Source organism: Camellia sinensis, chromosome 10 (assembly GCF_055761805.1).
Source record: "Camellia sinensis isolate YWXY chromosome 10, ASM5576180v1, whole genome shotgun sequence".
Taxonomy (NCBI): Eukaryota; Viridiplantae; Streptophyta; class Magnoliopsida; order Ericales; family Theaceae; genus Camellia; species Camellia sinensis.
The window spans coordinates 102,831,225-102,903,313 of NC_138970.1; the positions used below are offsets into that span (position 1 = coordinate 102,831,225).

The 72,089-nt window shown below is 41.5% G+C and overlaps 2 protein-coding genes across 2 annotated transcripts; one reads left to right on the forward strand and one right to left on the reverse strand.

Moving 5' to 3' along the window:
- Positions 1-34,318: 34,318 nt before the first annotated feature.
- LOC145800603 (protein FAR1-RELATED SEQUENCE 5-like) lies at positions 34,319-37,198 on the forward strand. Its single transcript, XM_082890308.1, has 3 exons — positions 34,319-35,200; positions 36,893-36,941; positions 37,068-37,198. The coding sequence occupies exons 1-3, from the start codon at positions 34,319-34,321 to the stop codon at positions 37,196-37,198; spliced, it is 1,062 nt and encodes a 353-aa protein (XP_082746434.1).
- A 75-nt stretch (positions 37,199-37,273) lies between these two features.
- LOC145800604 (uncharacterized) lies at positions 37,274-58,041 on the reverse strand. Its single transcript, XM_082890309.1, has 5 exons — positions 57,893-58,041; positions 57,712-57,810; positions 57,252-57,503; positions 37,718-37,924; positions 37,274-37,288 (listed from the first exon to the last, which is right to left on the reverse strand). The coding sequence occupies exons 1-5, from the start codon at positions 58,001-58,003 to the stop codon at positions 37,274-37,276; spliced, it is 684 nt and encodes a 227-aa protein (XP_082746435.1). The 5' UTR covers positions 58,004-58,041.
- Positions 58,042-72,089: the final 14,048 nt, after the last annotated feature.

A 72,089-nucleotide genomic window follows, 5' to 3' on the forward strand; every position in this document is an offset into this window, starting at 1 on the left:
TTAAACAAACTTCAAAAGCACTTAAATGCGAGACTTTTTTCAGCTGAAAGCAAGGCCTAAAACAATATGCAAGGATGGCCAAAATGACGTACAAAAAGGTGTTAAAAAGGGGAAGAAACTCACCCTTGAAGATCAACTTCGAAACCAGCAACTTCAGGGGGTAAAACCTCACTTTCAGAGCTTAAGAAGTCCTCCCAAGAACCTCAACCCAAAGATGGTGGTGTACCTCTAAGTGTTGTAGTGTAAAAGTGCAAGGAAAATGGATTTCAAGACACAAATCAACAACAATATATATATAGAGAGAGATATTTCTTCTCAAAATGCTGAACCTCCCGTAAGGAGAGAGGCTCTCTCCTTATATAGAAGAAAAGCAATGCAAAGCTTCTTTAAGAAGCTTGGCAAGAGCTTCATCCCTCCATACATATGGAAGGCAGATAAAAGGATTCCAACTGGCTCAAAAGATCTGGAGTAAAACCTGCTGAGACAGGGGTGCTGCCGGCCATCCCTGATGGGCGGCAATGGCTCATTGATGGTGATAGGCTCAATTAATGGCCAGCAACAACAAAGTGAGGGCCGGTAGGTCCAAAAGGTGGCCGGCAGCGCACCAAGAAACACATTCTGAAAAGACCAAGTCATGGTCCAAGAATGGGGCAGAAAGGATATAGGGTCTGGAAAGCTCGAACCTGTGACGTTCCGTTGCAAAAGTCGAATACCCGACGAGCAATCAAACTTGTGTCCGGATGTACCTGCAAGCACAACCGAGTCTTGAGGACGGTCAAAAATGGGGTGTCTACAGTTGCCCCTCTTTGACAGAACTCGAAAGTCACAAAGTGACGGGAGTGAGTGTCAAAGCCCAGAGACGACCCATTTTTAACAAGGCCGAAGACTCAGGCAGACAATCACCATAAGCATGCTGAGATGCACCCGTAGGCTGGGGCATAATGCAAATGATATGCAAGATGTAAGAGCATAACTTATGATTATGCAAAGGAAAACTGTAATGAAGCAGTTATGCAAAATAAATGCAACATTTTAAACGAATGAATAATAGTCTTACATATTTCAACAGAAAGAATGCATGAAAATTATGCAATTCTCACCACGTCTATCGTGGAGTGCATACAATACCGTCTAGTTCGTCTAGTCGTGTCGACTCCAAATGAACCGTACATACAATATCGTGCCTGTAAGAGAAAGAAACTCAACAGGTACAATTTTGTTAGAAACATGCATAGCAATGCAAGTGAAAAGTGCGTGACAACGCAAGTGAAGGGGTGCAAGACAATGCAATCCTGAGGGTGCGAGACAACGCAGGTGGAACATGCGTGACAGCGCAAGTTAAAGATAGTATGCGTAACAACGCAAGATAGAGACATGTGCGTAACAGCGCAAATAGGACATGCGTAACAGCGCAAGTAAAACATGCGTAACAGCGCAGGTAAAACAAATAAAACATGCATGACAGAGCAAGTTAAAACATGCGTGACAGCACAAGTTAAAGAAGTAGACATGTGTAACAGCGCAGGTAAAACATACGTAATAGCGCAAGATAAGATAACAAAACATGCATGACAGCGCAAGTTAAGGAAGTAGACATGCGTAACAGCGTAGGTAAAACATGCGTAACAGAGCAGGTAAAACAAATAAAACATGCGTGACAGCGCAAGATAAGATAATAAGTGCGTAACAGTGCACATAACCTGCGTAACAGCGCAAGTTAAGATAATAAGTGCGTAAAAGTGCACATAACCTGCGTAACAGCGCAAGTTAAAATAATAAGTGCGTAACAGCGCACACAACCAGCGTAACAACGCAAGTTAAAATAATAAGTACGTAACAGTGCACAATAACAAGCGTAACAGCGCAGGTTAAAAGGGGTGGAAGGGTGCAAGACAATGCAACCTAAACGTATAACAATGTGGAAGGCGAAACAAGCATAACAATGCAAGCGAAGTATATAACAATACAATGCACTAACAAGTGCAGATAAGGTGAAATGCGCAAGATAGCGGGAATGATACTATGTAACCCACACAGAGCGATGCACAAAACAGTGCGAACGAAATGCAATGCACAAACAAGTGCAGACGAGGTACGCAAAATAGCGCGAGCAAAATGCAATGAGCTGACAAGTGCAGATGAGGTGCGCAAGATAGCGTGATGCGCAAAATAGCGCGGATGAAATGCAATGCACTGACAAGTGCAGATGAGGTGCGCAAGATAGCGCAATACGCAAAATAGCGCGAATGAAATGCAATGCACTGACAAGTGCAGATGAGGTGTGCAAGATAGCGCGATGCGCAAAATAGCACGATCAACGCACTAACAAATGCAGGTAAGGTGCCCAAGATAGCACGATTGAAATGCAATGCACAAAACAGTGCGATATAATGTGCGCAAAATAGCGCGAAATGAAATTCAAGATGCAATGCACTAACAGGTGCCTGATGTGCAATGATGCAAAATGCACAAAAAGGTGCAAATGGGGTGCGCAAGATAGCATGATGAAATGTAATGCACTAACAAGTGCATGTAAGGTGCTCAAAATAGCATGATGGAAATGCAATGCACAAAACAGTGCGATATGATGTGCGCAAAATAGCGCGAAATGAAATGCAAGATGCAATGCACTAACAGATGCATGATGTGCAATGATGCAAAATGCACTAAAAGGTGCAAATGGGGTGCACAAGATAGCGCGATGAAATGCAATGCACTAAAAAGTGCAGGTAAGGTGCGCAAAATAGCGCGAATGAAATGCAATGCACTAACAAGTGCAGGTAAGATGATAGTAAAGTAAATGCAAAAAGGGCGACAAACTCCAACCATGCTGGAACCATGAGAGGAGGTCCAAAAACAAACAATCAGGAGCGTATACAGTGCAACCTGAGATAAATTCCAAATACGCTGAAATCGTGTGAGGAATAAACAAAACTCTAACCACGCTGAATTCGTGGGAAGAGGTCTAAAAACAAACAATCAGGCGCGTATACAACGCAACCTGAGATAAATTCCAAACACGCTGAAATCGTGTGAGGAAGAAACAAAACTCTAACCACGCTGAATTCGTGAGAAGAGGTCTAAAAACAAACAATCAGGCGCGTATACAACGCAACCTGAGATAAATTCCAAACACGCTGAAATCGTGTGAAGAAGAAACAAAACTCTAACCACGCTGAATTCGTGGGAAGAGGTCTAAAAACAAACAATCAGGTGCGTATACAGCGTAACCTGAGATAAATTCCAAACACACTGAAATCGTGTGAGGAAGAAACAAAACTCTAACCGCCCTGAAATCATGAGAAGATGTCTAAAAACAAACAATCAGGCACGTATACAGCGCAACCTGAGATAAATTCCAAACACGCTGAAATCGTGTGAACAACGGGATAGGGAGACAAACATAGGGACGTATCCCAGCTGTTTCGGAATAGTACAAGCATTGGAACGTATTCCAAATGCTCTAAACCAGAGAAGGAGAAACAAAGGGAGACAACCCCGTGTTTCAAAAAGGAGAAGAGACATAGGGACGTATCCCCGTGTCTCGAAAAAAAGAAGAAGGAAACATAAGGACGTATCCCCGTGTTTCGGAAATGGCGCGAGCATTGGAACGTATTCCAAATGCTCGTAACCGGAGAAGGAGACACAAAGGGAGATAACCCTGTGTTTCAAAAAGAAGTAGAGACATAGGGACGTATCCCCGTGTATCGAAAAAAGAAGGAAACAAAAGGACATATCCCCGTGTTTTGGAAATGGCACGAGCATTGGAACATATTCCAAATGCTTGTAACTGAAGAAGGAGAAACAAAGGGAGACAACCCCGTGCTTCAAAAAGAAGAACAGACATAGGGACGTATCCCCGTGTCTCGAAAAAAGAAGGAAACATAAGGACGTATCCCCGTGTTTCGGAAATGGCACGAGCATTGGAACGTATTCCAAATGCTTGTAACAGGAGAAGAAGAAACAAAGGGAGACAACCCCGTGTTTCAAAAAGAAGAAGAGACGTAGGGATGTATCCCCGTGTCTCGAAAAAAGAAGGAAACATAAGGACGTATCCCCGTGTTTCGGAAATGGCACGAGCATTAGAACGTATTCCAAATGCTCGTAACCGGAGAAGGAGAAACAAAGGGAGACAACCACGTGTTTCAAAAAGAAGAAGAGACATAGGGACGTATCCCCGTTTCTTGGAAAAAGAAGGAAACATAAAGACGTATCCCCGTGTTTTGGAAATGGAGCGAGCATTGGAACGTATTCCAAATGCTCGTAACCGGAGAAGGAAATGCTCGTAACCGGAGAAGGAGAAACAAAGGGAGACAGCCCCGTGTTTCAAAAAGAAGAAGAGACATAGGGACGTATCCCCGTGTCTCGAAAAAAGAAAGAAACATAAGGACGCATCCCCGTGTTTCATAAATGGCGCGAGCATTGGAACGTATTCCAAATGCTCATAACCAGAGAAGGAGAAACAAAGAGAGACAACCCTGTGTTTGAAAAAGAAGAAGAGACATAGGGACGTATCCCCGTATCTTGGAAAAATAAGGAAACATAAGGACGTATTCCCGTGTTTCGGAAATGGAAAAACCTCTCAACGTAGCACACGCGAGAAGGGAAAGAGAAAATCTTCTTAGTATAGCACACACGAGAAGAAAAAGAAACCTCTCAGCGTATCACATGCAAGAGAGAAAAGGTAGTATCTCTCTGCGTATCACACGCAAGAAAGGAAAGGGAGCATCTCTCTGCGTATCACACGCAAGAGAGGAAAGGAAAACCTCTCAGTGTATCACATGCAAGAAAGGAAAGGTAAACCTCTCAGCGTATCACACGTGAGAGAAGGAAAGTAAACCTCTCAACATATCACACGCGAGAGAGGAAAGGACTGTGCTGGAAACCGCGGTCACGCAAATGCGTATCAAATGCGAGAGGAGAAAGATAGGTCCAAACGCATGCCGAATACGAGAGGAGAAAGGTATCAGTCAAACTGAACAAGAACTTGTTTGAATAAACGGTATATACAATACCGTGCGCGGTCGAGAAAGGATCTTGATGGGTAAAATGCAATACAATGCATGATGTTTAAGGAATGCAATAAATAAAGCAGTCCTTTAGAAAGCACCTCACGAGATGAGTGGCGGTGAACCGCTCTACTCCGACGGGGATCTCCCCTTTGTTCTTCGAACACTAACCTTCAACTCACAGTACAATAAGGTTCTGAAATACTGACAATGAGCGACATCTGCTGGGGAAACCACGGATGCCGCTTTTCTTCCTGATCATACTCACAACTTTTCCTCATTGCAAAGCCAAGGTAACTCTGACGGGGAATGGTACTCAGGGAGAGCACATCTGATTGCCATTCTGGCTTTGAAACGATCAACACGGTATTTGATTCACTTTGAACACACAGTTTGTACAGCACACTGCTCATTCTGAACACATAGACTATAACACAGTACTCTGTTTCTCTGAACACACAGCCCATTCTGAACACTGCTCATTCTGAACACACAACCCATAACACAGTACTCTGTTTATTCAGCATACAGCTCATACAGCACACTACTTACTCTGAACACACAACTCATAACACAGTGCTTGGTTCATTTTGAACACACGGGATGGAAAGACGGAACTTGTAGGAGTCAAAACAAACTCAGATGCTCTGAATTTTTCTTTTTTTCTTTTACTTTGTAACCTGGAACCTACAGCATTAGATAGGTCTTGGTTTTACTGTTCTCGCATGACCTGGGTTGAACCCTGCAGTTTTATGAAAGAACGAATCCTGTTTTGCACAAATGTGGAGAATGGCACAGCACTCTGAGCACAAAACGATTCATTTTTTGAAATTGAAAATGAGAGTTCTTAACCGGGTATTGAGCCTACAGCTGACCACAGTCAAAACGACTCAACAAAGACAAACAGAAGGTAAACAACCTAAACACATCGAGTAACACTCGAAACGACTCAAAACAAGACTCAAGACAAAACAAGAGACACGACACTCAGACGTATTACAAAGGCGAGAGACCTCTCAGTTCACGAGGAGCCAGTTTCTTCGGGTATTATTTCCCACCCTTTCTCATTTGTGATTCTCACATCACTCTGGCACTCAATCTTTGTTTTTCTGAAAAAGCCATTTTCCTCACTTTTTCTCTCAACGCATATCTCTCTATTCTTTAATCTCTCATTTTTTTTATCCCTCCGCTGGGTGGTTAATGGATAAACAAGAAGTTGTGAGCACTTGTCCCTAGTATTCAATTAGATGCTTCTTCTGCTCACAACAGTGAACTTTCCCATAGAGGGGTTGCGGTACAATTGGGTGTGTAGCGAATCTGTAGTTGACATTGGTTGGCGATGTCCTGCTGGGGAATTTGGACATGATCAGACATGTCCAAGAGTGGAATATCCTGATCCATTCCAATTCGTGCTCCGCACTTGGCTTGATACCTCGCTGTTCGGAGGATACGAGAGCTTTCGGCCCTTTGTTGTTAGCTTCAGCTGCGCCCTTTTCTAGCAGGTAGAGTGCCCTCTCTGGTAAGTATGTTGACAATGGAGAAAAGACAGAACACCTGACTCAACTGCGCCCCTAGTTCATCATTTTGACCATTTTTTGTTTTGGTTTTCTACTAAAACAATTTTGACCAATATGAGAGTTAGATTAACATAACTTTTTGATTTGAAATCATGCGAGTCAGGCTATGAGCACTGAAAATTTTTCTTTTTTGCGTCCAAGAAATGGTCCAATTTTGGAAAAATTGAGTAATTTTTGAGAAAATTAGTCAACCTCAGTAAAAATTCTCAAAAACTATTTTTGCAAATGGCCACTACTCGATGAGCACGGAACCTACTCTCGAGATGCACAACCTCAGATCCAAAACAAATGGAAAATTGCCCCTTGTCTAAAGGGCACTGCATGGCAACGGAAAGTTGCCCCTTGTTTGGATAGCACCGCAGCACATTGTAATCAGTCCTCATAGTGACGATCACCACTGAACTCTCGGACACAAAGAAGACCAAGATGCTCGAAACCATTACATGGACACAATCGATTTGGAAGTGTTTGTGGTTGGACTTCAGAATGAAGTTGCCTACGTATCCCAAACATGGGAATCAAGCCTTACGTAGTTTGGGTTAAGGTACACTCGAGTATTAACCTCTCATTTTGTGCTCTAACTTTTGCCAAGGCCGCCCTTTCTGGGTTTTCAACCTTGCGAGCTATGTTTTTCTTTTCTTTTCAATTCCTTTCTTCTTTTTTTTTTTTTCATTCTTTTCTTCTTTTCTTTTTTTATTCTTTGCATTTTTCTTTTTCTTTTCTTTTTGCTTGCTCTAACTTTTGCCTGGGTCGCCCTTCTGGGTTTTCGGCCCAGCAAGCCTCTCAAGGGTAAAAGTGTAGCTTTGTCCATGACAAATGGTTTTGGGATCTCGAAACCATCTGAATCCAGGAAAATGGCTGTTGTTCGCTGATGATGTAGAAGTCCATCTAATGGGGGGCTGAATTTGCCCCTAGTGTTGTGGATAGGAACTCAGTTGTCCTTCAGCACTACTTTCTTCTTTCCTCCCTTCTGGGATTTGGCACTCTTGCCGATCTTCATTAGCTTGAGCAATGTCCCAACTTTTGCCTCTTCAAGCACATCCGACATTTGTGTGCCCCTAGTTCAAGGGCTGGTTCTCAGCCAGCTTTGCAAGCTTTCTTTGATAACATCTGATCTTCTTGATCTGACTTTCTTGCCCATAGTTCGAGGGCTGCTTCAAATCTGGCTTGACGGGCCTCCTTTGTGGTTGACCATTGAACATTTTGAACTAAGGTTCAAGGTTTGAAAGAAAAGGGATTGAGTCTCGAGGCTGAGAGCGATCCTAAGCTGCACAATCTCAAGAGCGATTCTACACAGGTCTTCGCAGGACTGCGCAAAACATTTTTTGAAATCTTTTAAGAAAGCGACAAATCGCTCGTGCTGAAGACAATGCGGAACCAATCTGGACCAAGCCAGGATCCTTCTCAGTACTCACATTAACAAACATTATCTCATTCATTAAGGGCTTAGCACGCTTATCTTTCTCTCAATTGATCAAATTTTTGTAAATCCTGAGGAATTCCTTCCTCTTCGTTTTCATCACAATGTTCAAAAAAGTTTTGAAAAACCTAGGTCAATGCAATGATTTCAAGGCACAGAAGAGCAGGTGAAATGTACAACCGTTTCATTCTAAACTTGCTGGCACAACAGGCTCAAAGTAGCAATAAACACAAAAACAAGACAGCCACAGCTATTTCGTTCAGATTTTCTGGTTGTAACTGGTTCCACAGCAGAGACAGACTCAAAAGAAAGTAAAAGGACAATCACAAAACAAAATAATGATGTCTAAGGTGACACCCTCGGAATCGCCTGACTTTTGTACAATAGGATTGACTCGATCCAACAAGACAGACCCTAATCAAAAGACTGACTCAAAACAACGAGACAGACTCAAAACAAAACCACAGAACTGACTCAACACCCAAGTCAGAAAGTACAAAAATTAGCATTCGCAAATGCTCAAAATAGTGCGTGCTAAACGCCACATCTGAAATAAACCGAGCGCCGCCCGCAGGTGGACCAACCCCTGATCACATACTTGTATTATCCTCAATGTCCACCAACTCAGTGGTGACAGACTTTGCTGAGCTAGGTGGGAGGACGACCTCATTGTCAAACAGATCTTGCACTTCATGGCGAAGGTGGAAGCAGTTGTGGATGGTGTGGCCGATCTGTTAATGGTACACATAGTACTGGGTAGCGTCATGACCAGTTGGAAGACGACTAGGGAGAGGCTGAGGCTTGAGGGTTTGAGATGCCCCTTTTCAGTGAGGATTCGAAGCGCCTTAGACAAAGGCATATAAAGGGCATGAAATACCCTGCGACCTCGGGACAGATACTTCGAGTTTTGTGCATTTTTATTGGATGCACTAGCAAAAGGATCGGCAGGTACAAGCTTGGCTTGCTGATTTTTCCTGGGTGCAGGATTAGGATTGGAGGGAACGGTTCTGGTATGATGACCCTTCTCTCAATTTTTCCCTTGGCTTGAACTGCCCTCGACCTGAGTGGGGAAAGTATCATCCACAGTCATAGTCACAACTGCGAGTACTTGCTGCTTATTCAACCCTCCAGCTTTCAGAGCCTCAACAGCCTGCTGGAGTTATTCATAAGGATCAGTGTCCACCTTCACCTTGTTCTTTCCACTAGCCTCAGCATGGTGGAAGGTCTGGGTTGCCACTTCAGAGCGAAGCCCCGTTGTCGTCGAAATATCATTGTCAGAGCTTGAGACAGCTTCAGGTTGGCTGAGCTCAATTACAATTCGCCCCAGTAGCGGGGGCTCCTGCGGCATGAAGTTCCCGGCATACGATGTGGTTGGTGACGGAGCTGAAATTTCGTAGGCGAGATCAGCCACAGATCTCTGAAGATCGCCAATCATTCCCATTAACTCAAAAGTGGTGGGCTCACGGGTTTGAAATAACTGGGGTTCCCAGATTGGATGCGGAACAGGCGACCTGAGCGGGTGTGGTACTTCAACGTCGGTCTCACCTTGCAAGATGATTCCTTGGTTTAGTGCGGCTTCCATAATCATAATTTCCTCTGAATTCTAGGTCGTCATAAGTCTACTAAACTGGACAGAGATGGTGTAACTGGTGACTAGCAAATCTGACGAACCGGTGAGCCTTTTCCTGTCTTGCCTCAGCAGAGGAGAACACTGGTTGCTCTGAACCGAGTCTCTGAACCTTGAAAGAGAAAACAGGCAGTATCTCAGCCCAATCAATACAGACATGGACATAGCTGAATAACTGTATTCAACCACTGATCACTGTTCCCTAAATTTCTGCCCGAAAACTGAATCTAATACTCGCAGATATTACTGATTCTAAAAAAAAAAAATTGATACTGATGCCCGCAGGCCTGATACCCAGACTTGCAAATTGATATATGCGTTCCCTGTAGAGGCACACTCTAAAAGCACATAGCAAAAAAATGAGAGCCAAAACACCCCTATGTTGGGGTAGGGTTTCCCTGTCCTATCTTGTCAGGAGCTAGGGTTTCACTATGCACACAACGGTTTCAAACAACCTATAATCGAGTAGCAACCTGTCATAGTTTGGAATAGTCACTATGGATTCTGAATATGCACTAAGTCGAATGGTCAAAAGGGTGCCCCGGTAAAAACTGAGGTTTGTGTTCCCGTCGTGGCAGAGCCCGCAACCGATCAACCTTATGGCACGCTTCTCAAAGCAAGCCTCCGACAAACCATTCAGGAATAGCATACGGCAAACACGGTGTCCTAGGTGCACCGATGCAAATGCAATGCAAAGAAACACATAGGTGTAATCAAAACAAGATATCAAGAGTTCAAGTCAAGCCCTCTAATTCCCCAGCGGAGTTGCTAGAAACTGTAGACGCGCCTCGAGGGCCTCATGCTACATTTTGGACTCAAATGTCACAGTTCTGAATCTGATCTCGCAAAGTGCAATGCAAGATCGATAAATCACCAAAGAGTCCAAATCCGGCAAATCATTTTGGAAAACTGATTTTTGTAAAGAAGTGCCAAACATGGACTGTTTTGCCAGATACAGAGTCGCCACCTAAATATTTTATTTTGGGGAAATTTAGGAAACCCTGACTCATGCCTAAGGCCACGTGTCCGTCATCACCAAAGTTGTCTCGGCTCGGGAACTTGGATACGATTAGAGAAGGTTAGCTATGAGCACCCTCGCTCGCCCGATCAAAGATCGGCCTGTACTAAACATGATATCTAGTTTTTGAAAACACATGTGTTCTTGTTCCGATTAATTAGCTAGAATTACTATGTGATGCGCACAGCAAACAAGTATAGACTAGATCGCCTAATTTGGAACAAAATATTGCATATTTGTTTGTTTGAAAATGGTTTGAAGTTTGTTACTCGTAAGTAGGCTAAATCGAGGATTTTGATGAATTGTTCCAACTCAAGTAATCCAACCTTCACCTACAAGCATTCAGGCAATTAATCACATAAGCAATTAGCCTCATGGCAAGCATGCTTTCACGGCAATCAATAACACACATGCAGTATACTAAAGCGTAAACACTCACCTAGTACTCCGAGCCAAAACAAGAGCTAGTTAGTAATCAATGCATGATCCTAGTTCATGTTAAGATGGCTAATGCAACACATGCGAAATGCAACTAGAAATAGGCTCAGCTATTCTAATATGACATATGAGATGCGATAATTGATACATGTAGTCAAATTAGAATTAAAATACAATGCAATTAGTATGATGCGCCGAGCCCGGTGCATGCAAGATAAATGTATGCAAACATGCAAAGCATAAGGATGCTAGACAGATGAATGGATGCAAACATGCAAAGCATAAGGATGCCAGACAGATGAATGGATGCAAACAGGCAGAGCATAAGTATGCTAATTGAAACATGACCTAAAACTAACCAACAAAAGCAGGTAAGTAAAAGTGAGAAAGAAATGGAGGTTGGAGGACATGCACACACGTACTCACACTTATTACAGAATTCGCCCTCTCGACGGAGGGTCCGAATGAATAATACATGCCAACTAATTAACTAACTAACAAACTAATTAATTATTACACAACCGAATTGAATAACTAGCTACAACTAATTATTACAAAACTTAATTAATTAACAAATTAATTAATTACGAAACCAAAATGCTAACTAACAAGTAAGCAAAATAGTAAACCATGTTGCTCCAGCTCTGGTTGAAGGAGAAGAGGATGCATGCTCGGTTGTCGTCCCGAAAGCTCTCCGGTTACTCTCAAGAGGCTCTGTCTGCAGGGTGTCCTCAAGGAATTCCTACTGAACCTTACCAAAAATATGCTGAGGAGTGCATCAGTGGCCTGCCGGCCATGGGGAGCCACTGTTGACCAAAAATGAAGGGGTGCCAACCAACAACAAGGCACTGCCGGCCATCTGCAAGGCACTGCCAGCCACTGATGTGTTGGGACCCCAAGCTACAGTAGAGCACAAAACAGAGAAAATGGAGGGTCTCCCAAGGATATGTACGCACTATGCCACCCCATATCATCTCAAAACATCGAGAGAGGCATAGTCGGATCTACGACCATCAATCACGCATCCCGATGCATGATGGCCAAAGATCCAACTTGTGCAAATCAATATGAAATGAATGCACAAATAAACACATAAAGCCTAAAACTATATCATGAATCATCAAGAGCGTCGGTGACCGAGAATTGAGACACGTTTCATCACTTGAAATATGAAACGCCCCTCATTCCTCGTGCTCGGATTGATACTTAATCCAAACAATAATGCAACACAAGCATGGCAAACATGCAATATGATTTAAGCATGCAAACATGCAATGCAATAACCCGAGTATGCCACAAGCATATAAGCATGATGTGAGGTAACAACCTTGAATAACATGATAAAATGCAACATGGACATACAAACATGCAAGGCATGTGAAGGCGGACAAATATGCAACAACAGACGAAACGGGACAAGCATGTGATAACATGGTAAGATGGGCTTACACTAAAGATGGATAGGCCTCAGCCATGCCTAAAATCCGTGGCCATAAGTGACGAATTGATAGTATGAAAAGCATGAAAAGGCAAGGCAAACATGCATGCCAATTGGCTCAAGGATTGAGGCATAAAGATGTAACTCTTAAACATGCATGCCAATTGGCTCAAGTATGACAATACTACATGCTCTGAAATCTCATGTAAATTGATGCGAAATCAACTAAACAATGCAAGTATAGCATGTTAGAAAGCTCAAAGCTCGAAACTAACAAAGGGACTTAAGCCATGGCCATGCAAGGCAAGCCCCAAAGGGCTAAGGGAACCTAAAACAGTCCCAAGGCAGGTCCAAACACGACCAAAAACAAGCTCGAAGCTAGCCAACATAGGCTAGAACACAAAGCCAAACACATAGAGCATGCAAGGCTATAAAAGAGGCAATGCACTACACCTATTAAAACCAAACATGGCATGACTTGGACAACATAAAACAGAGTTACATCATGGTATAACAAGACCAAAAATGCATTGATATGATGAGCCAAAGGCTTAGGCTTAATGGCATGCACAAAAGTTCATGCTTGAGGCATAAAGAGCCAAGGCTCCAAGGCATTAAAAACATGTCAAATGCAAGTGTATGGCCACATTTCATGGACTGTAATAACATTTAGAATGGAAAAACATGGAAACATCGCATGTATGGCATGGTGGGGGCCTCAAAACCCAAGACTAGCCTAAGCATTTACACTCTAGCTATACAAAGCATGAGTGATATGGACATGGCAGCCCAAAACAGTCCTAGAACAGCCCAAAATAAGGACAAAATCATGCTTGAGCAAAGCCAAAACATGCTGGAATGATGAGTCAAAACATCATGCACATACAACTAGTACGTAAGATTTGTTCTACAAGTATATGGAGCATGCAAAGGATGACCAAACCAGCTATGGACAGAGTCATGACATGGAAAAACATCACCAAATACATGCTGGGATGGACTCAACATAAGCTAGGATAACATGCTAAAGCAAGAAGCATATAAAGCTAGTTTATGGGATTTACACTACAAGTGTATTGCACATGCATGGAGTGACAAAACCAACCCAAAAAAGATCTAAGGCATGGTAAAAAATCACCAAAAACCTACTGAAATGGACTCAACACAAGCTAGGCAAACATGCTACTTTGATGAACTAGAAATGGGATTACACTACACACACAAGATGCATGCAAAAGGTGACCAAACCAGCCATGGACAAAGCCAAGGCAGGTCCTAAAAGTCACAAAAAAGGGCCTGAACCAAGCCTCAAAAGTACAGAGAGGCGTGCTCCTTTGGAAGGCCAAAAATGCAAGCAAACAAAAACCAAAAGAGAGGCGGCCACCCCCTCTGATTTGAGGCCTCAAAACCACATGCCTGCCACTAAAAATCCACTGGATTTCAGTGGTTAAAAGGCCAAATCAAGGCTAGCTCGGAGGCCTTAAGGCATGACTCAAAACATGGCCAAACAAGGCCAACACCTTAAACAAACTTCAAAAGCACTTAAATACAAGTCTTTTTTCAGTTGAATGCAAAGCCTAAAACAATATGCAAGGATGGCCAAAATGAGGTACAAAAAGGTGCTAAAATGGGGAAGAAGCTCACCCTTGAAGCTCAACTTTGAAACCAGCAACTTCAGGGGGGTAAAACCTCACTTTCAGAGCTCAAGAAGTCCTCCCAAGAACCTCAACCCAAAGATGGTGGTGTATCTCTAAGTGTTGTAGTGTAAAAGTGCAAGGAAAATGGACTTCAAGACACAAATCAACAACAATATATATATATATATATAGAGAGAGAGAGAGAGAGATATTTCTTCTCAAAATGCTGAACCTCCCCTAAGGAGAGAGGCTCTCTCCTTATATAAAGGAAAAGAAATGCAAAGCTTCTTCAAGAAGCTTGGAAAAAGCTTCATCCCTCCATACACGTGTATGAAGGGCAGATAAAAGGATTCCAGCTGGCTCAAAAGATCTGGAGTGAAACCTGCTGAGACAAGGGTGCTGCCGGCCATCAGGGATGGTCGGCAGTGGCTTATTGATGGCCGGCAGGCTCAATCAATGGCCGACAGCAACAAAGTGGGGGCCGACAGGTCCCAAAGGTGGCCTGCAGTGCACCAAGAAATACATTCTGAAAGGACCAAGTCATGGTCCAAGAATGGGGCAGAAACGATATAGGGTCTGGAAAGCTCGAACCTGTGACGTTCCGTCGCAAAAGTCGAATACCCGACGAGCAATCAAACTTGTGTCCGGATATACCTGCAAGCACAACCGAGGCTTGAGGACGGTCAAAAATGGGGTGCCTACACTATTCCTCAAATTAGTTCATAATATTCAAAACTTTAGAAATTATAATATAATGTAAACATAAAATTTAAATTGATTATTACCAATTATTTCTATTAATTGATCGATAAAAATTTTAAATCAGTTACAAAATATGGTTGAAACAATGCCCATATTTTATATTGACCTTGAATAGTTTTTTCACACATAAATACACTTGACTATTCACGTAATAATTTTAAATATAAATATGAAATTGTATCGAAGTTTTAATTTTTTTTAATAATTATGCATACATATTTATTATTTTTGTTACCCAAAAAGCATCCTAAGAGAGGGGTGAATTAGGTTTCTACAAATTAAAATTAATAATACCCCAATAAAATTAACTACTTAGTAGTAAATGATCAAGCAAAATAACAATGAAGTATAACTAACATACAGGGTAAATAAAATGATTAACACATGAATATTAGATAGTTATAGCAGTAGCGAGAAAGTATAGAGATTAATGAAGATGAGACAAAACAGATTTATAGTGGTTCAGCTTCAACCAAGCCTACATCCACTCCTCAAGCTTCACTTGAGATTTTTCACTATCTTCTCGTTTCACAGGGGTGCTAACAACCTCTTTACAAATGGAGCAATCTTTCACTGATTTTACATAGACTTCACAAACCCAAACCCTTGCAAATTTTAGGTGATTCACAATCACTCTCAAGATTTCAAGAACACGGTGTTTGCAACATTTTTACAAGATGAAATGGTATTTTTGCTTTCAAAGAAAGCTTACGATAAATATCTCTCAAAGATAGATATATAAAATGAAGTTTTGATTTTTCTGTAAATCTCACACAGGAAAGATGAGCTTAAAGGTATAAGGCTCAGTGTATAATTTCAGAGAATAAATGCGAGTGATTATAGATTAAAGAATATTTTATGGTTTTTCTTGTCACTTGTTTACATTAGATGCTTTGGTTTATATAATAAAACTTATAGCCGTTATAGCCGTTGTATTCATTTGAATTTATAGCCGTTTATAGCCGTTGTACTCCATCATTACTAATTTGAATATCTTCCACTCCATCATTACTAATTTGAAAATCTTTCACTTAAACCTTTTGAACCTTTTGAACTGCTGTTGTGCTGAGCTGTTTGAATCTCTGTTTTGAGCTGTTTGAACTCCTGATTTAATCAAATATTAAATACATTCCAACAACATTTAGGATAAAGGTTTAGGTGAGAAATAATGAGACAAATAAATTTTGATTTTATTAAAACATAAAATCATCAAAATAAATGTTGATTCTATTTTTCTCTTTCAAATAAATCATCAAAATAAATTTTGATTGATTCTATTTTTCTCTTCCAAATAAATTAAAACATAATTAAATAAATCATCAAAATAAATAAGTCTAACAATCTCCCCCTTTTTTATGATGGCACGCAATGATGTTTTGATTTGTTTTAGGAGTAAGAAAAGCTCGCCCTTAAGTCATGCTCTCTGAATTCATTTCTAAATACATAGGCTAGCACATGTGCAATAAATAAGCTTTAATTAAAGACATGATATGAGACTAAGATATCAAACTATAAATATATAATCATCATATTAGTTTTCAAACAATACCAGAATTTGAAAATAATACCATAATACATAATATCATATAATTTCTCCCCTGTGACATTATCAAAAGGAAATCATGAGTCAGAATCTGAAGGAGGAGGAGGAAAATGATAGTGATAAATGGCATCAAAAAATAGATAATAAAAACATATATATACATATATATATATATAAATCGCCCGCACCTATCTTTTTCGTTGAAAATCGCGTCGAACATGCGGCCTCGCTTTTGCGTCAGCTAACCGACAAAAGCAGCTCTCCTCGATTGCCACTCGCCTCAGCTATCTCTCCCTCCTTGTCTTCTTCTCTTTTGCCTTCTTCTTAATCACACACTATTCCATTTTCTTCTTCACCATTCTTTTCTATCTCTTCTTCACCACTCTCAATCTGTTCTCTTCTATTTCTCTGCAACTCATTTCTTTTACACCTCTCACCTCGAAACCATGGCTTTCTCATCCCGTCCCCGCACTCTATTTCCAGACCTGAACGATCCCATAAGCTCTATTGGACCGAGTGCCCCTACTCATACTCTTCCTGTCATTCCTCTTCCTAACCTTCCTATGATGTCGATTGAGCAAATCATGGCAGCTCAATCTAACATAGAAGCCAATCATTTCACACTGACGTCCTATATGCAGACAGTGACGACAGTCACAAAATTGGCTCACCGATTGCAGAACAGGACGAGTGAGCTCCATCAGGTCAACACCCAACTCTCTCTGCTCCAGCGCATGTACAAGGATGCGCGAGCAGAACTAGGCGCACTGAAGGTCGAAAATAAAGAGCTTAAACGGAAGACCACCTCCATGGCTCGATTTGGAGCAACATCGTTCTTGGTCTTTGATAGTCAACGGGGAGTCGTCACTCTCGACAAAAGCACGGGGCAAAGGGCGCCAAGGGTCACCCAAGGTGATACAAAGAAGAAGAAAATGATGGAAGAGGCGAGTAAGTATGATCGGCGTATGGCCGGAAAAAAAATGAAGGGTTTGTTTTTTTTTTTTGTGTGTTTATTTTGATCGACGTATGGCCGTAAAAAAAAATGAAGGGTGTTTTTTTTTTTTGGTTTTTTTTATGTAAATATTTGTATTTTGATTTGTTGTTGTGTTTATGTTTAAGTACTAAAAATGAAATTAAAAAGTAGAGAAAAAAAATAAGAAAATTAAGCCCAAACAAAAAATAATAATGAGAAACCAAATTGTTAATGAGTATATGAGAAGCATTTGAGCATGATCTAATTCTCAATTTCTTAGCAAGAGCATACCAATCTCAAGACTATAATAGACATAACAGTTCATAGATCAAACAAGGTTGCCAAACAAGAGCATAAATATAGAGCTAAAGTTCAAGTCACTCTTTCTTGAGGAAAACGATCTTTCTGTTACATTATCAACAACTAATAAGCTCAAAGGTCATGTTGTAAGAATTAAGATACCAAAAGCATAAAGATACCAAAATAATCAGAGATAATAAACACAATCAAGTCTCTTTTTCTCCCCCGATGACATTTTCAACAAAATCAAGCACAAGGAGGGGGTATGGTACAACATATAGGATGAAAGAATGTAAGTCTCATTATAGCATAAATAATCATCCATATCAAGGTAGCTCTATGATACCAAAAAAATGATAGCACATAATGATCGTACAATTGAGGCTCATACCATTTGACAATAATGGGAAAAAAAAATAGTAACATGTGAAGGTGCAAGCCTATAAGTTTGATATCAAAAACTGAATAGAAACTGAGGGAATTTTAAAAAATAATCAAGTTTAAATTCTTCCTCTTGTTTCATTTGGCAAAATCAATAGGAGATATGATAAATGAAAGCTCATAACTGAAATGTTCTCGTCAATAATATCAAAAATGAATGCCAAAATGATACCAACATGCAATCTATCAAGGATACTAAAATACAATCTAGAAGATTTAACAATCACAGCTCAAGTATTATGTAGAATACCAAATACTGTTCATAATAGGTTAAACTTAATATAATCTCATGGAGCTAATGTAATTCCAAAAAAAATGAAGCATGTTCAAGGTATAGCAATCCATATGCCAAGAAAAATCATGAATTTCAATATGTACCACACATTTAAGCATATGCATGATTTTTAGGTAAGAGCATCATCAAAGAGTATACATTGCAAATCATATGAAGTATAATCAATTTTTTTCATATTAAAGTAATAACAGTATTAGCTCAAGGGATATAAGATAGAATTTTTACCTCAAAAGCTTAAGAGAGTATAGGAGGCATACCTTAGGTTCAAGAGATGGAAGCTTTTGAATCTTCAATTTTCTTTCATGAGGAGTTCATCTCGAAAGGGTTTAACAAGTATGTTAGCAAAATGATTTCTTCCCCTAAGTTAGTGCTACCCTTTTCTATTTTGTGTAAATATAGCATTCATAGAACAATCACTATTACTCAATAAAAATACAACACAAATCACTTTTTATCACAAACTAAAAAGGTGAAAAATAATTCAATGATCAAACAAGAGTTTGGAATGCTATTTTTCAGAATTTTCAAGTTGTAACGCATAGCATAATATGCATAAGAAAATAATTTTATACTCTTTGTTTTATTAAGAAATGGTGCAACAATCTCATTTAATCACATAACACTATCAAGAGTCATTTTTATCAATTCAATCCACATGCTCAAGTGTGATAAAACATTTTACTCAATATGGAACACAACATGAATGTTATAAACAATTAATTCAACAATTTATCAATGAAAAGCATTTCATGAGATGTATGCCAATATAATCCATATTCAAAATATATTCAATAGGATAGATGCAATGTCTCTACAAACGTATGATACTTCTTTTCATTTCGACATTGTTGATAAAAAATAATCAAGGAATTTCACAACTCATTCAAATATTTCAATGTAAAGCATATAAGCATGAAATTTTCATATTGAGCATATTCTTGAGATCACAAATGTAGAATTCAAAATATAGATAGTATACATCTCAAAAACATGCTATGATATCATAATTGATTCTACAAAGATATGACTCAAAAAGGAATTAACATATTAGTATGAAGTCATATATAAGATGTGAAAAGTATGCTCACAAAATTTTTTTATCACGTTTTATCTCTTTTTCATAGATATGGATGGCATGATATAAAATGTTAATGAATACATGAATCATTCATATTCTAATAGCATTCATCAAAATAATATAATTCTCATTTTTGAGTTCAATGAATATTTGAAAGAAATTAGCAGAACATGACTTAGCAAACTTAGTACAATTAGGTTACATGGAAGCAATAATTAGACACAACCTATTGTACACAAATCACACTTAAAGAATATAGAACTTTAAGCTTAAAGGTGTGTTAGGAGTTATACCTTCATTTACCTTTTTGGAATCTTCACCCATACATTACCTCTATTGTTCATCTTGGTGATTTTCATTTCATCATTCTGCTTCTTGTAGAAGCTGATTTTGCTCTTTAGATTGAACACTCTTGTTGTGCATTTCCTCTCGAAGTCCTTGGTGTTCTTTGAGATTCCACCTACAAAATATCTTGATTTCTTTTTTGGTACCCATACTTTCTTGGGTCAATGGGGATTAGTCTCAAGAACATTTAATCTCATAAAATGTTTAAGAGGATCAAAACTAATGTCTACTTTGCCAAAAATACATATTTTATTTTCAAGAAACTTGTTGAGGTTTTCTTTTCCTTTTACAAAATTTTCAAGAGTTTTTTTTTTTTTAAATCCTCAACATTGTTTTTCAAAATGTTTTTCTCATTGGCAATAGACGTAAAGTCATTTTTCAAAGTTGCATTTTTCATTTTTAAAACACCCACATCATTTGAAAGAGAAGTAACTAATTTCTTTAATTTAGAATTCTTAACACAAACATTTCTAAATATGTCATGTAATTCATTGAAAGCATTTTCAAGTTCTATATAATTAAAGATTACCTCATCTTGAGTGGATTCTTCTTCTCCAAGAGCCATGAGACACAGGTTGGCTACTCCATCATTTTCTCCCCAAATGGCTTCCTTTTTACTGCCATCCATCATTGAAAGTTCATGAGCCATGAATGAGCCTAGGAGTTCTTCAATGCCTAATTTTGTTAGGTCTTTTGCTTCTTGGATAGCTATAACCTTAGCTTTCCATTCATTTGACAAAGACCTAAGTATTTTTCTTACAAGCTCATCATTAGTATAAAATTTACCAGGAGATTTTAGAGCACTAATAATATTGGTAAATTTATAAAACATCTCAGAAATAGATTCAAATGATTCCATAGTAAAGAGTTCATAATAATGAATAAGCATGTCAATCCAAGACTTTTTTATTTGTCTAGTTCCTTCATAAGTGATTTCAAGTTTATCCCAAATCTCTTTAGTAGTAAAACACCCAGAAATTCTATTGTACTCATTTACATCTAGTCCACACACAAGAATAAGTTTGGCTTTAGCATTAGCTTGAAGGAGTTTATAATCACGCTTATCAAATTCATTCTCAAGTTTAGGCACACTGATATGGTCTACTACCTTAGTAGGGTTTTTAGAATCTTTAGTGATAATGAGCCACAAAGCATAATTGGTAGCTTGAAGATAGAAAGTCATTTTTTTTTTCAATGAATGTAATTACTACCATCAAAGAGAGGTGGTCTATTGCTAGCTTGTCCTATAGGAGAGTAAGTAGAATACATTGTTGCCATGGATCAAAAACTCAAGATTGTTAAATCTAAATAAGAGCCCCAAGCTCTGATACTAATTGTTACCCAAAAACCAACCTAAGAGGGGGGTGAATTAGGTTTCTAGAAATTAAATTAATAATATCCGAATAAAATTAACTACTAGTACAATAAATTATTAACAAGTACAATGATGAACTTAGCACTAAATGATCAAGCAAAATAACAATGAAGTATAACTAACATACATGGTAAATAAAATAATTAACATATGAATATTAGATAGCTATAGCAGTAGTAGGAAAGTAAAGAGATTAGGGAAGATGAGACAAATAGATTTATAATGATTTGGCTTCAACCAAGCATACATCCCCTCCTCAAGCTTCACTTGAGATTTTTCACTATCTTCTAACTTCACAGGGGGGCTAGCAACCTCTTTACAAATAGAACAATCCTCCACGGATTTTACATAGACTTCACAAGCTCAAACCCTTGCAAATCTTAGGTGATTCACAATTACTCTCAAGATTTCAAGAACACAGTGTTTGCAACATTTTTACAAGATGAAATGGTTTTTTGCTTTCAAAGAAAGCTTACAATAAATATCTCTCAAAGATAGATATATAAAATGAAACTTTAATTTTTCTGTAAATCTCACACTGGAAAGATGAGCTTAAAGCTATAAGGCTCAGTGTATAATTTCTGAGAGGATGTAAACAAAAATTGAAGAACACTTCTCAAAGAATTTTTCAGAGAATAGATGTGAGTGATTATAGATCAAAGAATATTTTATGGTTTTTCTTGTCACTTGTTTACATTAGAGGCTTTAGTATATATAATAAAACTTATAGCCGTTATAGCCGTTGTATTCATTTGAATTTATAGCCATTGTACTCCATCATTACTAATTTGAATATCTTCCACTCCATCGTTATTAATTTGAATATCTTCCACTTAAACCTTTTGAACTGCTGTTGTGTTGAGCTGTTTGAACCTCTGTTTTGGACTGTTTGAACTCCTGATTTAATCAAATATTAAATACATTCTAACAACATTTAGGATAAAGGTTTAGGCGAGAAATAATGGGAGAAAATAAATTTTGATTTTATTAAAACATAAAATCATCAAAATAAATGTTAATTCTATTTTTCTCTTTCAAATAAATCATCAAAATAAATTTTGATTGATTATATTTTTCTTTTTCAAATAAATCATCAAAATAAATTTTGATTCTATTTTTCTCTTCCAAATAAATTAAAACATAATTAAATAAATCATCAAAATAAATAACTCCAACAATTATATTATAAAAAAACTAACATTTATTTATTCACCAATTTAATAAATAAATGAGTTAAGTCGTCACATTTAGGCATAGATTAAGACAATTCTCTAATGATGAGGTCATGATCAAACTGAGATAAATGTTGAGTCAGTTAGATTAATTATGTCACTTCTAGTGTTTAACACAACTATGAATCTTGAAGTCAGCTCTTATATATTTTATTCTAAAAATAACTAACATATATGTATTCACCAATTTAATATATAAATGAGTTCAGTGGTTCATACTTAGGTATAGAGTAAGACAATTTTCTAATAATTAGGTCATGGCCAAGTTGAGATAAATGTTGAGTCAATTAGATTTTGTCACTTTTTGTGTCTAACACAACTATAAATCCTCAATAATTATAAATATAAATATAAAAATTAATCAAAATTTCATTTTTTTTAATAACTATGCATAAACATATATATATTTATTATTTTATTATAAAAAATACTAATGTATATTTATTCACCAATTTAATAAATAAATGAGTTAATTGGTTCATATTTAGTCATAAACTAAGACAATTCTCTAATGATTAAGTCAAAGCCAAGTTGAGATAAATGTTGAGTCAATTAGATTATGTCACTTTTAGTGTCTAGCACAACTATAAATATTTAAACAAACTAGTATATATTTTATTATAAAAGTTAGTAATATATATATATTCAATAATTTAATAAATAAATAAGTTAAGTGGGTCATGTTTAGATATAGACAATTCTCTAATAATTAGGTTATGCCCAAATTGAGACAAATGTTGAGTCAATTAAATTATGTCACTTTTAGTGTTTAGCACAACTATAAATCCTCAATAATTTTAAATATAAATACAAAATTATATTAAAATTTTCATTATTTTAATAACTATGCATAAACATGTACATATTTATTATTTTATTATAAAAAAATACTAACATATATTTATGTATCAATTTAATAAATAAATGAGTTAAGTAGTTTATGTTTAGGTATAGACTAAGACAATTATCTAATGATTAGGTCATGGCCAAATTGAGATAAATGTTGAGTCAATTAGATTGTGTCACTGTTAGAGTCTAGCACAACTATAAATCCTTAAACCAACTCTTACATATTTTATTATAAAAAATACTAACATATATTTATTCACCAATTTAATAAATAAATGAGTTAGTGGTTCATGCTTAGGCATAGACTAAGACAATTCTCCAATAATTAGGTCATGGCCAAGTTGAGATAAATGTTGAGTTAATTAAATTATGTCACTTTTAGTATCTAGCACAATTATAAATCCTCAATAATTTTAAATATGAATATAAAATTTTATCAAAGTTTTAATTTTTTTTAATAACTATGCATAAATATGTACATATTTGTTATTTTATTATAAAAAAATACTAACATATATTTATCTACCAATTCAATAAATAAATGAATTAAGTTGTTCATGTTTAGGTATATAATAAGACAATTATCTAATGATTAGGTCATGGTCAGGTTAAGATAAATGTTGAGTCAATTAGATAGAGTCTAACATAACTATAAATTTTTAAGCCAACTCTTACATATTTTATTATAAAAAAAATACTAGCATATATTTATTCATCAATTTAATAAATAAATCAGTTAAGTAGTTCATACTTAGGTATAGACTAAGACAATTTTCTAATAATTAGATCATGGCCAAGTTGTGATAAAGGTTGAGTCAATTAAATTATGTCACTTTTAGTGTCTACCATAGCTATAAATCCTCAATAATTTTAAATATAAATATAAAATTTTATCAAAGTTTTAATTTTTTTTTAATAACTATGCATAAACATGTACATATTTATTATTTTATAATAAAAAATACTAATATATATTTATTCACCAATGTAATAAATAAATGAGTTAAGTGGTTCGTGTTTAGGCATAAATTAAGACAATTATCTAATTATTAGGTCATGACCAAGTTGAGATAAATGTTGAGTCGATTAAATTATGTTAGTTTTCGTATCTAGCACAACTATAAATCCTCAAGCCAACCCTTATTCTTTTGTATTTGTGAATGATGCCATAGGAGAAACTATAATTTCATGCCTAAGTAGACATGTTTTTAAACTTTTACAAAATAGACAATGGGTAGTTAATAAATTGACAAATATAATTTATTATATGATTGGGCTATCTCTAACATAAAATAAACTAAATTGAAAAACTTATAAGACAAAATGCATTTATATTTCATTGTAAAAATAATTTTTGTAATTTTATTGCACTTTTTTAAAAATACATTCTACCATATAATTTGTTTATTTCTTATAAATAAATTTTATATTATTATTTAATTTCAAATTAATTGTTAATTATTGATTTAAACCGGTGCATAGCACGAGTAATATGGTTTATAAAATAATTTATTTACGCCCGTGCTATGAAAATCCATTAAGCGAAGGTGAGTGAGAGAAAAGAATAAGAAAAGGACCAATATGAGATGCCAGAACTAGCGATTGTAAGAATCTAAAAGTTGTACTTGGTAGGTAAATACTGATTTCAGGAAAGATAAGAGGATAAAGGTCACTAATAATTCATTGTTTGTCATTTTTATTTTGTTATTCAATTTTTTGATTTTAACAATTTTTTCTAGATTGTGTTTCAAAAAAAAAATTATTATTATTATTACTATTACTATTATATGGCATACTAAAATATTAAATAATAATAATAATAATAATTATTATTATTATTATTATTATTATTATTGAGTTTCATATAGTTTACGATATCATCTAATATATGGACAATTAAAATTATGACACCCTTAGAAAATAATAATGTATTTATATTTTATCGTAGGTGTAGTTTTTATTCTAAAAAATAGAAATTAAAAAGTGTAATTTTATAATTTATCATAATTTATGTTTAATTTTTTATAATTACATTATGATCTGTTATTTAGAACTTAAAACATAGCATTAATGGTGGGAGAAGGATAAAAAAATAAAAAATAAAAAAAAAAAGCAAAATTGTGATTAAAATAGTAAATATTTAATTAATTTTAATTTTTACTATTTAATATTAATTTTAAAATTAATTATTAATTATTTTATTTAAAACGTGCATAGCACAGATATTACGCTAGTATATGTAAAGAAGGGGAAAAAAAAATCACATAATCAATCTCATTTGAGTAGAATATGAAACTTTAGTTTGATTTGGCCTTGTTTAAAAAAATATTTATGGCCTCAATTCAAACATTTTGCTCTGAGATTGAAATTTACTAAGATAATACATATGTAGTGTGTGGGTAATTTTCCGACCACACTGCCCGCTTAGTAACCAACTGGAGAGCACTGGCAGAATAGATGGCACCTGACTCACCTGCAACAGAAATATAAGAATCCCGCGGTGGTTTCGACCACCCGGGGGCACTCCGACGATCAAGTCAGTAAATCTCTCAAAGATAAATTAAGTACTAAACTCACAAGCTTGAGTATCAAAAAGCATACCTTAGACCTATGGGGGTGCCTCTCTTTTATAGCCAATACAATCCTAGTCCCAATAGGAGCCTGGCCCTAATGGACTTAGGATTACTGCTAATCTGGGACTCCCAGTAGGATTAGGATAAACTCTCTAAGAGTATTATCTTTACCCAAACTGAAGTCTTCTCCCAATCTAGGACTCTTGTTCATAACCAAGTTGAGTTCCCTCTTCATTCTAGGACTCTTGTCCTTTATCCGCTTATCTCGGTTTCCGATATCTTCGGAGGCAACCTCGGCCTAGTCGAGATGACCTCGGCACAACGACCAAGACACATGGCACCTCGGCTGACACGTCGGCGTCACCTTCCCACGTGTTGGTACTCAGAAAATATATCCCCACAACTGCCCCTAGGTTCTATTACCTCGGCATTCTGAGGTGATGGAACCTACACTGTTAATTCATCTGTGACCCTCTGTCCGAGATCAAACTTGCCGACCTCAAAGTTCCCTGGACTTTACTGTCCACTGGTGTCAAGAATCAAGTTTCATGCTTTCCAAGCTGCTTGAAATCACACCTTCTAGCCGAGGTTCTTGTTTCATTAATTTGTAAACTCCAAGAGCTTTGTAACTGCTCCACTCATATTCTTCGGTGGGTTCCTGACTTCCAGTCATTTATTTGACTTCGGCGATCTTCATATCGGCATTCATTTTACTTTGTAGGTTCATAAACTCTTTACTTGCTATTAAGCTCAATCTTTCATAACTCTTCTGAATCTGTTTACTTGCCATCAGTTGCCTTCTATTTTCGTCTGTTTTCAAGTTTTGAATTGTTTGAATGCCTGGCACTGTCCTTGTTATATCCGCTTTTTGTTGCTAGCATCATGTCTGGGTCATTACTTTCTTGTTCTTCACATACTTACTTAGTGCCTGTGCACTTGGCTTTATTCTTTGAACTTTGTCATCTTCTTGACTTCTGTTTTTCTCTTTTTTCATTTAATCATCTGGCTTCTTCGCTTTCTAGCTCTTTTGCTTGAATCCGCCATTTGTTCCAAGCTTTCAAGCTTCTGCAACTGTCTTCGTTTCTCTCCTCCAGTGAAGCTTTACGTCATTCTGTCATTGTCGTCAGACTTCGGCAATTCTCATACCGGCTTCCCTCTTTCTGGTAAGCCACTTTTCCTCCTGATTTTACTTCTTGTTGCTTTCCAAGAAGCTCTGCTTCATTGTTAACCACCATTGTTGTTTTACCTATTGTTTCCAAATCATCTTCTTGAATATACACTGTTCACATATCTGTTGATTTCTGCCACTGTTCTTGGCTTGACACACCTGTACAATCTTCTTGTCTTGATTTCCTAATAGCTTCATCACCATTTTTGATTTACGAATTATATTCTTGTTTCTGTTTTCTGTGTCTTTTCCCAGAGTTTTGCTTTCAATCCTTGCTTTCAAAACGCCGAGGTGCCAATCGCCGAGAAAAGCTTTGATCAAATTCTTCAGGAGATTGATGCTGAGCTTGTGGCTGAGAAGGTTGCTGAGAAGTTCTTTCCAACTGTCTTCTGGGGGTGAGACACAACCTGCCGCCAATGCCGAGTAGTTTGCTTCTTTCTTGAAATTGATGCCGAGGTAACGGTAGAGAAGCTCCTCCAACTGACTGCCGAGGCTGAACCATCGTCGTCCGTCGAAGCAGATCAGTCCGACGTTATTGCTTTCAGTCCCTAGTTCTTTAAGGTATTTATTTTTGTATTTGCCAACCTTCTCAGCTCTTAACAAGCTAGTTGGTCATCTCAGATGATCATATCTCAGAAACGTCTTTCAGTGTTATCTTGGCTATACCAAACTTGTAAATAGCTACAAATTTCAACAAGTGGTAGACTTCATAATCTTCGATTAACTCATCTTGTAATTTGCTCAAAAATTTCAACAAGTGTTAACATTCCTTGCTCCTTAATTATCATTCCTTCCCACTGCACCTTCTCCCTGCCCCCTAATGTGAACATAAGTTGTACTTAGGATCACATTAGGGAAGTTGGCTTCGTGCCGTAGTCACAGACCTGATGTGTTCTGCTTTCACCAATGTATTAAAACTTCTGGTATTTAATGCACCCCCTTTAGACCCTCTTTTTCTTGGCCTTTGCAAACTATCATCACTGTTTCTTGAAACATTTATTCCTTTCACAATTCTGGTCACCACTTCTGGCGTGCACTTCGTGGTTCTGTTCTAATCAAAACGACGTTTGACTCCGGCGAATCTTTTGCTGACATTTAACTTTGTACACTCTCAGAATTTCAACAAGTGTTAAACATCATTTCGTTTTAACTTCGGTTTAAACATCATCTCGGCTTAACTTCGGTTTAAGCATCATCTCCGTTTAACTTTTGGTTAAACATAATCTCGGCTTAACTTCGGTTAAGCATTATCTCAGTTTAACTTCGGTTAAGCATCATCTCAGTTTAACTTCGGTTAAACATCATCTCGGCTTTTGAAGTTTTTCCTTTTTTGTCGCTTGTACTCTTGTACCTTTTTGTTTTTTTAGACAATGTAAGCTCTGCATATGGCTGATGTGCCTCCTTGTTCTTGAATGTCTAATGCAACTTTCCTTCTCTGAATGCTTGTGCCTTTGTCTTTTCTTGACTGCCTTTGCATGATTCTATACTTAAAATATTTTGCGTGTCTTTAGTATGCTCTTCCTTCTTTGTGCAACCTTCTCGGGGTGACATACCTCGGGTATACAAACTGATGATTTACCTCGGCAATAACTTGTCCTGTAAACTGTAAATTGCTGCAAATTTCAACGGATGATCATATGTCGGCTTAACGTCATCTTGTAAATTACTACAAATTTCAACAAGTGTTAAGCATCTTCTTCGGGTTAACCAACTTGTAAATTTCTACAAGTGTTTAACCAATAACCTCGGCTTTACTTCGATTTGTAAATTGCTACAAATTTCAACAAGCGAAGAGAAACAGTAATCTCGGCTTAACTTCAACTTGTAAATTGCTACAAATTTCAACAAGTGAAGATAAGGAATCAGCTTAACTCTAACTTGTAAATTGCTACAAATTTCAACAAGTGAAGATAAGGAATAATTTCAGCTTAACTTCAACTAAGCATCATCTCGGCTTAACTTCGGTTAAGCATCGTCTCGGTTTCACTTCGGTTAAACATCATCTCGGCTTAACTTCGGTTAAGCGTCATCTCGGCTTAACTTCGGTTAAGCATCGTCTGGGTTTAACTTCGGTTAAACATCATCTGGGCTTAACTTCGGTTATGCATTATTTCGGCTTAACTTCGATTAAGTATCATCTCGGCTTAACTTCGGTTAAGCATCATATTGGTTTAACCAACTTGTAAATTGCTACAAATTTCAACAAATGGTAAACGCACTCTTCTTCTCTCTGCCCCCCTAGTGTGAACTTAAAATCCACTTGGGTTCTCATCATACATATAGCTTCGACCTTGTCGCCGAGATTTAATTCAAGTCGAGGTTATCGGCCTTGGTTTCTCTATTGATCTTACTTGGCTCCAACCTGAGTTTGATTTTCGGCCTCGCATCGGCGGGCCGTTTCTCTTTTCTTGTTCCGACGCCTTTGTTCCCGGCATGTCCTCCTCGGCCCTAGCATACTTCTCAATTCTGGCCAACTTTAGTCTGATCTTGTGTGTTTCCTTTTTATCTTCTGGGATCTGAGATCTTCTCATTGTGCTCTTCTCTTCTCGGACTCAGGTGCCGAGATTTTATCTTCTGGAATCTTAGATCTGCTCACTCAGGTTGAGCTCTTCTTTTCTCGGATTTACTCATCTAGGTCGAGATCGTGTCTTTTGGGATCTGGGATCCGGGATTTGCTCACTCAGGTTGAGCTCTTCTATACTTGAATGTTATCTCCTTGGGAGCGCTCATGCCCCCTGTCTTTGCATCCCTTCTGGAAGGGTCTTCGTTCCTCCGCAGGTATCTATCCTTCCATACCTGGAGGTCATCCTCATTGTAGTATTCGTTTCGATCTGTTGTCTTTGGTGCGTCACCTTTTTGGCCGGCGTCTTTCACTCCGTGACTCTGGTCACGAGTTTCTGTGTTGCAGTCGTCCCCTTCAACGTCGAGATCGATAAGTCTCCCACTCCCAGCAGGAGCGTTGTCTCTAATCTGATCCTTTTGTCCGTCATTGGCCATCCATTCTTCTTTCTTTCCCACAGACGGCGCCAAATTGTGTGGGTGATTTTCCGACCACACTGCCCGCTTAGTAACCAACTAGAGAGCACTGGCAGAATAGATGGCACCTGACTGACCTGCAACAGAAATATAAGAATCCCGCGGTGGTTTCGACCACCCGGGGGCACTCCGACGATCAAGTCAGTATATCTCTCAAAGATAAATTAAGTACTAAACTCTCAAGCTTGAGTATCAAAAAGCATACCTTAGACCCATGGGGGTGCCTCTCTTTTATAGCCAATACAATCCTAGTCCCAATAGGAGCCTGGCCCTAATGGACTTAGGATTACTGCTAATCTGGGACTCCCAGTAGGATTAGGATAAACTCTCTAAGAGTATTATCTTTATCCAAACTGAAGTCTTCTCCCAATCTAGGACTCTTGTTCATAACCAAGTTGAGTTCCCTCTTCATTCTAGGACTCTTGTCCTTTATCCGCTTATCTCGGTTTCCGATATCTTCGGAGGCAACCTCGGGTTAGTCGAGATGACCTCGGCACAACGACCAAGACACGTGGCACCTCGGCTGACACGTCGGCGTCACCTTGCCACGTGTTGGTACTCAGAAAATATATCCCCACAGTACAGCAAGTTTGACTTGACTTCCTCCTTGTATACTTTTAGAAATGTAGTTGCCTAACATATTTTATAGAAGAAAACAATACATACCTAGAAATGTTTTAAAAAATGTTTACAATATTATGCTGACTGCATGCTCTTCATTCATTTTAAATACCATTACACGCTTAACAATATTAGTATAATATTGTAAATCTGTATTTTGGACATTTTGTTTATATGTAGCATTTGATTCTTTAGACATGTTTATTTGGATAGACATGATATTGTAATTAAATTAATAATTCAACAAAAAATATAATTCAATATTTTGTAAAGAAAATTAAGCTTTAGATTAATAGTCCATCCGTATACCAAAGGACTATTGAATCCGAAGATGATGGGATACAAAATGAAAGACTAAACGGATGTTTGGAGTAATTAAATAAATTACAAAATTGATAGGACTTTATTATTATTATTTTTTTCGTTATCCTAAGTCAATTCAAACATGAGGCAAGATACACAATCCAAAATAATTGATAATTCTAAAATTATAAGTCTTAAGAATGATGATCTCATCCAATTCAGTGTCCAAACGAACATAGCATTAAGAGTCTAAAATTGATCACCACACTTTGATCGACTAATAATGTTAGAATAATCATGTGTATATATATATGTGTGTGTAGGGGTGGCCATCAACCTGGTGGCTTGCCCAATCTGTCCATCCCAACTTGATATTTTCAAGGTTTGAGAAAAATATTTTCTCTTATAAAATAAGGCCGAGATAAGTTTTTGAACCCATTTAATTTTTGGGTCAGGCTTGGGATGATAAATTCTAGCTCATCTTGGCCCCAACTGACCCATTTATAAAAAATTAATTTTAATTTTTATAATATTGAGTTACATGATAAAAAAAAATTAATAATAAAAAAAACAAAAAAAAAACACATTGTAATGCGTTGAATATAAAAGTTAGTTCAGGGTTGAACTTGGGATAATTAGAGTGTTTTTTTTTTTTTTTTTTTTTTTTTTTTTTTTTTACTCGGTTCACTATTAATTTCATTTCAATTATTTGAATTATTTATTTTGTAAAGTATTACATGCATATAATTTTTTAAATCAATAATTATAATTTTTTTTCAAGTTTATTATATTTATTTTTAAAAAATAAATGATATATTTTTAAAAATATATTTATCTTTTGTTTAATTAAAAACAAACATAGTGATATAAAAACACAGTTATCGGATAAAAAGTGCAGGCATTGATGAAACACGTGGATCACACTTCCCAAAGCACAAATCTTTATACTACATATAACCTGAGTTGTGATACAATCTTCATAATTCTCAAAATAATTTAAATTATTTATGTCACTATTAAAAATTAAAAAAAAAAAAATCAAACACACCAATAATTAATATAGCATTTAAAGTAGGGTCCAACATTTTTCATATAAGCTAGGCAAAGCAAAAATCTTTGGAACACACTAGTCAAGCAGCGTAAGGATCTTCTAGAGTAATCCTCTAGAGTGATCTCTTAAAGTGGATAATTGGACGGCTGATATTAATACTCATCAAAATGACGTCGTTTTAGTGAGTATTTTGAAAAAAAAAAAAAAAAAAAAAGAATTAGGGGTTTCAATATCGATTTCAAAATTCCCTCCATATGTATACAGATGGCTATACGGACGGCCGGAAGAATCAAAGAAAGAATGAGAGAGCGAAGAAGAGTTGGCCGTCGCGAAGAGCATCCTGTTGCCCCACCGTCGCCGCCGTCCTGCCGTCCCCACTGTCCTACCGCCGCCGTGGCCGTTGGCCCTGCTCCAACTGTTTGAAGAAAATATAGGTGATTATATTATATGTATAATTTTATGTTTGCCTTTTTTGCTAAAATCTTGCTGATATATATTGTTCCACACAAATCTTGCTTGAATCTTGCTGATATATATTGCTCAATCCCTGTGATAAGAGATATATATATATATATATATATACATTATACATTATATATATATATACACACAGTATATGCAACCTTAGGGAAAAAATGGGTTCAGCTCTGTATGCATATGTAAGTCAACGTGAAGCTCTCCCATCTCTGTATGCAAATCTAACCAGATTATTTCTCTGTCAAACTTTTTTTTTTTTTTTTTCCTGTTTCTTAAGTGGACATAGGCAATTTACATCCTGAAGTTTCCGTGTAGTCATTGTTTTTCTTTGTAGTTATTACATGTATTTTTTATCAAATATTTATTAATTGGGTTGAGGGAACATATAAAGAAACGTCCACCACTGGCAACATCTGAGAAGGTTCAGCAATTTCTGAGGGCAAGCAGCAATTTTTTTTTTCAATGGGATTGCTCCTCAATGTGTTTTATAGGTGCTTCTTTCTTCTTCTGATAGAATTTCAAGTAAAATGAAACTTGACAAACATATTGTGTAGATAAATCTCTATAACAAACATACAAGCTAGAAACTTGTTATGACGTTCTATAGTTTTTGTTATAGGCTCATAAGAGTTAAGGCTCATTCTTCAAGTTTTATAGTTAATGCAAAATGTATCATTTGTGCCCTTCTCCACCAAGCAATACTGGCAAAAGAAATTATTTGACATTAATCATAGCCCAAATTCCATTCATATATAAATGGCATCCACTCTTTTTATTTCTCTTCTATCCTACTTTATTGATAAAGTTTGACCCTCCTGAAATGAAGTTTATTACTGGAACTCTAACCACAAAGATAGCATATTGCACTTGGCATTTGGTTTTTGTTAATTTCTATTTTTTTTGTTTGCCTTGATTATCTAATTTCTTTTATTCGTTGATTATCTTATTCAGTCTGTATTATTTTGCAAACATAATTTACAGTTTTTATGCTAATATTGAGCACTTCTTTATTTTTTAAGTAACTTGACACATTGATATGAAACCTAACAATCATGAGAATGATGGGGGTGAGTGTGATTGGGAGCCTAGAGTTCGCATGACATTTGATACAGAACAAGAAGCATATGATTTCTATAATAATTATGGAGGAAGGTTGGGCTTTAGTATTAGAAGGGGTTATGTAAACAAGAGCAAAGAGGGGCAAATCACTTCACGGTAATTTGTTTGTAATCAGGAGAGATTTTGGGTTGTCAACAAGCGAGATCCATTAACAAAAAATCCTAGGTAGGAAGTGAGGACTGGTTGTCAAGCCCGACTTGTCATTAAGTGGGATAGGAATATGTAGAAATTTATTATTAGTGATTTTGTTAAACAACATAATCATATCTTTGTACCAACAGAATGTACGCATATGTTACCATCCCAAAGGAAGATATCTGCATCACAGGCAACCGAAATAGATTTAGCCGAAAAATTTGGAATCCGTCTTAATGCTGCATTTGAGCTCATGGGTAATGAAGTTGGTGGAAGGGAGTCACTTAGGTTCACAAAACTAGACCAAAAAAATTATTTGAAAACGAAGAGGCAAAACAGTTTAGCATATGGGGAGGCAGGTAGCATTTTGTAATATTTTCGTGACAAATCATTGAAGAATCCATCTTTTTTTTACTCGGTCCAATTAGATAACGAGGAGCAGATTACAAACATATTTTGGGCCGATGCTCAGATGAGCATGGATTATGGGCAATTTGGTGATGCTGTGACTTTCGACACTACTTACAAGTTAAATAGTGCACATAGACCATTTGCGTCTTTTGTTGGATTTAACCATCATAGGGAAACTGTGATATTTGGTGCAGTTTTGATGTATGATGAGACCGCTGATTCTTTTGTATGGCTTTTTAGAAGATTCTTGGAGGCAATGTCAAGTAAGGCTCCAAAAATAATTTTTACGGATCAGGATGCTGCAATGGCTAAGGCCATACCTATTGTCATGCCTAACACAACCCACCGCCTTTGCACTTGGCATTTGATGCAAAATGCATTAAGGCATGCAAATTCTATCTTCAAGGATAAGGCTGTGAAGGATAAGGGGATGAAGAGTGTTTCATCTACGTTTATGTACGACATTGAGGATGAGGAAGAGTTTACGTTAAAATGGGAGGAAATGCTTGACAAGTATGAAGTAAGAGATAATCATTGGTTGAAGTTAACATTTGGGGTGAACGAAAAATGGGGTTGGCCATATGTTAGAAATGCATGGGGTGCGGGCATGAGTAGCACCCAACTTAGTGAATTCTTTAATGCTTTCTTGAAGGATTTCATTCAATCTGATCATAACTTAATGCAATTTTTCATGCATTTTGATCGAGTTCTGTCTGAGAAGAGGTACAAAGAGTTACAAGCCGAACATGCTCTATGCCAAAAGTTGCCAAGGGTGAATATTAAAGTGAAGATTATGGAGCAAGCTGCAGATGTTTACACAAATAAAATTTTTGAAGAATTTCAGGATGAGTATGTCAAGTCCCTTGAAGTAAATATTGAAGAAATTGAAAATGATGGTGAGAGTACCGTTTATACTGTTCTTGATAGTGATGGTATAAAGGTGAGGAAGGTGAGGTAGGAGTGTGATGATTCAGTCACTTGCAATTGTAGGAAGTTTGAAATGAAGGGCATTTTGTGCAGTCATTGTTTGAAGATCCTTAGAGAAAGACTCAAATTCAAAGAGATTCCTTCACAATATATTCTGAAGAGATGGACTAAAAAAACAAGATCTGAAAATGCGAAAGATAGGTGTAGGCATGATATTCAGGTTGATGCAAGATTGCATCAAACTTCACGTTATAGGTCATTGATGGCAATATTCAGATCAGTAATGTGTAGAGCTTCTGAAAGTGAGGAAACATATAATTTGACGGTCGAGAAAGCGGATGAATTAATTGCAGACATTGAAACCATATTAAGCACAAAATTCAATATGCCTTGTTCAGATACTATTCAAGAAGAAAGCCCCCCCCCCCGAAAGCTTTGAAGTGGATGGTGTAGCGAATAAAAATGTAGTTCAAGCAAAAGGACTCAAGAGAAGAGAGTGCACTAGCAAGGGACGAAGGCGGATAAAAGGTGGTTTGGAGCTTGCATTACCAAAGAAAAATAAAACAAGTTCACATAATGCTTCTCAAACTTCCATGTCTGTTAGTCCTCAAACTCCTCCCTTATTTTCGGCAAGTGCTCCTGAAGCACGTCCCTTATTTCCTCAGTCGGCTCCTTTATTTTCAAGTGCTCCTCAACTTCCTCCATTCTCGCCTATGATGTTCCTAAAGTTAGAGCTTCTTCGTCTCAATTTATGTATCCCGCCTATGATGTAAGTTAGTTTAATAAGAAGTTTTAGTAGAGATTTGTAGGTGACTATTATCATTTTAAATTGATATGTGTTTGTTATTATTGCAGCCAAGTTTTCTTCATCACAATATGCATTTTTCCATGCCATCGATGTATTCCGTCCATGGAACCTATCAAGCATTGCTTAACAATGCAAGTAGTTATCACTTGCAAGCCTCAAATAGTCCCGCATGTAGTGAAGTAATTTATTTTTCACCTTTCATCTTTTATTTTGTCATTCATTCATTTAAAGTTTCAATTTATTTTATGGTTCCTTTGATGTAATATTATTTTATTTCTTTTGTTGGTACTATATGGTCGTGGTCGTGGTCGTGGTCGTGGGCATGGGCATGGGCATATGGATCACACGTCAACATCTTAGCGTTATTTCGTTTTGGGAATTTTTGTGAATTTTTTGTTGGATATGTAATATTGAAAACCTTTCATGAAACTGTTGCTAAAAATTTGTTGATACCATCCCTGAAATGTTGCTGAAATTTGGGTTCAATTGTTGCTTAATTTTTGCTGAAATTTCTGTTCAAATGTTGATGAAAGTTTGATTAATTTTTGCTTAATGTTTGTTGAAATTTCTGTGCAAATGTTGCTGAAACTTTGGTTGAAATATTGCTCAAATTTGGGTTCAAATGTTGCTTGAATAATGCTCAAATGTTGCTGAAATAGAGTTGACGAAATGTTGCTGAAAATTTTCTGAAATGGAGTTAAAATGTTGCTGAAAATTTGCTGAAATAGAGTTGAAATGTTGCTGAAATAGAGTTAAACTGTTGCAGATTTTTTTGCTGAAATAGAATTAGAGTTGCAGTATCTCTGTTTGTAGCTTTGACAGATTTAAATTCTGCTTTGTCTGGATGATGCAAGGCAAGACATAGAATAAGCTTTTATAATGCTGCAGATTTTTAAACTGTTGCAGATTTTAAAATTCTGCTTTGGGAAGGAAGTTAAAGAATGTTGTATAACAGGTTTCTGAAATCTATTGAAAATGTTGAAATGTTGAATGCTGTATAACAGGTTGCTGTATTATATGAAATGTTCAATGTTGTATAATGTAAGAGTTAAGGACTTTAGTGTATTTGCAATTCATGTAGGATTCAGTATGGTAGGTGTGTATGAAGGGAATGTTTCATTGTTGGCTGCTTGTGAAGGTCTTCAGTTGGGGAGAATTGGATATTGGAGAAGGGAGTACCGTTCATATGGTGAAGGATCAGGAGGGCAGTAAGCCATGAGGTTGCTGTTATTATTGAAGGATTATTTACACCTTCAATTTTGTGAGAAAGGTACTTCAATGAACAACCTAAATTTCAGAAACCTGTTATACAACATTGAACATTTCATATAATACAACAACTTGTTATACAACATTAAACATTTCAACATTGTCAATAGATTTCAGAAACCTGTTATACAACATTCAACATTTTCAACATTTCAACATTTCAACATTCAACATTATTCAACATTTCAGAAACCTGTTATACGACATTCAACATTTTCAAACCATCACATATAATACACACTGTTAAGCAACCAACATAATTCAATAGATTTCACAAACTGTTCATTCAACATTTCATCTCAAACAAACCTGTTACACACTTGTTTTTGCAAACCATCAGATTTTTAAGCACCAAAAAAAAAAATTACAAAACAAGTAGAAAAGTAGATTACATTCATAGCATGTTCCAAAACCTAAGAACTGAGTCATTTACATGGTAAATTACAAAAATACACAAAATACAATGACATAAGTCATTTCTTTGAAGATCTTCTCAATCCTTTGAAGCCTTCTATCACGCTCACCAAGCCTTGTCCTTAGATCATTAATTTCTTCTGTTCTTGAATCTGTCCGAGGTCCAGCATTGGCACGGATTGATGAGGTAATGTCGTCGTCGTCGTCGTCATTATCTGCGAACCACTTGAAGTAATTGCAGTGGTCGTTCGAAGTCTACAATGGACAAGAATCAGTTAATCAATAAAGGACAAATGAAATTTGTAAAAAGTAACAGATTCATTTATATAACAGGTACTTACATATTTTCTTGGGCAAACTGTAACGCCCTCAAATTAAACCCATAACATACATAACATTAACATGCATTAATAAAAGAAAACGAATCATTTGAATTATTCATCAGAGTACTTTTATTAAAAGACATCACATGTAACATCAAAATAACTGCCCTAAGGGCTTACATCTTTCCAAGCTAACACTTGGACACAAAAGAATGAGTACTAACTCATTTACAAGTTAAGCCCTTGGCTTGAATGTTTACATGTAATCTCAAATAAAAACAAATAACTAAAGACAAGTCTTCAAAATCCAAAAAAAAAATCGAATTCTTCCAAGCTAAGTCCTTGGAGGTAGCTTATCACCTGAACCTGAAAATGATGTTCCCATAAAGGGTGAGCCACATCCCAATAGAAAAATACTAAACCAAATATAAGCATTGAATAAAGCTATAGCATTCAATAGATGGTTAACCAAGATAATCAATTATAACTTGTTACTATTTCATAACACTAATGTCTATGACAAGTTTCAATTCCCTTGATTATCAATATGGCTCAGAACCTGGCCAAACTTACAACAGTGAACTATATATCACATTCACATTACTTCCAATATTAACAACACAGATGAGACTCAGGCTCATATCAAAACACTTCATGCTTCTCATTTGATACACATTTTAGTGCTGTATCAATAACATGTAAAAACACTTCAATTTAATAAGCACACATAAAAGTGATGCTAATGGAGTCCATCCCCTATCTCCTCCCAAACAATAAATCCGGTTTAGAGGTCCATCCCCTATTTTCCCCTAAACCGTGGAGTACATCCCCTATCTCCTCCCAAACAATATGCATATGCAATGCTCAATCAATACATGTATATTCTGTATTAATTCAATAGTCTAAATTTATGACTTAAACAATTTGATTAGTTTCAATTTTCCCTAATCCACATACAATGTCTACAACAAACACGACTATCCTCCACCGATAGCCCCAAACAGTTATTTCTAGACTGGAAATAAATACATCAACAATTCAATAGGTAAGTGATTTAAATTATACAACTACACCATTTAATTAATGAATTCCTCGATTTCATGAATTTAACCAAAATCCCCAATTTCCTGAAATTAATTATACAAATTAATTCATTATTACAACTAGGGTTTTTCCCAAAATTACCAAAGTATTCCCAACGTATCAAAATACCAAAAACTTATAACAAAACTTATAAGATGGAGTAGGAAATCCCTACCTCGAAGCGAAGAACTCGAATGGAGAAAATGACGAAAAACCAAAGTGCTCCAAACCCAAGATTGTTCAGATTAAACGGAAGCCCTCGACCCACTCTATCTTTTTAACAAAGAACTTAGGGTAGAAATACACTCTAAGTAGGTCAAACCTAAGAGAGAAGGTGTGTAGGGAGAGGGAGAAAACGGTTCTAGGGTTTTAAAATCAAAAAGAAGATGAAAAATGATCCAAAAAGTCGGATCTCGGATTTTTATACCAGTCGCCCCGCTCGAGCGTGGAAACCCCCGCTCGAGCGCCACTCACAGACTCCCGCTCGAGCGGCCAAACTCCCGCTCGAGCAGCGAATGCACACTCCCAGAAGTTTTTGCAGACAGGTCCCCGCTCGAGCTCGCAACTCCCCGCTCGAGCGTCACTCACGACTTCCCGCTCGAGCGTCCAATCCCCCGCTCGAGCGGCCAATACTACACAGGACATACTGGATGGGTGTATTCCCCGCTCGAGCGTCCAAACCCCCGCTCGAGCGGACAAGCCAAAATCTGGGCAACTAGACTTGGTTCCTAAGCTCAACCAACCTGCTCCAAATCTTCCCAACACAACCCAAGACTCAAAATAAGGATTAAAGGGTGCAAACAACATACTCTCAACAACCAGCTCCACGGAACCTAAGTCTGTATATAACAAGTAAAAAAAAGGGAAACCGGGATCGCTATAACCTCCCCCCCTTAAAGAATTTCGTCCCCAAAATTAAGCATAAGTTTTCAAACAAAACAGGTTTTCCTTAATCTCCAACAATATGACATTACGATATTTAAACAATTTGACCCAATACCAGTCATTCCATCTCTTATCCAAAGGCATCACGCAATATATAAAACCACATATATTTCAATTTGTATTATCAATATGCATTCCCTTTCAATTCAATAATATTTTCTACATACACAATATTCCATTAAACTTCCATTATAAGGCAAGTTTCAAAATGCTTCCATCAATCAAAAACATAAACCATGTTTCACAACCTAAGTTATATTCAATACACTTAAGGTCTAATATTACAAATAAACTACATATGCTCAAGCATCTATAAACAGATCCGGATATTTCTCGCGGACTTCCAACTCACGTTCCCAAGTGGCTTCCTCCACTCCGTGATGCTTCCACAAAACTTTGACCAAAGGGATGGTTTTGCCTCGCAAAACTTGATCCCGCCTATCCAAGACTCGAATCGGTCTCTCCTCATACGAGACATCTTCATCAACCATTAAATCGGTCCAATCCAACACATGTGATGGATCCGGCTCATACTTCCGAAGCATACTCACATGAAACACGTCATGTACTCCGGACAACTGCGGTGGCAAGGCTAAACGATAGGCAGCCTCGCCAATCCTCTCAAGGATCTCAAAAGGACCAATGAACCGAAGGGACAACTTCCCGCTCTTCCCAAACCTCATCAATCCCCGTCTAGGTGATATCTTCAGAAAGACATGTGTAGACACCCCATTTTTGACCGACCTTAAGAGCGCTTGGTGATGTTGCATGTTGTGCTCGTTCAGAAGTTTTAGAGTCGTGGCCGTGAGCCCTGCCTCCGGACTTCCGAACCCTCTTTTGTGCTTTGCCTCGGTTTGCGAACCAGGCTCGGTTTTCTCGATTTCTTTTCCTGAGGGGAGGGAGAGGTCTAGTAGATCATCTCTCAGTGGCCGTGGGCTACATTTTGTGGCCGCAGGCCATTTTTCCCATTTCGGAGTCTGGTTTTCGGTTTTCGGAGCCGTCAGGCCGTGTGCCTCGGTTCGGGACCGCTTAACCATCTCCTATTGCTCCGGTTTTTGGCATACTTCCTATTTTCTCCCTTTTGAGGGACACTGGGGTCTGAGAAACCCACTTCGTGGCCGAATGCCACTTTCGGTGCTTAACAGCCCATTTTCGGGACCTCGAACTGCGCGTTTTGGCCCCCGAACATTCGTTTTGCATCGGTTTTCGTTCATTTTTGGCAGGTACCTCTGTTTTATCACCGGGGAGGTCACTGAAGGGTGAGAGGCCAGTAATTGTTGCAGCAACCAGTTATACATCCTCCGACGCCCTCCGACGCCCGTTTTTCACACTTCCGGGCTAATGTTGAACACCTTGGGCCCATTTTCTCGAACTTTGAACCACATATTTGTGATGTACACACATGGGAGGACCCTGAAAAATGATGGCCGGCCATTAATGTTACTTGACCCTTTTGACCCCCTCCTTCCGGGCTAATGTTGAACACCTTGGACCCTTTTTCTTGAACTTTAAACCACATATTTGTGATGTACACACATGAGAGGACCCTAAAAATTGGTGGCCGGCCAGTAATTCCACCTGACCCTTTTGAACCCCTCTTTCCGGGCTAATGTTGAACCCCTTGGACCCACTTTCTTGGACTTTTAACCACAGGATTGTGATGTACACAGAGAGGAGGACACCATCAGTTGGTGGCCGGCCACTAAATCTGTTTGACCCTTTTGACCCCTAGCCGGCCGGCTAGGGGGTGTGGCCGGCCGGCCACCTACAGCAAAAGTAACTGGCCGGCCGAGTTCCTTGCACTGTTCACTTTACAGCTGTGGGGCTTTATCCCCCAGAAAATATCTTTATCCGGGGGATATTTTGTGGGGGAAAGTTTGTCTCCTTTTCCCCCACCTTTACACCCCCTTTTTGGCCCTTATAACCAGCTAGTGGCATCATATGTTGGGGTTAGAAAAAATCATCTTCAAGCTTCCATACACAAATCCCTCTCTATACCTCTCATTTCCTTGAAAATTTCCAAGTCCCTAATCACCATTTCTTCTACACCACCAAGCTCTACCATCACCACTTCATTTCCAGCAACAAGGAGGGCTTCTCAAAGGCTAAAGAAGCTGCAAATTGGTCCAAGAAGCCACAAAATCTTTAGTCTTCAAGGGTGAGTAACATTTCTCCTCTTTGACCCTTTTTCTTGATCCATTTGTAAGCCCCATATGCTTTTTGTTTCAAGCTCCGGCCCTAACTGAAAGGGGCCCTCTTTTGAGCTCATTTTCACTTTTCATTAAGGGCTCAACCCTGTTTGAGCCCTCCATGATGCACTTGCTTCATTGATCCTCCTATATGTCATAATCTTGCATGCTATTTTTGGCCCATGAGTAATCTGTTTTTGAGCATGATGTAATCTGTGAATGTGCTTATTTTGGGCCCTTCATCAACATTTTTGAAGGGCCCCTCACCATTTGGTGCCTCCATGTGCCACTTGTAGTTATATCCCTTATTTGGCCCCATTTTTGCATAAATCGGCAGCCCCCTTTGCTTCTGTTTTTGGACCTTGGTCCGAACTGAAAGTGGCCTTATTTTGGCCTATACTTCATGTTTCATTAACATTTTTTTTCTGTTTGATGATTATTTTGTATACTTCATGCTATAGCACCTTTTGAGTCTCAATCTTGTGCCTTTTTTTAGCATATTTTTATATTGATTTGAGGCTTGTCATATACTGTAAATATTCATATTTTTGGTCCCTCTTCAATGTTGTAGAAGGAAATTTTTCAGTTTGGATTTTGCTTATATCACTTGCTTCATTACCCCTCTCTTGGCCCCTATTCTTGCATGCCATTTTTGCCATACCTATGCTTGCTGTTTGGCCATGTTTATAACTGTGAAAATGCCTTTTTTGGGACTGTCTAGCTTCTGTCTTTGCATTGCATGTCCATATTGTGCATGTTTGGCATAGCTATAGGCCATTCCGGGTACCTAATATCGTATTTCGGGACTATTTCATGCATTTGGTGTCATTTCGCCTCATTTCGGGACTGTTTTCCCCCATATTTTGGTGCTGAAATTCCATTAGAATGATTACTTTCCATTTCTATATCATAGTTCGCATTTTTGCATCGCCTCGGTTTGCGTGCCCGTGTGCACGCATTTCGAGGCACTTCGTTTTCATCCACCGGCATCCTATGTGAGTGTGGCTGAAGCTCATTCATGTTGGTATAAGCCCATATCATGTTTTCATGCCATCGCATCGCATTTTTGCATTGCCTCAGTTTGCGTGCCCGTGTGCACGCATTTCGAGGCACTTCGTTTTCATCCATCAGTATCCTATGTGAGTGTGGCTGAGGCTCACTCATGTTGGTATAAGCCCATATCATGTTTCCATGTCATTTGCATTGCGTATCCATCGCCTCGGTTTGCATGCCTGTGTGCACGCATTTCGAGGCACTTCGTTTTCATCCATCAGTATCCTATGTGAGTGTGGCTGAGGCTCACTCATGTTGGTATAAGCCCATATCATGTTTTCAGGCCATTCGCATTACGTATACCATTGCCTCGGTTTGCGTGCCCATGTGCACGCATTTCGAGGCACTTCATTTTTACCTACCGACTTCTCATGTGAGTGTGGCTGAGGCTCTCCCATATTAGTATAAGTCCATGTTACATTTTCCATGCCATTTTAGTCACTTGCATTGCATATACCATCGCCTCGGTTTGCGTGCCCGTGTGCACGCATTTCGAGGCATCTCATTTTCACAGCATAGTGCATGTTAGGATTGTATCTTAGTTGCATTTCATGCATGTCATGCATATTACATCGTGTTGCATTCTGTCATTTTCTCGGTTTGCGTGCCCGTGTGCACGCATTTCGAGGCATCTCATTTTCACAGCATTGTGTATGTTAGGATTGTATCTTAGTTGCATTTCATGCACGTCATGCATATTGCATCGTGTTCGAAATAGGAGTTAGCCCGGACACGGGAAACGAGGTACATTTCGTACTCCGAGTGACGGAATGTATCTCAATTCCCCAGTCACCGACACTCCGGATTATCCATGATGGAGTTAGGTTTTAGCTGTGTTTCATGTGCATTCATTCTATATTAAGTTGTGCAATTCGACTCCTCTGCCATCATGCCTCGGTATGCGTGATTGGTGGCACGAGGATCGAGGCATGCATATATTTGTGAAATACATTGCTATGCCCCTTTCCTGCTCTCTGTTGCAGTAAAATGAAGAATCAGCAAACTTCCGGAGTTTGGCGCGCATTTCAAGAACAGGTGTAAACAGAGGCTAATTGGGGCATTCCGGGGGATTTCCGCGCAAGACAACCCGGACATGCATCATCCATCAGAAGCAAGGCAGTCCTGGCTTGCATGCCAGTTTTATTTATTTTCTTAGTTAATTTGTTAATTAATTAGGATTTTGTAACATTTTGGACTGTACTATTCTTTTATTCGGGACTGTAATATTCGGACTGTATTATTTATTCGGACCCTCTACGCGAGGGCATAATTGTAATAAGTGTGGGTGAGTGTGATGTATGTCTTCCAACCCCACGTCTTTCTCCCTTTTATTTATCCGCTTATGATGGTTAGATTAGGGCATGTTTCAATTAGCATACAGTATGACAGCATGTTTGCATTCATTCATTAGTTTTGCATGCACCGGGCTCGGCGCATCATACTAACTGCATTGTACTTTCAATTCCAAATTGAATACATGATAGTTGTAGCATTTCATATGCCATCTTAGGATAGCCGAGCCTGCTATAATTGCATTTTGCATGTGTTGCATTAGGCATTTCTGTATACTTAGGATCATGCATGATTTCTAACGTAGTTTCTATTTTGGCTTGGAGTACTCGGTAAGTTCTACGCTTTAGCATCCTTGCATGCATGTGAGTGAATGCCATGAATAGCATGCTTACCATGAGGCTAATTGCTTATGTGATATAACTGCCTGAATGCCTGTGGGTGAAGGTTGGGTTACTTAAATTGGGATGAATCATCAAATGTTTCAAGCCTACCTGCGGGTAGCAAACCATTTTCAAAAAAGCGAACATGAAATGTTTTGTTCCAATTCAGGCGACTCAGTCTATACTTGTATGCTGTGCGCATCACATAGTAACCTAGGCTAATAACCGGAATAAGAACTCACAATGTTTTCAAAAAAGATATCATGGTTAGTAGAGGCCGATCTTTGATCGGGCGAGCGGGGGTGCTCACGAAGTGACCTTCCCCAATCGTACCCAAGTTCCCGAGCCGAGGCAACTTTGGTGATGACGGACACGTAGCCTTTTGGCACCGAGTCAGGGTTTCCTAAATTTCCCAAAATAAAATATTTAGGTGGCGACTCTGTATCTGGCAAAGCAGTCCATGTTTGGCACTTCTTTCAAAAATCTGTTTTCTCAAAACGATTTGCCGGATTTGGACTCTTTGGTTCAGACTTAGAACCGTGACTACAAAATCGAGTCCGAGCTGTAGCGAGGTCCCCCGCGGGCTTGTTACAGTTTTCTGGCGACTCTGCTGGGGACTTAGAGAACTTGACTCGAACTCATGATATCTGTTTTTGATACACTTGTGTGTTTCTTTGCATTGCATTTGCATTGGTGCGCCTAGGACACCGTGTTTGCCATCTGCTATTCCTGAACGGTTTGCCGGAGGCTTGTCTTGTCAAGGCATGACCATAAGGCTGACCGGTTGTGGGCTCTGCCAGTATGGGAACACAAACCCCAGTTTTACCGGGGCACCCTCTTTGACCATTTGACCTAGTGCATATTCGGATCCATAGTGACCATTCCAAATTAGGACAGGTTGCTTACCCGTTTATAGGTTGTTTGAAACCGCTGTGTGCGTAGTGAAACCCTAGCTCCTGAAAAAATAAGACAGGGAAACCCTACCCCAACATAGGGGTGTTTTGGCTCTCACTTATCTGTTATGTGCTTTAGAGTGCGTCTCTACAGGAATGCATGTATCAGTATATGAGTTTGGGCATCAAGCCTGCGGGCATCAGTTCAGTATTGTCAGTATCAGGCCTGCGGGCATCAGATCAGTATATGAGTTTGAGTATCAAGCCTGCGGGCATCAGTTCAGTATTGTCAGCATCAGGCCTGCGGGCATCAGTTCGGTATTATGGGTATCAGGCCTGCGGGCATCAGCCAGTATTTGAGAATCAGCTATCTGCGGATATCAGATTCTATTTTAAGGGACAGTGATACAGGCGTAATAATCAGTGTTTGAGGACAGTATGTATTCAGCTTATTGACTGTGTGTTGTTATGCCCGGCTGTATGTCATGCATTTTATTTTAAGCTGTTATGCTGTCCGTTTATCTGTTTATTTATTTCCTTTTCGTTTTATTTATCTTTTGCTAGGTCAGTTTTAGCACAATTGTTTCCAACCCAGCAGGCATTTCCCAAGCACTCTGGACACGAGGTCATCGACTCCATCGATCTGAGGATCTAATCGACGGACAGCCAGTGTTCTATTCTCTACCCCCTGTTACCAGAAGGAAGCAGAAAAAGCGCAGTGTATCTGAACAGAGATCACCAGAACAGTGGTTTCCCCCATCAGTGGACAGTCGGATTGAGATCCCCATTGAGACAGATCTGCCAGTAGTTCAAACAAATCGAAACAGTATGACGGCACCAACAGGAGTTGAGGAAATGATGCGCCAAATGCAGGAAACCATGCGGGCCATGCAACAGGATGCCGTTCGCCGGGATGAACTCGCCAAGCAACAATCCGAGATTATGACCCAGTAGGCTGAGCTGATTACCAGACTGCAACAGCAGAATACAGCGTCTGCTTCACACCAAATCCCTCCTCCGGCAGGGGCTCCATTACCTGAGCAGGCACCTACTGTTCAGAACGCCCCACCAAATGCCCAGAATACCCTGCCGAATGTCCAAAATTTACAAGAGGACACGAATCTTCCAACGGGGCCAGCTCCACCCCCGCTTCCACCACAACTGTCCAAGGTCCATGCACCCAATCGCCCCGACTCTCCCTTCGAGTTCGAGGTTGATCATACAGCTCTGAAATTGAGCAAACTGGAGAAGCTCTTCAAGAAATCCCAAGGGGTCAAGGCTATGCCGGATATCGAAGACGGATATACCGAGGAGGCCGTAACACTCCCCGATAGGTTCAAAATGCCACAAATCGACCGCTTTGACGGGACCGGCGACCCCATGGTCCACCTCCGACTGTTTGCAGACATTTTGCGGCCAATGGGCCTAACACGACCACAGAAGCTTTCATTATTCGGTCGAACCCTGTCGGGTGTGGCCGCCCATTGGTACGCAAAGTTACAAGATGAAGTGAAGAAGAATTGGGATGAAATGGCTGAGGCCTTTGTCACGCAATATTCATACAACACTCAGATCGAGATTACAACTCGTGATCTCGAAACGACAAGGCAAGAGCCCAAGGAAACTTTCTCGGACTTTGTGATCCGATGGAGGGCAAAGGCATCAATGATGACTTTAAGGCCCACGGACAAAGATTAAATCCGGATGATTGTGCGCAATCTCCACCCAAAGTTGATGCAGAGAATGATTGTCGTCCCCTTTCCTACTTTCGCAGATTTACATGAGATGGGGGTGCAAATCGAAGACGCAATGAAACAAGGTCTGTTTGACCACGACAGGGAGCAACCGAGGAGGACTTTCAACCGTAACAACAATGCGGGCCCGAGTGGCGCTGCAAATACGAGAGCCTCGGAAGTTAGTATGGTCACCACCACTCCCCCTCCCCCTCCAAGGCCCATGGCTGCCACACCCTTCTCCGGCGCGTCCGGAAGTAACACACAAACCAACAGATTCCAACCGCGAGGCCAAAGAACCTTTACCCCACTATATATGCCCCTGACCAAAGTTCTGGGAATATTGATCAGAAAAAATCATTTGAAACCCCTGGAGCCAAAGCCATTACCGAATCCACTCCCCCCCTCTTATGACCCAGCAAAGTACTGCGCGTATCACCAACAACACGGTCATGACACCGACCGTTGTTACAGATTGCGTCATGAGATCCAGGATCTTATTGACAAACAGGTGATCGCGCCTCCTGATAAACCCAATGTCACAACCAACCCTCTCCCACCACATAACCAAGCTCCTCCTCCCAACAGAATTAATTTTATCCAGACTGGGGTCGCATCTTACGATCCTAGCATCTATATTACGCCCACCCACCTACCCAAGCCGGAGGTGCTCCTCCCCGATTGCACTGACTTCTTGTGCATGGTGGACATCTCCAAAACCCAACCAGAACCGATGGTGGTGACCGTCAAAGACGGGGCAAGGAAGATTTTGGGAGAGAATGAGATTGTTGAATCTGGGACTAGACAGAGTTTTGCTGAGGGAGCCTATGATCCAAGCGAGTACATCCTATCAACGAGCTGAATTGGGCTAGGTATAGAATTGCCAGAGACAGGAGAGCTATGCATGATCCGGGGGGATGGATCTGGGCTATGGGCAGATGATCTAACAGCCGTAGAGGAGGACTTTGCCAACTTGCAATTTTTCGATGACCAGGAACTGGGGGATACGTCAATCAACTGGTACGATTATGAGGGATCAACGGAGGCCACTGGATGGCTCGAGGATCAACCAGATGTAGTGGGGGAAGCCCAACCAGAACAGAGCCCGGCAGGGGCAGAAGTATCAGTTGTGGCCGGAATGGCCGAAAGTCAAGTTGTATCGCCGGAGAGCGCCGGTGCTAAGAATTCCGCTCGAGATTTGGGCATTAAGGATACGGGAATTGTCGAACAACCAGCTGTACTGATGCAACTGGAACGAGAAACGTTTGAGGAGGCTGAGAGAATTAGGAAAGCTAAGGGCCCTGAGGGGACTGAAAGTGCTGTGTGCACAAAGATAGAGAATGCTGCGAGCATGTGGACAGGGAATACTGCGAGTACAACTAAACTGGAGCCAGACAGGTGTCTGTTGGCTGCCGATGGAATGTGGTGGGAAGACGATGACTTATGTCTTGCCCACACGGATGAAGACTGGGGAAATAATCAACCGGATGACACTTGGTACCTCGATGAGGTTGACCATATGACAAGAAGTGGGCGGTATTTCAAACCCCCACACCTGGACCAACCCGAGGCATCCGGGAAAGATAGAGAAGCGGAAAAATAGAAGGAGAAGCAGATTGAAGAGGAAGCTGTGCTGAAACAGTTAAAAAAGATACAAGCAGACATCTCCATCTGGGGACTGCTAATGGCATCACGAGTACATAGAGAAGCTGTCCTATCTGCTATGGACAAGTCCAAACTCTCCATAGACACCACGCCTGAACAGCTGGTTGGACTGGTTTTTCCGGGAGGAGGTTCCTCGGCATTAACCTTTTCGGACAAGGAACTACTGCCTGAGGGCACAAGTCATAACAAACCTCTCTATATCTCTGTGGAATGTAGAGATAAGTGGATACCGGTGGTACTTGTTGATACCGGGTCTGCGATTAATGTCTGCCCAACCAGAACGGCATATGCAATCGGGTTGAAACCCGTGGACTTCGTCCCAACCACCCAAGTGATCAGAGCATACGACAATACCAGCAGAGAAGTGATGGGGACTGTTAAAATTCAAACCAAGGTTGGTCCAGGACAACACAACATCGAATTTCATATCTTGGACGTTCTCGCAACCTTTAACCTCCTTTTGGGGCGACCGTGGTTGCACCAGGTCAAAGTAGTCTCTTCCACTCTACATCAGATGCTAAAGTACCCCCACGGGAAAGGGGTAGCGATCGTTTTCGGGAATTCATCAATCCACCCGCCGCCGGAAGTGTCCACACCTGTCTTGGAGATCGAGCACGGCACGGAGGATGTGTTTTTGTCGGGGTTCACTTTGGCCGAGGCTCAAGTGGTGCAGAATGTCATGGCTGTGAATGAGGGCATGTACGTTAGTGCTCAATCTATCTACCTCATGAACAAGCTAAAACATACCCCCGGGATGGGATTAGGGAGAAGCGGCCGGAAGGGCGTCTCAGTGTTGGCCGAAGTGCCACACAACCCTCACGCCTTTGGACTGGGTTATCTGCCCACCAAAGAAGACTGGGTAAGGAAAGGAAAGGAAATGGCCGGAAGGGCCAGGGCAAAGAAGGCCGGGAAGCCATTTGAGTTAATGCATAGGCCCATCTGGGGTACCTTAAACGGACGCTTCGTCCGGGAGGGGGAAGATTTTCCATTCTGCGGCTTCCCGGAGCCATGGCTAAACGCGGAGGGGAAACGCGTGCCTGGTTTTGAAATCTTCTTCGACATACAATTATCTGGGGATGACGTTGCCGAAGCGCAGACAGACCCACCAACTGAGGCTGAGCAGTGTGAAGCAGTGGATTCTGAGAGCACAGAGCTTGAAATGGGGGTAGCACTGGCATGTCTACTATCAGATCCTCCGATCGGCCAAGAGTGCTTGGGGGATAACTCTTCGGTTTCTATGATTGGAGATGAAATAGCTGCAGGCTTTCCAGCGCCGATCTTGGATGCATCTATCGCACCTTCTCTCATCTGGCAATATGAAGAAGGCTTTTTATCTAGCAGTTCCGGGTCAGGTAGTGAGCCGGAATCTGATTCTACCGAATCTTGTGCGTCGGAATCAGATTCCAGCTCGACTGAGTCTGAGTCCGGTATTCCTGGGAGTGATAACCCGGATGCCACAGTCCTGTCTAGGTCGTCATTTTCATTTTCTTTTGAGTCTGTTGTAACAGAGGAATCTGACGGCTTGGAAATATTTAATGAGAATGATGTGGATGTGGTTTCCGAGTATTTTTCTGTGCCTTTGATTTATTGCTTAAATCAGGATTTTCAAAATTTTGATGAAAACAACGAGGGAGAAATTCCCCCAGTTTTGCAACGATTAATTGATCAAGAGCAGGAAAGATTTGTTAAACCTTTAATGGATGAAATCACTACTGTGAATGTTGGTACTGAGAAGGACCCGCGGCTGGTCCAGATCGGGTCCACGTTGTCTTCAAAGGAGCGCGAGTGCTTAGTCGCTTTATTAAAAGATTTCAAAGATGTTTTCGCGTGGTCCTACGAAGACATGCCTGGAATCGATCCTGAGATTGTACAGCACCGGATCCCTCTTGATCCCGAGGCCCGCCCTGTCAAACAGAAACTCAGAAGGATTCGCCCGGACTGGTCCCTCAAAATTAAGGAAGAGGTCACCAAGCAAATTGACGCAGGGTTCCTGCTGGTATCTGAATACCCAACTTGGTTGGCCAACATTGTTCCGGTGCCAAAGAAGGACGGCAGAATTCGGGTCTGTGTAGACTTCAGAGATTTGAACAGGGCCAGTCCGAAGGACGACTTTCCCTTGCCACATATTGACGAATTGGTGGATTTCACGGCAGGACACGCCTTGCTTTCATTTATGGATGGTTTCTCAGGCTATAATCAGATAGTAATGGCACCCGAAGACCGGGAGAAGACTGCGTTCACTACCCCGTGGGGTACATATTGTTATAGAGTGATGCCATTCGGGTTGAAAAATGCTGGAGCTACGTATCAACGGGCAGCAACTACAATATTGCATGATATGATCCATAAAGAGGTCGAGGTGTATGTGGACGACATGATTGTCAAGTCCAAAGATAGAGAGGGCCACTACACCGCCTTACAAAAATTCTTTCAAAGGATCAAAGAGTTTCGGCTACGACGGAATCCCCAGAAATGCACGTTTGGTGTTACAGCAGGGAAGATGCTAGGGTTTCTGATTACACAAAGGGGCATCGAGGTCGACCCTTCCAAAATCAAGGCCATCTTAGAAATGCCACCACCAAGGACTGAAAAGGAGGTGCGAGGCTTTCTGGGTAAGGTGCAATTCATAAGACGGTTTATTTCTAAATTAACCTTGACTTGTGAACCACTTTTTGGTCTCCTGAAGAAAGGAAAGAAATTCCAATGGGACAGCCGATGTCAAGCAGCTTTTGAGCAGATCAAAGAATATCTACAGAACCCGCCCGTGTTGTCACCACCAGAGCCGGGGAGACCGTTGATATTGTACCTTTCGGTAACTGAGACTACCATGGGCTGCATGCTCGCGTAGGAGTCAAAAGACAAAGTGGAAAGAGCCATCTACTATCTGAGCAAAAAGATGCTGGATTACGAGACCCGCTATACACCGCTGGAGAAGGCTTGTTTGGCCTTGGTATGGGCAACCAGGAAGCTGCGGCACTCCCTGTTAGCTCACTCTGTAATGTTGGTTTCGCGTTTGGATCCCATCAAATATCTCTTCGAGAAACCAGCACTTACGGGTAGGCTAGCTCGTTGGCTGCTGTTGCTCTCCGAATTTGATTTGAAGCATGTAACGCGCAAGTCAGTAAAAGGTAGAGCGGTAGTAGAGTTCCTTGCCGACCACCCGGTTGAGGGGGATGAAGCGGTTGAATATCTATTCCTAGATGAAGCCATTCTACATGTCGAAGATGAAACTTGGACGATGTACTTTGACGGAGCGTCAAACCAGTATGGGTATGGGATAGGGGTGTTGCTGATAGCACCTGACGATTCCCGTATCCCTTTAGCATTCAAGCTTCAGTTCAAAGTCTCGAACAATGAGGCAGAGTATGAGGCATGTATTGCTGGCCTGGAAGCAGCCCTGGAACTAGGGGCAAGACGGTTGGACGTCATTGGGGACTCAAACCTTGTTGTGTCTCAAGCAAAAGGAGATTGGAAAGTCAAGGAGGAAAGGATGATAATTTACCACCAAACCTTGGATCTGCTAATTCCTCGGTTTGAGAAGCTAAATTTCACCCACCTCGTAAGAGAGAACAACAGGTTTGCAGATTCACTAGCAACTCTATCTTCTATGATAGACATCCCGTCCGGAGTCCGGATGCGTCCAGTCATTATTGATCAGAAGTTTGCGCCAGCATACGAGTCGATTTCCGCCATAGATGAGGTTCAAGACGGCAACCCCTGGTATTACGACATCTGGAACTTCTTGGAAAAGGAGACGTATCCACTAGGGGCAAATGCCAAGGACAAGAGGGCCGTCAGAAGAATGGCCGCTCAGTTCATTATCTGCGGGGGTAAGCTATACAAAAGGGGTCATCTGGGAATGCATAAGCTCTGTGTAGAAGCTGAAGAGTCGAAACGCCTGATGGAAGCCATCCATGGGGGAGAGTGCGGTGCACACATGAATGGAGTAATGCTGGCTAGAAAGATCCTCAGACAGGGCTACTACTGGTCAACCATGGAAGAGGATTGTATTAGCTTTGTTCGGCGATGCCACAAGTGTCAAATCCATGCAAATCGCATGAACATCCCGCCGTCAAAACTATACAACATGACTTCGCCATGGCCTTTTTCAGTCTGGGGAATTGATGTGATCGAAGCTGTTACCCCGAAGGGGTCAAACGGGCATGAGTTTATCCTAGTAGCGATAGATTATTTCACAAAGTGGGTCAAGGCCCAATCATACGCGGTGTTGAAGGCGTCGCACGTCGCAAAGTTCATCAGAAACAACATCATCTGTCGCTACGGGGTGCCAAACGAGATAATTTCAGTTAATGGTTCCCACTTCAAGAAAGAAGTGGTAGACTTGTTGGAGAAATACAATGTGGCTTTCCATAAGTCATCTACATACCGGCCGCAGACCAACGGAGCGGTTGAGGCCGCCAACAAGAATATCAAGCATATACTGCAGAAGATGGTGGGAACCTACCGGGATTGGCCAGACAAGCTGCCATTTGCTCTGTGGGGCTACAGGACTTCAATCAGAACTTCTACTGGAGCAACTCCATATTCATTGGTCTATGGAATGGAGGTTGTTCTACCCATTGAGATTGAGGTTCCGTCGTTACGAGTATTGGCTGAATGCCAGATAGCCGAAGCAGATTGGCAGCAAAGCAGATTCGAAGAACTCATGCTCTTTGATGAAAGAAGACTGAAAGCACTGTACCACATCCAAGGCTATCAACGCAGAATTGCCCGGGCTTTCAACAAGAAGGTTAAGTCCAGGAATCTGAAAGAAGGAGATTTGGTGCTCAAAGACAACCGAGCTCCCATCCACGACCCAAGGGGCAAGTTCAAACCTAATTGGACTGGTCCTTACATCATCAAAGCTATCTGGTCAGGTGGAGCTATGGTTCTGATGGATCTAGATGGCTTGGAGTTCTCACAACCGATCAATATGGACAAGTTGAAGAAATACTATCCTTGAGAGGCTCGCTAGGCCGAAAACCCGAAAGGGCGACCTAGGCAAAAGTCAGAGCACAAAAAATTAGAAAATATAAAAACTGAGCTCGCAAGGTTGAAAACCCGCAAATGGCGGCCTTGGCAAAAGTTAGAGTGCAAAAGGAGAGTGAAAATACTCGAGTGAACCTTAGCCTGAACTACGTAAGGCTTGATTCCCATCTTTGGGATACGTAGGCAACTTCACCTTGAAGTTCAGCCATAACTTTTCCCCGATCAACTCTGTCCATCTTGATCATCTCAGTCATCTTTATCCATCAGCATTTATCATGATCTCTGGTACAGTGCTGTTCAGACTAGGGGCAACTTTCCGTTGCCGCGACGGTGCAAAGTTACTCAGACAAGGGGCAACTTTCCGTTGCCGTGCAATGCCGCATTGTTTTTCAGACTAGGGGCAACTTTCCAGTTGCGGGGATCTGGGGTTGTGCATCTCAGTGACAGATTTTTGGCGTGTCCAGTTCTGATCCACATCGAAAATAGTTTTGAAAAGTTTTAATAAAAGTTGACTTTGTTCAAATCAATCTTTTTACGACTAAGACCATTTTTAGACCAAAAGCGGAAAATTTTCAGTACCACAACTTTCAATTTCATTGATTTCAAAACTGAGTTCTCCTGCTCTTGCATTACAATCGAGGTTGTTTTTTTTTAGTACATTCATAAAGAAAACTTGAAAATACTAAATAAGCAATAAATTTGGGGCATAGTTGAATCAAGTATCTCTGCGTCCCCTCCCAGAGCTGGACGAAGCATCTGATGCCAAGCTAGGCCCAACCTGTGCCTCCTCATTGAGCCAATCCAAGCACTTATCGGACAAAGTGCAACTGAAAGAAGAAGCAGGGGCCAGAAGGTCTCTCGTCCTCCATGCTGTGGCATATCGGGCAAGCTGTGCACCCCGGATCGGGAAAGCGGCTGGGTACTCAATCCCCTCCGGTCGGCAGGTCTGATCATGACCAAACTAACGCAGGAACCGGAACGGAAAATAAAATACGCAGTGGGTTAGACCAATCAATTGGATCCCAATCAGCCGGGACATACTATAGCTCATTGCCGGGAAGTTGAGCCAAGGACAACGCCAAGCAATGCTGTCTGCAGACAAATTGCACATCCAATCAAACCACCACCTTTCGTCAAGAGCATTGATTAGGCGCTGCCGAAAGAAGTAGCCTCGAGCTGAATAGGCCGGGCAAGAGTCCACAACCTGCAACTTGTCCATTAACCATACCTGGGGGAGGGATGGAAAATGAGAGAATAAAGAACAGAGAGATGTACGATGAGAGAAAAGTAAGACAAGGGTTTTGTGAGAAAAACCGAGCCTGAGGGTCGAGTGATGTGAGCAAAATATATATGTGAGGTCGGGTGGGAAATATTACCTGCAGTAGCAGTGGACTCCCAGCAAACCTAGTCGCCTCCCGGCGATAGACAGAATCTAAGCCCATCAGTGTCTCGGCCAAGGTCATGGCAATACAGCTCTTTCCTTCTCTCAAACCTTGGGCGACTTCAATCAGGCGAATGCTAGCCCCGCCGAAGCCCGAGGAAAGCAGAAACTGAGACAACAAACATAAGCAGAGGGCGTGTTGCTGGAAACCCTGCCAATAATGGTTGCTGCGGTCACCGGCGTCGGAAAAACGATGGATCAAGCCGAGGATGTCCAGTTCCCCACTGCAGATCAGAGATCGAGCATCATACGCCGTGAGCCCACACATCCGCCCTAAAGCCTGGGCGTGACCAAAACGGAGTTGAGGCAAGATCACTTCAGAGCATTCAGACTCCATCAAAACCTGAAAATCTTCGAAAGTGGGACATACCTCTTGGCCGCCAAAGCCAAAAACGTGCGTCACTGGGTTCCAGAACCTTGCCGCGGCATGGAGAAAAGGGAGATGTAGTGGAGTACGGCTCAGCGTGAATAGTGCATTCAAACCGAAACCCCGAAAATTCAGCTTTTCCGAGCCATCTAGAGAAGAAATCCAAGATGTGACATTTTCTGCGAGAAACGCCTTCATCTTTGTCTAAAACTAAGATGAAATGAATGTTCCCGAAGTTGAGGCTTTTATAGATGGAAAAACACTATTCACGGGGACACGTGTCAAAAACCAGGAGGCTGCAGGAATAGCTGGCCGGCCGGCCACCTTTTCTGGCTGGCCAGCCATTTACTTTTTACAAAACTGGCCGGCCAGCTGTCTCTCTCCACAAAAATGGCCGGCCGGCTCCCAAAGATGGCCGGCAATGCTGCAGTGTATCCCCTTGGCTCTGTTTTACCCTTTGAGAGGAAGTTTCAAGCATTTCCATGCAACGGGAGAGTCAAAGGCCTTCATCTCCCTCCGTTTCGGATGCGTTCCGATGCCCAGATCGTCAGAAGTACACTCTGTTGTCGTTTTGATTATCGAGTTGTTGTTTTGATTATCGAGTTGTTGTTTTGCTTATCGAGTTGTTTGTCGAGCGGACGTGTTTCGTGTTTTCGATTCATTACTTTCCGATTAAACAATCTTTGTTTAAAGTCTTGTTTATTTGCGTTGTCAACGTTGTTGCATTTTGCTTATCGAGTTGTAAACTTCCTAAGGTTCTGTTATATCTTAGTAAGTTGAGTTGTTTAGTTTGTTGCGTCGGTTCACTACCTGACTTGGTGATTACACAATGCGCATTCCCATTCAATTTCATTTTTGTGCAAAATAAAATGATGCGATACGATGCTAAAGTTTAAAATACAAACACCTTTTCAAAAGCTATTTCATTCCATCATGCTTTACAACAAACAAAGGTACAAGTTTCACAAAAAATAAAACTGCCTAACAATGTGCAAAGTGCTACAAACTACTAGCAAAAGGAAAAATAAAGCAGGAAACAGCAGTATCAATGTCCTCGGGAGCGGGAATGAGAAACACTCCTTATCCTCTTTTGCGGGACAACCTCTGCACCATCATCATCTGAGTCGGAGCTGTCATCCTCAGGATCCCCCTCAGCCCCGCCTCTGTTCCCCGAACCAAAACCGGAGCCCCCCTCATCAGCAGATGTCTCTGACTGACGATCAGTAGCCTCCTCCTCCTCCTCAGCATCCTCCTCCTCCTCATCAGGCTCCACCTCTACAACGTGAGCCCTGCGTCTGCGGACAGGCCCCCCTCGAGCTCCTCGGAAAGGCCTAGATGGCCCGGCTCCTCGGGAAGGCCGAGATGGCCCCGCCCCCTGAAAAGGCCCGGGTGACCCAACTCCCTGAAAAGGCCCAGATGGCCCAGCTCCCCAAGGAGGCCCAGGTGGCCTGGCCTGCGGCTGACCGGACCATGAAGGCATCTGAAAACAAAAAGTTCAATTCAAATACACCAGTCCAAATATATACATCAGATGCAGATACAAGTAAAGGCTACGTGAAGTGGGTGCATGTAAATGCAATGTACGAGTGGGGTGTGTGTCAGATGTGCTCTACACAAGTAGTCTATCGATGCAGTAGAAATCAGCATGTCATCAGAAGTATGATAAATGCCAGAAAACTGAAGGGTACCTGAATGCCCGCGACAGACAACTGTGCCTTCCTACGCAGGACCATGCCCTCAAGTGTGGCCACCAGTCCAACCACCTCCTCCATGTACCCTCGCGGTGGCTGCAAATATGAGCTCATAATCATCAGTGAACAAAAGAATGTCTAAACGTCTGAATGATGAATGAAAAACAGCGGAGCATACCAGCGGTGAGTCAGGATCAATGGCGTATCGATCACTGGGCATCGGAGGCTCTAGCGGAATCGAAGTCGGGGAGATAGCCCCATACTGCCACGCCATCAACTCAGTGGGCATATCTGGCCATCCAGGATGAGGATAAGCCGACGGAGTCGGAGGAAACGGTCTACTCCCACCTCTAGATGTACCAGCCCTGCTAGTAGAAGGGCGTCTGCAGCCCGAGCCCGAGCCTGGCTCGAGGATGACATACCGGCAGGCCTCATCATCGGGATACGAGCTCCCGTCAATGGAGGCATCAAATATATGTGACGGTAAGTGGCGTAGTCCCCCTCCTCAATATATAATAAAGCATCACTACCCAGCATGGCGCCGACTACCTCCGAGTAAGAGAGCCTGTCAGCAGTCCGCATACTGACTGGGGGTACTGCGGGAGGATCCTGAGAAAGATACCCCCATACCTGACGCAGAAAGCGTTCCCCCAGGAACCATGCCCTGCCAACCGGCCCTTCGAGCAGGACCCTATACTGGGAGATGTCCGACCCTCCGGTATACTGAAGTCGGAGACCATCACCCAGGGACACCCAGGGCTGCCATGTGATCTGCGGATGATAAATGCATGAACCAATCCGAAATCGAGAATATACAGAGCAAATCAAAGATGAAAATGAAAGGAACTGAAAGTTCTGAGGTACCTCTGAATGTCGCACAGTGTCAAAGTACTGTCGCAGGTAAAGGAGGGTCTCTCGAGGCCTCGGCCGGTGCGGACCCTCGAATACCAGTGAGTATGGGGTCATGGGAAGCCCTGCCACCTCCAACTCTGGGGCTAATGCTGGGAAGTATACATAGACACATAACTGAGAAAAGCAGTGCAGAATGTAAGTACGAAATGCTGAGAGCAAAATACAGACTGTAAAAGTGCGCTGTGAGTGCAATGTACAAGTAATGAAAAGCAGGAATGTAAATCAAGGGGACAGAAAAGTACCTCCCAGGCTCTCCAGTACCCGCCAAGCAAATCGCCCCGCCCGCGGGAGGTCGCGCTCATATAAAAGTAAAGGGTAGCCAGGCCGGCGCCACCCCAGTCATATCGATGGACCTGTGATAGGTCAACCAGAGCGCTCAGCAGGTATAGCCCGACTGTGTTCCCTCTATCGGCGAACAGGGTAGTCCCGAAGAGGAACATAAGGAAACCACGGGCGTACTGCTCCGTCTCCTCAGGAGTCTCGGGCACCATCTCCGCCCGCCGGAAGTGGGAAGAGAACCAAGTGTATCGGACTCTCCCAGAAACCCTGTCAACAGGCGGGCGAGCCCCCAATAGATACATCCAAACGGCCTCCCACTCGCCCATATCCTCATCATAGGGGATGGGCCAACCTCCTATGTCTAAGCCAGTCAACACAGCGAAGTCTAGAGGCGTCATGGTCATGTCTCCAGTGGCAGAGAAATGAAAGGAGTTGGTGGTGTCCCACCATCTCTCTACCAAGGCTGCCATCAGAGTCCTCCTGGCAGTGCAACGGGACAACCCAACGCAGAAAGCCCCGAATCCTGCCAAGTCTACCAAATCTCGAACGGCCTCCGGGAGCTCGGCGTACCAGTCCCGCGCGGCGGTGGAACCATATCCCCGTACGCTGCGAGAACCAACCTGCATTCAGAATGAATACATGTGTCAATAATGAAATGAATGGGCTGTGTGCCGATGAGATGAAATGGGCTGTGTGCCGATGAAGTGAAATAAGCTACACGCTATTTAATCTGGGCTGCGTGTTCAAAAAATTCAAAGTTTGGGCTGCGTGTTCAAAAAATTCAAAGTTTGGGCTGCGTGTTCAACTTTCTATCAGTGTGGGCTGCGTGTTCAACTTTCTATCAGTGTAGGCTGCGTGTTCACTATCTATCTGGGCTGCGTGTTCAGAAAATTTGAAGTTTGGGCTGCGTGTTCAACTTTCAGTTAAATTGTGGGCTGCGTGTTCACTATCTACCTGGGCTGCGTGTTCAGAAAATTTGAAGTTTGGGCTGCGTGTTCAACTTTCAGTTAAATTGTGGGCTGCGTGTTCACTATCTATCTGGGCTGCGTGTTCAGAAAATTTGAAATTTGGGCTGCGTGTTCAACTTTCAGTTAAATTGTGGGCTGCGTGTTCACTATCTATCTGGGCTGCGTGTTCAGAAAATTTGAAGTTTGGGCTGCGTGTTCAACTTTCAGTTAAATTGTGGGCTGCGTGTTCACTATCTATCTGGGCTGCGTGTTCAGAAAATTTGAAATTTGGGCTGTGTGTTCAACTTTCAGTTAAATTGTGGGCTGCGTGTTCACTATCTATCTGGGCTGCGTGTTCAGAAAATTGGAAATTTGGGTTGCGTGTTCAACTTTCAGTTAAATTGTGGGCTGCGTGTTCACTATCTATTTGGGCTGCGTGTTCAGAAAATTTGAAGTTTGGGCTGCGTGTTCAACTTTCAGTTAAATTGTGGGCTACGTGTTCACTATCTATCTGGGCTGCGTGTTCAAAAAATTTGAAATTTGGGCTGCGTGTTCAACTTTCAGTTAAATTGTGGGCTGCGTGTTCACTATCTATCTGGGCTGCGTGTTCAGAAAATTTGAAATTTGGGCTGCGTGTTCAACTTTCAGTTAAATTGTGGGCTGCGTGTTCACTATCTATCTAGGCTGCGTGTTCAGAAAATTGGAAATTTGGGCTGCGTGTTCAACTTTCAGTTAAATTGTGGGCTGCGTGTTCACTATCTATCTGGGCTGCGTGTTCAGAAAATTTGAAATTTGGGCTGCGTGTTCACTATCTATCTGGGCTGCGTGTTCAGAAAATTTGAAATTTGGGCTGCGTGTTCAACTTTCAGTTAAATTGTGGGCTGCGTGTTCAGAAAATTTGAAGTTTGGGCTGCGTGTTCAACTTTCAGTTAAATTGTGGGCTGCATGTTCACTATCTACCTGGGCTGCGTGTTCGGAAAATTTGAAGTTTGGGCTGCGTGTTCAACTTTCAGTTAAATTGTGGGCTGCGTGTTCACTATCTATCTGGGCTGCGTGTTCAGAAAATTTGAAATTTGGGCTGCGTGTTCACTATCTATCTGGGCTGCGTGTTCAGAAAATTTGAAATTTGGGTTGCGTGTTCAACTTTCAGTTAAATTGTGGGCTGCGTGTTCACTATCTATCTGGGCTGCGTGTTCAGAAAATTTGAAATTTGGGCTGCGTGTTCAACTTTCAGTTAAATTGTGGGCTGCGTGTTCACTATCTATCTGGGCTGCGTGTTCAGAAAATTTGAAATTTGGGCTGCGTGTTCAACTTTCAGTTAAATTGTGGGCTGCGTGTTCACTATCCATCTTGGCTGCGTGTTCAGAGAATTTGAAGTTTGGGCTGCGTGTTCAACTTTCAGTTAAATTGTGGGCTGCGTGTTCACTCTCTACCTGGGCTGCGTGTTCAGAAAATTTGAAGTTTGGGCTGCGTGTTCAACTTTCAGTTAAATTGTGGGCTGCGTACACACTATCTATCTGGGCTGCGTGTTCAGAAAATTTGAAGTTTGGGCTGCGTGTTCAACTTTCCGTTAAATTGTGGGCTGCGTGTTCACTATCTACCTGGGCTGCGTGTTTAGAAAACTTGAAGTTTGGGCTGCGTGTTTAACTTTCAGTTAAATTGTGGGCTGCGTGTTCACTATCTACCTGGGCTGCGTGTTCAGAAAATTTCAAGTTTGGGCTGCGTGTTCAACTTTCAGTTAAATTGTGGGCTGCGTGTTCACTACTATCAATCTGGGCTGCGTGTTCAGAAAATTTAAAGTGTGGGCTGTGTGTTCACTTTCGAATTCGGGCTGTGTGTTCGTCAAATCAGTGTTTGTGCCGTGTGTTCGCCTCTTAACTAATGTGTACTGTGCGTTCGCAATTAATTAATGAGCCCAGTGTTCAGAAATTCGACTGTTGAAACTACATGTTCGGGGTGCAAGCAAAGTACTATGTCATAAGCTAAGCTGCGTGTTTAAGCATGGCAAAGGTGCTGAAATGTACGAAAAATGCAGAAAATGAAGTAAATACCTCTCGGGCCTCATGAGAGAGGTGATGCTCTGGCTCTCGGAGAAGCAGATCCCCGGGTGCTCGCTCGTCAAAACTAGTGAAGTGATGGAAGATAGCACGCGGAAGGACATGTGCTGGCGGGTTGTACCTCCCGGGAATAAAAGGTCGGGTCCTCGGGGGTAGGGTCATGGGATCAAAATCATCTCCGGCACCTGGAAAACCTCCGCCGTGGGGAGAATTACCCGCCATTTTCAGAAGATCTGCAAAGGGAGCAAAAATGAGCGAAAATGAGCCGAAATTGGAAAAAGTCAACAAAAGTCAACTCTCGGGAAATAAAAAAGTCAACAAAAGTCAACTCCCGAGAAAATCTTCCAAATATTGAGACAAACTTACCTCAAGTGGCGAAAATGCGAAAAGAAGCTCCGAAACCGAAATTTAATCGCTTCAAAGTGCTTGAAACAGGATGTTTTTGCGAAAACAACTTGCGTGGGGCGTTGGAAAACGCGTATAGAACTCAGATCTGGAGAAGAAAGTGTTGTGGGAGGCAAGAAAGGAAGAATTCTCGGCTGCATTATATAGGCCCCAAGTCTTGGATTGAAGGAGCATCAAAAAGGAGGTGAAAATACCAAAATGCCCTCGGATTTGGGCATATGGCCGGCCGGCCATTTTTTTTAGCCGGCCAGCCATTTCCTTTTTGGAAAACTGGCCGGCCAGCTATTTGCTTTTTGGAAAACCGGTTGGCCACCTCCCCCCTCCCATATAACCGGCCGGCCATGTCCCTCACATGCCCACCTAGCTCCCTGCAAATTTTGAGGAGGATTGGAGTTCCCGGGACCTGAAAAAGTTCAAGAAAAGTACACTTCCGGTCGCGAAATTGCTCCATCGGAACTTTGGCTTCGAGATCTGACATGTGTCTCGTCATCATTCATCAAAATCAAAGTGTATCCTTTTTGAATGAGTTGTAGCCCTTCCAGGAAGTGGATCGAAGGCCGTGATTGAGTCGCCTTCACCGAAACGCGCATTTCCGTACTCGTTATTTCATGACAAACGGGCACCCTGATTCATGCTCGTTTCGCACTATCATGCACATAACTTGCATTCTCATGAGCATACCTGCATTAACGTGCACATTTCTTGATATTTCCATACTTCTGTGTTTGAGCATACGTTGTCACGCATGTTCCACTCTTGCATTGCGATGCATTCACTCACCGGCACTGCGTGTGTCGAACTTTCGGAATCACATTAAATATATGTTGTTAGCATATTGTGCTCGTTGAGTTTCTCTCTTTTGCAGGCACGATATTGTATGTACGGTTCAATTGAGGCTGGTGCGACCAGACGAATCGTGCAGGTATCGTATCTTCTCCGTGTGAGACGTGGCGGGGATTGAATAATCCTCCGCATTCTTAACTGCATGAAATGTAGTTGTTGCTTTGCATTCTTGCTTAAAACTGTTGCATCTATTTGCGAATACTTGCCTCATTACAGCTTGCTGCATTTGCATGATCATTGAGTTATGTTCGGCTTCTTGCACATCATTTACATTTTGCCCCTGCCCGCGGGCATGCCTGCGGGCACATTTTCTGCTTACTTTGTACGTTTGTCTAAGTCTTCGGCCTTGTCAAAAATGGGTCGTCTCTGGGCTTTGACATTCACTCCCGTCACTTGTGACTTCCGAGTTCTGTCAAAGAGGGGCAACTGTAGACACCCCATTTTTGACCGACCTTAAGACTCAGACGTCACTGATTGAGCGCTTGGTGATGTTGCATGTTGTGCTCGTTCAGAAGTTTCAGAGTCGCGGCCGTGAGCCCTGCCTCCGGACTTCCGAACCCTCTTTTGTGCTTTGCCTCGGTTTGCGAACCAGGCTCGATTTTCTCGATTTCTTTTCCTGAGGGGAGGGAGAGGTCCAGTAGATCATCCCTCAGTGGCCGTGGGCTACATTTTGTGGCCGCAGGCCATTTTTCCCATTTCGGAGTCCGGTTTCCGGTTTTCGGAGCTGTCAGGCCGTGTGCCTCAGTTCGGGACCGCTTAACCATCTCCTATTGCTCTGGTTTTTGGCATACTTCCTATTTTCTCCCTTTTGAGGGACACTGGGGTCTGAGAAACCCACTTCGTGGCCGAATGCCACTTTCGGTGCTTAACAGCCCATTTTCGGGACCTCGAACTGCGGGTTTTGGCCCCCGAACATTCGTTTTGCATCGGTTTTCGTTCATTTTTGACAGGTACCTCTGTTTTATCACCGGGGAGGTCACTGAAGGGTGAGAGGCCAGTAATTGTTGTAGCAACCAGTTATACATCCTCCGACGCCCTCCGGCGCCCATTTTTCACACTTCCGGGCTAATGTTGAACACCTTGGGCCCATTTTCTCGAACTTTGAACCACATATTTGTGATGTACACACATGGGAGGACCCTAAAAAATGGTGGCTGGCCATTAATGTTACTTGACCCTTTTGACCCCCTCCTTCCGGGCTAATGTTGAACACCTTGGACCCTTTTTCTTGAACTTTGAACCACATATTTGTGAAGTACACACATGAGAGGACCCTAAAAATTGGTGGCCGGCCAGTAATTCCACCTGACCCTTTTGAACCCCTCTTTCCGGGCTAATGTTGAACCCCTTGGACCCACTTTCTTGGACTTTTAACCACAGGATTGTGATGTACACAGATAGGAGAACACCATCAGTTGGTGGCCGGCCACTAAATCTGTTTGACCCTTTTGACCCCTAGCCGGCCGGCTAGGGGGTGTGGCCGGCCGGCCACCTGCAGCAAAAGTAACTGGCCGGCCGAGTTCCTTGCACTGTTCACTTTACAGCTGTGGGGCTTTATCCCCCAGAAAATATCTTTATCCGGGGGATATTTTGTGGGGGAAAGTTTGTCTCATTTTCCCCCACCTTTACACCCCCTTTTTGGCCCTTATAACCAGCTGGTGGCATCATATGTTGGGGTTAGAAAAAATCATCTTCAAGCTTCCATACACAAATCCCTCTCTATACCTCTCATTTCCTTGAAAACTTCCAAGTCCCTAATCACCATTTCTTCTACACCACCAAGCTCTACCATCACCACTTCATTTCCAGCAACAAGGAGGGCTTCTCAAAGGCTAAAGAAGCTGCAAATTGGTCCAAGAAGCCACAAAAGCTTTAGTCTTCAAGGGTGAGTAACATTTCTCCTCTTTGACCCTTTTTCTTGATCCATTTGTAAGCCCCATATGCTTTTTGTTTCAAGCTCCGGCCCTAACTGAAAGGGGCCCTCTTTTGAGCCCTCCATGATGCACTTGCTTCATTGATCCTCCTATATGTCATAATCTTGCATGCTATTTTTGGCCCATGAGTAATCTGTTTTTGAGCATGATGTAATCTGTGAATGTGCTTATTTTGGGCCCTTCATCAACATTGTTGAAGGGCCCCTCACCATTTGGTTCCTCCATGTGCCACTTGTAGTTATATCCCTTATTTGGCCCCATTTTTGCATAAATCGGCAGCCCCCTTTGCTTCTGTTTTTGGACCTTGGTCCGAATTGAAAGTGGCCTTATTTTGGCCTATACTTCATGTTTCATCAACATTTTTTTTCTGTTTGATGATTATTTTGTATACTTCATGCTATAGCACCTTTTGAGCCTCAATCTTGTGCCTTTTTTTAGCATATTTGTATATTGATTTGAGGTTTGTCATATACTGTAAATATTCATATTTTTGGTCCCTATTCAATGTTGTAGAAGGAAATTTTTCAGTTTGGATTTTTCTTATATCACTTGCTTCATTACCCCTCTCTTGGCCCCTATTCTTGCATGCCATTTTTGCCATACCTATGCTTGCTGTTTGGCCATGTTTATAACTGTGAAAATGCCTTTTTTGGGACTGTCTAGCTTCTGTCTTTGCATTGCATGTCCATATTGTGAATGTTTGGCATAGCTATAGGCCATTCCGGGTACCTAATATCGTATTTCGGGACTATTTCATGCATTTGGTGTCATTTCGCCTCATTTCGGGACTGTTTTCCCCCATATTTTGGTGCTGAAATTCCATTAGAATGATTACTTTCCATTTCTATATCATAGTTCGCATTTTTGCATCGCCTCGGTTTGCGTGCCCGTGTGCACGCATTTCGAGGCACTTCGTTTTCATCCACCGGCATCCTATGTGAGTGTGGCTGAGGCTCATTCATGTTGGTATAAGCCCATATCATGTTTTCATGCCATCGCATCGCATTTTTGCATTGCCTCGATTTGCGTGCCCGTGTGCACGCATTTCGAGGCACTTCGTTTTCATCCATCAGTATCTTATGTGAGTGTGGCTGAGGCTCACTCATGTTGGTATAAGCCCATATCACGTTTCCATGTCATTTTCATTGCGTATGCCATCGCCTCGGTTTGCGTGCCCGTGTGCACGCATTTCGAGGCACTTCGTTTTCATCCATCAGTATCCTATGTGAGTGTGGCTGAGGCTCACTCATGTTGGTATAAGCCCATATCATGTTTTCATGCCATTCGCATTACGTATACCATTGCCTCGGTTTTTGTGCCCGTGTGCACGCATTTCGAGGCACTTCATTTTTACCTACCGACTTCTCATGTGAGTGTGGCTGAGGCTCTCTCATATTAGTATGAGTCCATGTTACATTTTCCATGCCATTTTAGTCACTTGCATTGCATATACCATCGCCACGGTTTGCGTGCCCGTGTGCACGCATTTCGAGGCATCTCATTTTCACAGCATAGTGCATGTTAGGATTGTATCTTAGTTGCATTTCATGCATGTCATGCATATTGCATCGTGTTGCATTCTGTCATTTTCTCGATTTGCGTGCCCGTGTGCACGCATTTCGAGGCATCTCATTTTCACAGCATTGTGTATGTTAGGATTGTATCTTAGTTGCATTTCATGCACGTCATGCATATTGCATCGTGTTCGGAATAGGAGTTAGCCCGGACACGGGAAACGAGGTACATTTCGTACTCCGAGTGAAGGAATGTATCTCAATTCCCCAGTCACCGACACTCTGGATTATCCATGATGGAGTTAGGTTTTAGCTGTGTTTCATGTGCATTCATTCTATATTAAGTTGTGCAATTCGACTCCTCTGCCATCATGCCTCGGTATGCGTGATTGGTGGCACGAGGATCGAGGCATGCATATATTTGTGAAATACATTGCTATGCCCCTTTCCTGCTCTCTGTTGCAGTAAAATGAAGAATCAGCAAACTTCCGGAGTTTGGCGCGCATTTCAAGAACAGGTGTAAACAGAGGCTAATTGGGGCATTCCGGGGGATTTCCGCGCAAGACAACCCGGACATGCATCATCCATCAGAAGCAAGGCAGTCCTGGCTTGCATGCCAGTTTTATTTATTTTCTTAGTTAATTTGTTAATTAATTAGGATTTTGTAACATTTTGGACTGTACTATTCTTTTATTCGGGACTGTAATATTCGGACTGTATTATTTATTCGGACCCTCTACGCGAGGGCATAATTGTAATAAGTGTGTGTGAGTGTGATGTATGTCTTCCAACCCCACGTCTTTCTCCCTTTTATTTATCCGCTTATGATGGTTAGATTAGGGCATGTTTCAATTAGCATACAGTATGACAGCATGTTTGCATTCATTCATTAGTTTTGCATGCACCGGGCTCGGCGCATCATACTAACTGCATTGTACTTTCAATTCCAAATTGAATACATGATAGTTGTAGCATTTCATATGCCATCTTAGGATAGCCGAGCCTGCTATAATTGCATTTTGCATGTGTTGCATTAGGCATTTCTATATACTTAGGATCATGCATGATTTCTAACGTAGTTTCTATTTTGGCTTGGAGTACTCGGTAAGTTCTACGCTTTAGCATCCTTGCATGCATGTGAGTGAATGCCATGAATAGCATGCTTACCATGAGGCTAATTGCTTATGTGATATAACTGCCTGAATGCCTGTGGGTGAAGGTTGGGTTACTTAAATTGGGATGAATCATCAAATGTTTCAAGCCTACCTGCGGGTAGCAAACCATTTTCAAAACAGCGAACATGAAATGTTTTGTTCCAATTCAGGCGACTCAGTCTATACTTGTATGCTGTGCGCATCACATAGTAACCTAGGCTAATAACCGGAATAAGAACTCACAATGTTTTCAAAAAAGATATCATGGTTAGTAGAGGCCGATCTTTGATCGGGCGAGCGGGGGTGCTCACGAAGTGACCTTCCCCAATCGTACCCAAGTTCCCGAGCCGAGGCAACTTTGGTGATGACGGACACGTGGCCTTTTGGCACTGAGTCAGGGTTTCCTAAATTTCCCAAAATAAAATATTTAGGTGGCGACTCTGTATCTGGCAAAGCAGTCCATGTTTGGCACTTTTTTCAAAAATCTGTTTTCTCAAAACGATTTGTCGGATTTGGACTCTTTGGTTCAGACTTAGAACCATGACTACAAAATCGAGTCCGAGCTGTAGCGAGGTCCCCCGCGGGCTTGTTACAACATGATCACCCATGTCAAACACCAAAGGTCTCCTCCTACGGTCGGCATAAGATTTCTGACGACTCTGTGCTGCAACAAGCCTCTTACGGACAAGCTCAACTTTCTCCGTCGTTTCCCTCACCAACTCCGGACCCAACATAGGTGCATCACCCACCTCGGCCCAACAAACAGGAGATCTACACGGTCGGCCATACAAGGCCTCAAACGGTGGCATTCCGATGCTAGACTGAAAACTATTGTTGTAGGCAAACTCTACCAAGGGTAAGTGCCTCTCCCACGTCCCACTGAAGTCCAGGACACAACCCCGAAGCATATCCTCAAGGATCTGAATAGTACGCTCGGACTGCCCGTCAGTCTGAGGATGATAAGCCGTGCTAAAGGTCAACTTAGTGCCCAAGGCACTCTGCAAACTCTGCCACAACCTGGCGGTAAAACGAGGATCTCTATCTGAGACGATCGTCACTGGGACCCCGTGCAATCTCACTATGTCCTGAATATACAAGTCGGCAAGATGATCTACCGAATCTCTCACGCGCATAGGAATAAAGTGCGCCGACTTAGTCAACCGGTCTACAACCACCCAAATAGCATCACTACCCCGCTGAGTCCTCGGAAGACCTACAACGAAGTCCATAGTGACATGCTCCCACTTCCACTCGGCAATAGGCAAGGGTTGCAACAAACCCGCTGGCCTCTGATGCTCGGCCTTCACTTGCTGGCAAGTAAGGCACTTAGATACGAAAGCTGCCACATCTCTCTTCATACCCCGCCACCAAAACTGGCGACCCAAATCCCGATACATCTTAGTTCCTCCCGGATGCACCGCAAGGCGTGAATGATGAAACTCTCGGAGTACCTCCTCTTGGCAAGACTCCGGCACAAACAGACGGTCTCGGTATCTCACACTCAGGTCGGAATACACCGTCAAACCCTTCTCAACCTTCCCACCGGAAATCTTCTCACGGAGAGATTCTACCTCAAGGTCACCTCTCTGAGCCTCTAACACTCGAGTCACAAGTGTAGGCTATGCAACAACAGAAAACAAGGCCGCAGCCTCAACGGATTCACCCAGAAGTAAATCAAACTCCCCAAGTGCACGCAACATCTCCCATTCTCGGATGGCTATACTAGCTATGTCACCAACAGGTTTCCTACTAAGGGCATCGGCCACTACATTGGCCTTTCCCGAATGATAATGTAACTCAAAGTCATAATCCTCTATAAATTCCATCCACCTCCTCTGCCTCAAGTTCAAGTCTTTCCGTGTAAGCAAATATTTCAGACTCTTATGATCCGAGAATATCTCAAATTTCTCACCATGAAGATAATGCCTCCAAATCTTCAAGGCAAATATCATAGCTGCTAACTCTAGATCATGCGTAGGGTAATTCTGCTCGTGAATTTTCAACTGTCGTGAGCCATAGGCAACTACTTTCCCTTCTTGCATTAACACACAACCCAGACCCTCTCGTGAGGTATCACAATAAACCGCGTAACCCAGCCCTCTCTCCGGAATAATCAACACCGGAGCGGTGGTCAATCTAACTTTCAGCTCTTGGAACGACTTTTCACAAGTCTCACTCCACACAAACTTGACCCCTTTCCGAGTCAGTCTAGTCAATGGTGATGCTAACCTGGAGAAATCTTTCACAAACCGACGGTAATACCCAGCTAACCCCAGAAAACTACGGATCTCAAACACACTCTTAGGCTGTGCCCAATCTTGCACTGCCTCAGTCTTGGATGTATCAACAAACACCCCTTCCCCAGAAACTACATGGCCTAAGAACTTGACTTCCCTCAGCCAGAACTCACACTTCCCAAACTTGGCATACAGCCTATGGGCTCTAAGTAACTCAAGCACCACCCTCAAGTGTGCCTCGTGCTCCTCCTCAGAAGGCGAATAGATAAGGATGTCGTCCACAAAAATGACTACAAACCGATCCAAGAATTCCCGGAAGATCCGGTTCATCAAGTCCATAAAGACTTCCGGTGCATTGGTGAGCCCGAATGGCATCACCAGAAACTCATAATGGCCATACCGCGTACGGAATGCCGTCTTCGGAATATCCTCTTCCCTGACCCTCAACTGGTGGTAACCCGATCTCAAGTCTATCTTAGAGAAACAACGGGAACCTTTCAACTGGTCAAACAGGTCATCTATACGGGGCATAGGGTACTTATTCTTGACCGTAGCCCGATTCAACTTCCTGTAATCTATACAAAGTCTCAAAGCACCACCTTTCTTTTTAACAAAGAGGGTCGGTGCTCCCCATGGCGAAACACTAGGACGTATAAAACCCTTGTCTAGTAACTCCTGGAGCTGAATCTTCAACTCAACTAATTCGGCTGGGGCAAAATGATAAGGTGCCATGGAAATCGGTGCCGTGCCGGGTACTAGGTCAATAGAGAACTCAATCTCCCGATGCGGTGGCAAACCAGCAAGATCCTCAGGAAAGACGTCCGAGTACTCACAAACCACCCTTGGCAACACAATCTGTGTCTCCTCATCCTCGCTAATCGAAAGGTTAGCAAGTAGACCACTAAGCTCACTCCGTCCTCGTGGAACATACCCCGGTGGCAACACATCACCAACCCGGTCCCCCAGAAAATGAAAATACTCTCCACTCACGGTACAACAAGTGACCCTCTGGCGGTAGCAATCAATAATTGCCCGGTATGACGATAACCAGTCCATACCCAAAATAACATCGAAACCCCTAATAGGCATAACTACAAAGGAAAATGGGATTCTATGATAATCAACCTCTATATCACAACCCCTAACGCCTTGTTTCAAAATCAATTCACCCCCAAGAGGTGACACTACACAAATAGGAGATGCTAACTGTGCTAACTCCAACTCCAAAACAGATGCAAATGCAGCAGACACAAAGGAATGAGATGCACCCGTATCAATCAAAACATTAGCAACCGAGTTGCAAAACAAGAAAGTACCTCTCACAACTGATGGAGCCGGTACAAGATCCTGCGCGGTAACAGCATACACGCGCCCAGACGACCTCTGATCAACCTACTCACCCCTAGGAGCATAAGACTGCTGCACCGACTGGGACGATGAAGCCCCCTGATTGGCCCTTGAGGCCTGACCCGACTGAGCTGGCTGCTGACCCTGAATCTGCCTCAAACCAGATGCTCCGGGTGTGCCACCCAACTGCGGGCAATACCTCTTCATATGCCCTGGCTGACCACACTGATAACACGAGAGTGACTGGCCTCTACCCTGACTCCGGCTCTGAGATCGAGCCGAAGATGATGCTGCTCTCTGCACTCCTCCCCTCTGAGGACAAACTGGAGACTTGTGACCCAGCTAGCCACACTTGAAACAGGTAATGTCTCCCTGACTTCCTTTTCCCGAACTAGCACTCGGTACAGGAAAAGTCGATCTAGAAAAGCTACCCTGAGACTGCTGGGGATTAAAACCCTTCTGTCTCCTACCATCACTCTGACCATCCTAACTCCTCTTGGAGCCCTTCTGTCCTTCCTCCTCCTCCTGCATCATGATTTCCATGTGGGCTGCAGCATCAACCATACGCCCATAATCCCGAATCATAGTTCCCCCAACTCGCAGCTTGAGGCCACACCTCAACTTCTTCTCAAACTCGATACAACGGCGTTCCTCAGACGCCACCAACTCAGGTGCAAACCTGGACAAGCTAGTAAATGCAGCCTCAAACTCGGCCACTGAAGAACTCGACTGCTTAAGCTGGCAGA

Excerpts from the sequence above, each read along its gene's own strand:
- LOC145800603 (XM_082890308.1), top strand. The coding sequence starts at position 34,319 with ATGGATTATGGGCAATTTGGTGATGCTGTGACTTTCGACACTACTTAC. Across the intron at positions 35,201-36,892 it reads ATGGTATAAAGGTGAGGAAG|ATTTTAAAATTCTGCTTTGG; the intron begins GTGAGGTAGGAG and ends AAACTGTTGCAG. Across the intron at positions 36,942-37,067 it reads TAAAGAATGTTGTATAACAG|GATTCAGTATGGTAGGTGTG; the intron begins GTTTCTGAAATC and ends CAATTCATGTAG.
- LOC145800604 (XM_082890309.1), bottom strand. The coding sequence starts at position 58,003 with ATGCCCACTGAGTTGATGGCGTGGCAGTATGGGGCTATCTCCCCGACT. Across the intron at positions 57,811-57,892 it reads TTGATCCTGACTCACCGCTG|CCACCGCGAGGGTACATGGA; the intron begins GTATGCTCCGCT and ends TCATATTTGCAG. Across the intron at positions 37,925-57,251 it reads ATGCTGAGGAGGAGGAGGAG|ACTTCGAACGACCACTGCAA; the intron begins GCTACTGATCGT and ends TGTCCATTGTAG.